Source organism: Ovis canadensis, chromosome 5, assembly GCF_042477335.2.
Source record: "Ovis canadensis isolate MfBH-ARS-UI-01 breed Bighorn chromosome 5, ARS-UI_OviCan_v2, whole genome shotgun sequence".
NCBI lineage: Eukaryota > Metazoa > Chordata > Mammalia > Artiodactyla > Bovidae > Ovis > Ovis canadensis.
Genome location: NC_091249.1, coordinates 14,595,129 through 14,667,217, shown reverse-complemented (window position 1 = coordinate 14,667,217; position 72,089 = coordinate 14,595,129).

Below are 72,089 nucleotides of genomic sequence, written 5' to 3'. Positions count from 1 at the left end.
ACGTGGGCCCCACCCGGAAATCACGTGGGCCCCACCCGGAAATCACGTGGGCCCCACCCGGAAATCACGTGGGCCCCACCCGGAAATCACGTGGGCCCCACCCGGAAATCACGTGGGCCCCACCCGGAAATCACGTGGGCCCCACGGGGAAATCACGTGGGCCCCACCCGGAAATCACGTGGGCCCCACCCGGAAATCACGTGGGCCCCACACGGAAATCACGTGGGCCCCACCCGGAAATCACGTGGGCCCCACCCTGAAATCACGTGGGCCCCACCCGGAAATCACGTGGGCCCCACCCGGAAATCACGTGGGCCCTACCCGGAAATCACGTGGGCCCCACCCGGAAATCACGTGGGCCCCACCCGGAAATCACGTGGGCCCCACCCGGAAATCACGTGGGCCCCACCCGGAAATCACGTGGGCCCCCAGGGGAAATCACGTGGGCCCCACAAGGAAATCACGTGGGCCCCACCCGGAAATCACGTGGGCCCCACCCGGAAATCACGTGGGCCCCACCCGGAAATCACGTGGGCCCCACGGGGAAATCACGTGGGCCCCACCCGGAAATCACGTGGGCCCCACCCGGAAATCACGTGGGCCCCACCCGGAAATCACGTGGGCCCCACCCGGAAATCACGTGGGCCCCAACCGGAAATCACGTGGGCCCCACCCGGAAATCACGTGGGCCCCACCCGGAAATCACGTGGGCCCCACCCGGAAATCACGTGGGCCCCACCCGGAAATCACGTGGGCCCCAAGGGGAAATCACGTGGGCCCCACCCGGAAATCACGTGGGCCCCACCCGGAAATCACGTGGGCCCCACCCGGAAATCACGTGGGCCCCACCCGGAAATCACGTGGGCCCCACCCGGAAATCACGTGGGCCCCACCCGGAAATCACGTGGGCCCCACCCGGAAATCACGTGGGCCCCACGGGGAAATCACGCGGGCCCCACCCGGAAATCACGTGGGCACCACGGGGAAATCACGTGGGCCCCACCCGGAAATCACGTGGGCACCACGGGGAAATCACGTGGGCCCCACCCGGAAATCACGTGGGCCCCACCCGGAAATCACGTGGGCCCCACCCGGAAATCACGTGGGGCCCACCCGGAAATCACGTGGGCCCCACCCGGAAATCACGTGGGCCCCACGGGGAAATCACGTGGGCCCCACCCGGAAATCACGTGGGCACCACCCGGAAATCACGTGGGCCCCACACGGAAATCACGTGGGCCCCACCCGGAAATCACGTGGGCCCCACACGGAAATCACGTGGGCCCCACCCGGAAATCACGTGGGCCCCTCCCGGAAATCACGTGGGCCCCACCCGGAAATCACGTGGGCCCCACCCGGAAATCACGTGGGCCCCACGGGGAAATCACGTGGGCCCCACCCGGAAATCACGTGGGCCCCACCCGGAAATCACGTGGGCCCCACCCGGAAGTCACGTGGGGCCCACCCGGAAATCACGTGGGCCCCACCCGGAAATCACGTGGGCCCCACGGGGAAATCACGTGGGCCCCACCCGGAAATCACGTGGGCACCACCCGGAAATCACGTGGGCCCCACACGGAAATCACGTGGGCCCCACCCGGAAATCACGTGGGCCCCACACGGAAATCACGTGGGCCCCACCCGGAAATCACGTGGGCCCCTCCCGGAAATCACGTGGGCCCCACCCGGAAATCACGTGGGCCCCACCCGGAAATCACGTGGGCCCCACCCGGAAATCACGTGGGCCCCACCCGGAAATCACGTGGGCCCCACCCGGAAATCACGTGGTCCCCAAGGGGAAATCACGTGGGCCCCACCCGGAAATCACGTGGGCCCCACCCGGAAATCACGTGGGCCCCACCCGGAAATCACGTGGGCCCCACCCGGAAATCACGTGGGCCCCACCCGGAAATCACGTGGGCCCCACCCGGAAATCACGTGGGCCCCACCCGGAAATCACGTGGGCCCCACGGGGAAATCACGCGGGCCCCACCCGGAAATCACGTGGGCACCACGGGGAAATCACGTGGGCCCCACCCGGAAATCACGTGGGCCCCACCCTGAAATCACGTGGGCCCCACCCGGAAATCACGTGGGCCCCACCCGGAAATCACGTGGGCCCTACCCGGAAATCACGTGGGCCCCACCCGGAAATCACGTGGGCCCCACCCGGAAATCACGTGGGCCCCACCCGGAAATAACGTGGGCCCCACCCGGAAATCACGTGGGCCCCCAGGGGAAATCACGTGGGCCCCACAAGGAAATCACGTGGGCCCCACCCGGAAATCACGTGGGCCCCACCCGGAAATCACGTGGGCCCCACCCGGAAATCACGTGGGCCCCACGGGGAAATCACGTGGGCCCCACCCGGAAATCACGTGGGCCCCACCCGGAAATCACGTGGGCCCCACCCGGAAATCACGTGGGCCCCACCCGGAAATCACGTGGGCCCCAACCGGAAATCACGTGGGCCCCACCCGGAAATCACGTGGGCCCCACCCGGAAATCACGTGGGCCCCACCCGGAAATCACGTGGGCCCCACCCGGAAATCACGTGGGCCCCAAGGGGAAATCACGTGGGCCCCACCCGGAAATCACGTGGGCCCCACCCGGAAATCACGTGGGCCCCACCCGGAAATCACGTGGGCCCCACCCGGAAATCACGTGGGCCCCACCCGGAAATCACGTGGGCCCCACCCGGAAATCACGTGGGCCCCACCCGGAAATCACGTGGGCCCCACGGGGAAATCACGCGGGCCCCACCCGGAAATCACGTGGGCACCACGGGGAAATCACGTGGGCCCCACCCGGAAATCACGTGGGCACCACGGGGAAATCACGTGGGCCCCACCCGGAAATCACGTGGGCCCCACCCGGAAATCACGTGGGCCCCACCCGGAAATCACGTGGGCCCCACCCGGAAATCACGTGGGCCCCACCCGGAAATCACGTGGGCCCCACCCGGAAATCACGTGGGCCCCACCCGGAAATCACGTGGGCCCCAACCGGAAATCACGTGGGCCCCACCCGGAAATCACGTGGGCCCCACCCGGAAATCACGTGGGCCCCACCCGGAAATCACGTGGGCCCCACCCGGAAATCACGTGGGCCCCAAGGGGAAATCACGTGGGCCCCACCCGGAAATCACGTGGGCCCCACCCGGAAATCACGTGGGCCCCACCCGGAAATCACGTGGGCCCCACCCGGAAGTCACGTGGGCCCCACCCGGAAATCACGTGGGCCCCACCCGGAAATCACGTGGGCCCCACCCGGAAATCACGTGGGCCCCACCCGGAAATCACGTGGGCCCCACCCGGAAATCACGTGGGCCCCACCCTGAAATCACGTGGGCCCCACCCGGAAATCACGTGGGCACCACGGGGAAATCACGTGGGCCCCACCCGGAAATCACGTGGGCCCCACCCGGAAATCACGTGGGCCCCACCCGGAAATCACGTGGGGCCCACCCGGAAATCACGTGGGCCCCACCCGGAAATCACGTGGGACCCACGGGGAAATCACGTGGGCCCCACCCGGAAATCACGTGGGCCCCACCCGGAAATCACGTAGGCCCCACACAGAAATCACGTGGGCCCCACCCGGAAATCACGTGGGCCCCACCCGGAAATCACGTGGGACCCACCCGGAAATCACGTGGGCCCCACCCGGAAATCACGTGGGCCCCACGGGGAAATCACGTGGGCCCCACCCGGAAATCACGTGGGCCCCACCCGGAAATCACGTGGGCCCCACCCGGAAATCACGTGGGACCCCAGGGGAAATCACGTGGGCCCCACCCGGAAATCACGTGGGCCCCACCCGGAAATCACGTGGGCCCCACCCGGAAATCACGTGGGCCCCACCCGGAAATCACGTGGGCCCCACCCGGAAATCACGTGGGCCCCCAGGGGAAATCACGTGGGCCCCACCCGGAAATCACGTGGGCCCCACCCGGAAATCACGTGGGCCCCACCCGGAAATCACGTGGGGCCCACCCGGAAATCACGTGGGCCCCACCCGGAAATCACGTGGGCCCCACCCGGAAATAACGTGGGCCCCACCCGGAAATCACGTGGGCCCCCAGGGGAAATCACGTGGGCCCCACAAGGAAATCACGTGGGCCCCACCCGGAAATCACGTGGGCCCCACCCGGAAATCACGTGGGCCCCACCCGGAAATCACGTGGGCCCCACCCGGAAATCACGTGGGCCCCACCCGGAAATCACGTGGGCCCCACCCGGAAATCACGTGGGCCCCACCCGGAAATCACGTGGGCCCCACCCGGAAATCACGTGGGCCCCACCCGGAAATCACGTGGGCCCCACCCGGAAATCACGTGGGCCCCAAGGGGAAATCACATGGGCCCCACCCGGAAATCACGTGGGCCCCACCCGGAAATCACATGGGCCCCACCCGGAAATCACGTGGGCCCCACCCGGAAATCACGTGGGCCCCACCCGGAAATCACGTGGGCCCCACCCGGAAATCACGTGGGCCCCACCCGGAAATCACGTGGGCCCCACCCGGAAATCACGTGGGCCCCACCCGGAAATCACGTGGGCCCCACCCGGAAATCACGTGGGCCCCACCCGGAAATCACGTGGGCCCCCAGGGGAAATCACGTGGGCCCCACCCGGAAATCACGTGGGCCCCACCCGGAAATCACGTGGGCCCCACCCGGAAATCACGTGGGCCCCACCCGGAAATCACGTGGGCCCCACCCGGAAATCACGTGGGCCCCACCCGGAAATCACGTGGGCCCCACCCGGAAATCACGTGGGCCCCACCCGGAAATCACGTGGGCCCCACCCGGAAATCACGTGGGCCCCACCGGAAATCACGTGGCCCCCACGGGGAAATCACCTGGGCCCCACCCGGAAATCACGTGGGCCCCACCCGGAAATCACGTGGGCCCCACCCGGAAATCACGTGGGCCCCACCCGGAAATCACGTGGGCCCCACGGGGAAATCACGTGGGCCCCACGGGGAAATCACGTGGGCCCCACCCGGAAATCACGTGGGCCCCACCCGGAAATCACGTGGGCCCCACCCGGAAATCACATGGGCCCCACCCGGAAATCACGTGGGCCCCACCCGGAAATCACGTGGGCCCCACCCGGAAATCACGTGGGCCCCCAGGGGAAATCACGTGGGCCCCACCCGGAAATCACGTGGGCCCCACCCGGAAATCACGTGGGCCCCACCCGGAAATCACGTGGGCCCCACCCGGAAATCACGTGGGCCCCACCCGGAAATCACGTGGGCCCCACCCGGAAATCACGTGGGCCCCACCCGGAAATCACGTGGGCCGCACCCGGAAATCACGTGGGCCCCACCCGGAAATCACGTGGGCCCCACCCGGAAATCACGTGGGCCCCACCCGGAAATCACGAGGGCCCCACCCGGAAATTACGTGGGCCCCACCCGGAAATCACGTGGGCCCTACCCGGAAATCACGTGGGCCCCCAGAGGAAATCACGTGGGCCCCACCCGGAAATCACGTGGGCCCCCAGGGGAAATCACGTGGGCCCCACCCGGAAATCACGTGGGCCCCACCCGGAAATCACGTGGGCCCCACCCGGAAATCACGTGGGCCCCACGGGGAAATCACGTGGGCCCCACCCGGAAATCACGTGGGCCCCACCCGGAAATCACGTGGGCCCCACCCGGAAATCACGTGGGCCCCACCCGGAAATCACGTGGGCCCCACCCGTAATCACGTGGGCCCCACCCGGAAATCACGTGGGCCCCACCCGGAAATCACGTGGGCCCCACCCGGAAATCACGTGGGCCCCACCCGGAAATCACGTGGGCCCCACCCGGAAATCACGTGGGGCCCACCCGGAAATCACGTGGGCCCCACGGGGAAATCATGTGGGCCCCACCCGGAAATCACGTGGGCCCCACCCGGAAATCACGTGGGCCCCACACGGAAATCACGTGGGCCCCACCCGGAAATCACGTGGGCCCCACCCTGAAATCACGTGGGCCCCACCCGGAAATCACGTGGGCCCCACCCGGAAATCACGTGGGCCCCACCCGGAAATCACGTGGGCCCCACCCGGAAATCACGTGGGCCCCACCCGGAAATCACGTGGGCCCCACCTGGAAATCACGTGGGCCCCACCCGGAAATCACGTGGGCCCCACCCGGAAATCACGTGGGCCCCACAAGGAAATCACGTGGGCCCCACCCGGAAATCACGTGGGCCCCACCCGGAAATCACGTGGGCCCCACGGGGAAATCACGTGGGCCCCACCCGGAAATCACGTGGGCCCCACCCAGAAATCACGTGGGCCCCACCCGGAAATCACGTGGGCCCCACCCGGAAATCACGTGGGCCCCAACCGGAAATCACGTGGGCCCCACCCGGAAATCACGTGGGCCCCACCCGGAAATCACGTGGGCCCCACCCGGAAATCACGTGGGCCCCACCCGGAAATCACGTGGGCCCCAAGGGGAAATCACGTGGGCCCCACCCGGAAATCACGTGGGCCCCACCCGGAAATCACGTGGGCCCCACCCGGAAATCACGTGGGCCCCACCCGGAAATCACGTGGGCCCCACCCGGAAATCACGTGGGCCCCACCCGGAAATCACGTGGGCCCCACCCGGAAATCACGTGGGCCCCACGGGGAAATCACGCGGGCCCCACCCGGAAATCACGTGTGCACCACGGGGAAATCACGTGGGCCCCACCCGGAAATCACGTGGGCACCACGGGGAAATCACGTGGGCCCCACCCGGAAATCACGTGGGCCCCACCCGGAAATCACGTGGGCCCCACCCGGAAATCACGTGGGGCCCACCCGGAAATCACGTGGGCCCCACCCGGAAATCACGTGGGCCCCACGGGGAAATCACGTGGGCCCCACCCGGAAATCACGTGGGCACCACCCGGAAATCACGTGGGCCCCACACGGAAATCACGTGGGCCCCACCCGGAAATCACGTGGGCCCCACACGGAAATCACGTGGGCCCCACCCGGAAATCACGTGGGCCCCTCCCGGAAATCACGTGGGCCCCACCCGGAAATCACGTGGGCCCCACCCGGAAATCACGTGGGCCCCACGGGGAAATCACGTGGGCCCCACCCGGAAATCACGTGGGCCCCACCCGGAAATCACGTGGGCCCCACCCGGAAGTCACGTGGGCCCCACCCGGAAATCACGTGGGCCCCACCCGGAAATCACGTGGGCCCCACCCGGAAATCACGTGGGCCCCACCCGGAAATCACGTGGGCCCCACCCGGAAATCACGTGGGCCCCACCCGGAAATCACGTGGGCCCCACCCGGAAATCACGTGGGCACCACGGGGAAATCACGTGGGCCCCACCCGGAAATCACGTGGGCCCCACCCGGAAATCACGTGGGCCCCACCCGGAAATCACGTGGGGCCCACCCGGAAATCACGTGGGCCCCACCCGGAAATCACGTGGGACCCACGGGGAAATCACGTGGGCCCCACCCGGAAATCACGTGGGCCCCACCCGGAAATCACGTAGGCCCCACACATAAATCACGTGGGCCCCACCCGGAAATCACGTGGGCCCCACCCGGAAATCACGTGGGACCCACCCGGAAATCACGTGGGCCCCACCCAGAAATCACGTGGGCCCCACGGGGAAATCACGTGGGCCCCACCCGGAAATCACGTGGGCCCCACCCGGAAATCACGTGGGCCCCACCCGGAAATCACGTGGGACCCCAGGGGAAATCACGTGGGCCCCACCCGGAAATCACGTGGGCCCCACCCGGAAATCACGTGGGCCCCACCCGGAAATCACGTGGGCCCCACCCGGAAATCACGTGGGCCCCACCCGGAAATCACGTGGGCCCCCAGGGGAAATCACGTGGGCCCCACCCGGAAATCACGTGGGCCCCACCCGGAAATCACGTGGGCCCCACCCGGAAATCACGTGGGCCCCACCCGGAAATCACGTGGGCCCCACCCGGAAATCACGTGGGCCCCACCCGGAAATAACGTGGGCCCCACCCGGAAATCACGTGGGCCCCCAGGGGAAATCACGTGGGCCCCACAAGGAAATCACGTGGGCCCCACCCGGAAATCACGTGGGCCCCACCCGGAAATCACGTGGGCCCCACCCGGAAATCACGTGGGCCCCACCCGGAAATCACGTGGGCCCCACCCGGAAATCACGTGGGCCCCACCCGGAAATCACGTGGGCCCCACCCGGAAATCACGTGGGCCCCACCCGGAAATCACGTGGGCCCCACCCGGAAATCACGTGGGCCCCACCCGGAAATCACGTGGGCCCCACCCGGAAATCACGTGGGCCCCAAGGGGAAATCACATGGGCCCCACCCGGAAATCACGTGGGCCCCACCCGGAAATCACATGGGCCCCACCCGGAAATCACGTGGGCCCCACCCGGAAATCACGTGGGCCCCACCCGGAAATCACGTGGGCCCCACCCGGAAATCACGTGGGCCCCACCCGGAAATCACGTGGGCCCCACCCGGAAATCACGTGGGCCCCACCCGGAAATCACGTGGGCCCCACCCGGAAATCACGTGGGCCCCAACCGGAAATCACGTGGGCCCCACGGGGAAATCACGTGGGCCCCACCCGGAAATCACGTGGGCCCCACCCGGAAATCACGTGGGCCCCACCCGGAAATCACGTGGGCCCCACCCGGAAATCACGTGGGCCCCACCCGGAAATCACGTGGGCCCCACCCGGAAATCACGTGGGCCCCACCCGGAAATCACGTGGGCCCCACCCGGAAATCACGTGGGCCCCACCCGGAAATCACGTGGGCCCCACCCGGAAATCACGTGGGCCCCACCCGGAAATCACGTGGGCCCCACCCGGAAATCACGTGGGCCCCACCCGGAAATCACGTGGGCCCCACCCGGAAATCACGTGGGCCCCACCCGGAAATCACGTGGGCCCCACCCGGAAATCACGTGGGCCCCACCCGGAAATCACGTGGGCCCCACCCGGAAATCACGTGGGCCCCACCCGGAAATCACGTGGGCCCCACCCGGAAATCACGTGGGCCCCACCCGGAAATCACGTGGGCCCCACCCGGAAATCACGTGGGCCCCCAGGGGAAATCACGTGGGCCCCACCCGGAAATCACGTGGGCCCCACCCGGAAATCACGTGGGCCCCACCCGGAAATCACGTGGGCCCCACCCGGAAATCACGTGGGCCCCACCCGGAAATCACGTGGGCCCCACCCGGAAATCACGTGGGCCCCACCCGGAAATCACGTGGGCCCCACCCGGAAATCACGTGGGCCCCACCCGGAAATCACGTGGGCCCCACCGGAAATCACGTGGCCCCCACGGGGAAATCACCTGGGCCCCACCCGGAAATCACGTGGGCCCCACCCGGAAATCACGTGGGCCCCACCCGGAAATCACGTGGGCCCCACCCGGAAATCACGTGGGCCCCACGGGGAAATCACGTGGGCCCCACGGGGAAATCACGTGGGCCCCACCCGGAAATCACGTGGGCCCCACCCGGAAATCACGTGGGCCCCACCCGGAAATCACATGGGCCCCACCCGGAAATCACGTGGGCCCCACCCGGAAATCACGTGGGCCCCACCCGGAAATCACGTGGGCCCCCAGGGGAAATCACGTGGGCCCCACCCGGAAATCACGTGGGCCCCACCCGGAAATCACGTGGGCCCCACCCGGAAATCACGTGGGCCCCACCCGGAAATCACGTGGGCCCCACCCGGAAATCACGTGGGCCCCACCCGGAAATCACGTGGGCCCCACCCGGAAATCACGTGGGCCGCACCCGGAAATCACGTGGGCCCCACCCGGAAATCACGTGGGCCCCACCCGGAAATCACGTGGGCCCCACCCGGAAATCACGAGGGCCCCACCCGGAAATTACGTGGGCCCCACCCGGAAATCACGTGGGCCCTACCCGGAAATCACGTGGGCCCCCAGAGGAAATCACGTGGGCCCCACCCGGAAATCACGTGGGCCCCCAGGGGAAATCACGTGGGCCCCACCCGGAAATCACGTGGGCCCCACCCGGAAATCACGTGGGCCCCACCCGGAAATCACGTGGGACCCACGGGGAAATCACGTGGGCCCCACCCGGAAATCACGTGGGCCCCACCCGGAAATCACGTGGGCCCCACCCGGAAATCACGTGGGCCCCACCCGGAAATCACGTGGGCCCCACCCGGAAATCACGTGGGCCCCACCCGGAAATCACGTGGGCCCCACCCGGAAATCACGTGGGCCCCACCCGGAAATCACGTGGGCCCCACCCGGAAATCACGTGGGCCCCACCCGGAAATCACGTGGGGCCCACCCGGAAATCACGTGGGCCCCACGGGGAAATCACGTGGGCCCCACCCGGAAATCACGTGGGCCCCACCCGGAAATCACGTGGGCCCCACACGGAAATCACGTGGGCCCCACCCGGAAATCACGTGGGCCCCACCCTGAAATCACGTGGGCCCCACCCGGAAATCACGTGGGCCCCACCCGGAAATCACGTGGGCCCCACCCGGAAATCACGTGGGCCCCACCCGGAAATCACGTGGGCCCCACCCGGAAATCACGTGGGCCCCACCCGGAAATCACGTGGGCCCCACCCGGAAATCACGTGGGCCCCACCCGGAAATCACGTGGGCCCCACAAGGAAATCACGTGGGCCCCACCCGGAAATCACGTGGGCCCCACCCGGAAATCACGTGGGCCCCACCCGGAAATCACGTGGGCCCCACGGGGAAATCACGTGGGCCCCACCCGGAAATCACGTGGGCCCCACCCAGAAATCACGTGGGCCCCACCCGGAAATCACGTGGGCCCCACCCGGAAATCACGTGGGCCCCAACCGGAAATCACGTGGGCCCCACCCGGAAATCACGTGGGCCCCACCCGGAAATCACGTGGGCCCCACCCGGAAATCACGTGGGCCCCAAGGGGAAATCACGTGGGCCCCACCCGGAAATCACGTGGGCCCCACCCGGAAATCACGTGGGCCCCACCCGGAAATCACGTGGGCCCCACCCGGAAATCACGTGGGCCCCACCCGGAAATCACGTGGGCCCCACCCGGAAATCACGTGGGCCCCACCCGGAAATCACGTGGGCCCCACGGGGAAATCACGCGGGCCCCACCCGGAAATCACGTGTGCACCACGGGGAAATCACGTGGGCCCCACCCGGAAATCACGTGGGCACCACGGGGAAATCACGTGGGCCCCACCCGGAAATCACGTGGGCCCCACCCCGAAATCACGTGGGCCCCACCCGGAAATCACGTGGGGCCCACCCGGAAATCACGTGGGCCCCACCCGGAAATCACGTGGGCCCCACGGGGAAATCACGTGGGCCCCACCCGGAAATCACGTGGGCACCACCCGGAAATCACGTGGGCCCCACACGGAAATCACGTGGGCCCCACCCGGAAATCACGTGGGCCCCACACGGAAATCACGTGGGCCCCACCCGGAAATCACGTGGGCCCCTCCCGGAAATCACGTGGGCCCCACCCGGAAATCACGTGGGCCCCACCCGGAAATCACGTGGGCCCCACGGGGAAATCACGTGGGCCCCACCCGGAAATCACGTGGGCCCCACCCGGAAATCACGTGGGCCCCACCCGGAAGTCACGTGGGCCCCACCCGGAAATCACGTGGGCCCCACCCGGAAATCACGTGGGCCCCACCCGGAAATCACGTGGGCCCCACCCGGAAATCACGTGGGCCCCACCCGGAAATCACGTGGGCCCCACCCGGAAATCACGTGGGCCCCACCCGGAAATCACGTGGGCACCACGGGGAAATCACGTGGGCCCCACCCGGAAATCACGTGGGCCCCACCCGGAAATCACGTGGGCCCCACCCGGAAATCACGTGGGGCCCACCCGGAAATCACGTGGGCCCCACCCGGAAATCACGTGGGACCCACGGGGAAATCACGTGGGCCCCACCCGGAAATCACGTGGGCCCCACCCGGAAATCACGTAGGCCCCACACATAAATCACGTGGGCCCCACCCGGAAATCACGTGGGCCCCACCCGGAAATCACGTGGGACCCACCCGGAAATCACGTGGGCCCCACCCAGAAATCACGTGGGCCCCACGGGGAAATCACGTGGGCCCCACCCGGAAATCACGTGGGCCCCACCCGGAAATCACGTGGGCCCCACCCGGAAATCACGTGGGACCCCAGGGGAAATCACGTGGGCCCCACCCGGAAATCACGTGGGCCCCACCCGGAAATCACGTGGGCCCCACCCGGAAATCACGTGGGCCCCACCCGGAAATCACGTGGGCCCCACCCGGAAATCACGTGGGCCCCCAGGGGAAATCACGTGGGCCCCACCCGGAAATCACGTGGGCCCCACCCGGAAATCACGTGGGCCCCACCCGGAAATCACGTGGGCCCCACCCGGAAATCACGTGGGCCCCACCCGGAAATCACGTGGGCCCCACCCGGAAATAACGTGGGCCCCACCCGGAAATCACGTGGGCCCCCAGGGGAAATCACGTGGGCCCCACAAGGAAATCACGTGGGCCCCACGGGGAAATCACGTGGGCCCCACCCGGAAATCACGTGGGCCCCACCCGGAAATCACGTGGGCCCCACCCGGAAATCACGTGGGCCCCACCCGGAAATCACGTGGGCCCCACCCTGAAATCACGTGGTCCCCACCCGGAAATCACGTGGGCCCCACCCGGAAATCACGTGGGCCCCACCCGGAAATCACGTGGGCCCCCAGGGGAAATCACGTGGGCCCCACAAGAAAATCACGTGGGCCCCACCCGGAAATCACGTGGGCCCCACCCGGAAATCACGTGGGCCCCACCCGGAAATCACGTGGGCCCCACGGGGAAATCACGTGGGCCCCACGGGGAAATCACGTGGGCCACACCCGGAAATCACGTGGGCCCCACCCGGAAATCACGTGGGCCCCACCCGGAAATCACGTGGGCCCCACCCGGAAATCACGTGGGCCCCACGGGGAAATCACGTGGGCCCCACGGGGAAATCACGTGGGCCCCACCCGGAAATCACGTGGGCACCACCCGGAAATCACGTGGGCCCCACCCGGAAATCACGTGGGCCCCACCCGGAAATCACGTGGGCCCCACCCGGAAATCACGTGGGCCCCACCCGGAAATCACGTGGGCCCCCAGGGGAAATCACGTGGGCCCCACCCGGAAATCACGTGGGCCCCACCCGGAAATCACGTGGGCCCGACGGGGAAATCACGTGGGCCCCACCCGGAAATCACGTGGGCCCCCAGGGGAAATCACTTGGGCCCCACCCGGAAATCACGTGGGCCCCACCCGGAAATCACGTGGGCCCCACCCGGAAATCACGTGGGCCCCACGGGGAAATCACGTGGGCCCCACCCGGAAATCACGTGGGCCCCACCCGGAAATCACGTGGGCCCCACGGGGAAATCACGTGGGCCCCACCCGGAAATCACGTGGGCCCCACCCGGATATCACGTGGGCCCCACCCGGAAATCACGTGGGCCCCACCCGGAAATCACGTGGGCCCCACGGGGAAATCACGTGGGTCCCACCCGGAAATCACGTGGGCCCCACCCGTAAATCACGTGGGCCCCACCCGGAAATCACGTGGGCCCCACCCGGAAATCACGTGGGCCCCACCCGGAAATCACGTGGGCCCCACCCGGAAATCACGTGGGCCCCACGGGGAAATCACGTGGGCCCCACCTGGAAATCACGTGGGCCCCACCCGGAAATCACGTGGGCCCCACCCGGAAATCACGTGGGCCCCACCCGGAAATCACGTGGGCCCCACCCGGAAATCACGTGGGCCCCCAGGGGAAATCACGTGGGCCCCACCCGGAAATCACGTGGGCCCCACCCGGAAATCACGTGGGCCCCACCCGGAAATCACGTGGGCCCCACCCGGAAATCACGTGGGCCCCACCCGGAAATCACGTGGGCCCCACCCGGAAATCACGTGGGCCCCACCCGGAAATCACGTGGGCCCCACCCGGAAATCACGTGGGCCCCACCCGGAAATCACGTGGGCCCCACGGGGAAATCACGTGGGCCCCACCCGGAAATCACGTGGGCCCCACCCGGAAATCACGTGGACCCCACCCGGAAATCACGTGGGCCCCACCCGGAAATCACGTGGGGCCCACCCGGAAATCACGTGGGCCCCACGGGGAAATCACGTGGGCCCCACCCGGAAATCACGTGGGCCCCACCCGGAAATCACGTGGGCCCCACCCGGAAATCACGTGGGCCCCACCCGGAAATCACGTGGGCCCCACCCTGAAATCACGTGGTCCCCACCCGGAAATCACGTGGGCCCCACCCGGAAATCACGTGGGCCCCACCCGGAAATCACGTGGGCCCCACCCGGAAATCACGTGGGCCCCACCCGGAAATCACGTGGGCCCCACCCGGAAATCACGTGGGCCCCACCCGGAAATCACGTGGGCCCCATCCGGAAATCACGTGGGCCCCACGGGGAAATCACGTGGGCCCCACCCGGAAATCACGTGGGGCCCACCCGGAAATCACGTGGGCCCCACGGGGAAATCACGTGGGCCCCACCCGGAAATCACGTGGGCCCCACCCGGAAATCACGTGGGCCCCACCCGGAAATCACGTGGGCCCCACCCGGAAATCACGTGGGCCCCACCCGGAAATCACGTGGGCCCCACCCGGAAATCACGTGGGCCCCATCCGGAAATCACGTGGGCCCCACGGGGAAATCACGTGGGCCCCACCCGGAAATCACGTGGGGCCCACCCGGAAATCACGTGGGCCCCACGGGGAAATCACGTGGGCCCCACCCGGAAATCACGTGGGCCCCACCCGGAAATCACGTGGGCCCCACCCGGAAATCACGTGGGCCCCACCCGGAAATCACGTGGGCCCCACCCGGAAATCACGTGGGCCCCACCCGGAAATCACGTGGGCCCCACCCGGAAATCACGTGGGCCCCACCCGGAAATCACGTGGGCCCCACGGGGAAATCACGTGGGCCCCACCCGGAAATCACGTGGGCCCCACCCGGAAATCACGTGGGCCCCACCCGGAAATCACGTGGGCCCCACCCGGAAATCACGTGGGGCCCACCCGGAAATCACGTGGGCCCCACCCGGAAATCACGTGGGCCCCACCCGGAAATCACGTGGGCCCCACCCGGAAATCACGTGGGCCCCACCCGGAAATCACGTGGGCCCCACCCGGAAATCACGTGGGCCCCACCCGGAAATCACGTGGGCCCCACCCGGAAATCACGTGGGCCCCACCCGGAAATCACGTGGGCCCCACCCGGAAATCACGTGGGCCCCACCCGGAAATCACGTGGGCCCCATCCGGAAATCACGTGGGCCCCACGGGGAAATCACGTGGGCCCCACCCAGAAATCACGTGGGGCCCACCCGGAAATCACGTGGGCCCCACGGGGAAATCACGTGGGCCCCACCCGGAAATCACGTGGGCCCCACCCGGAAATCACGTGGGCCCCACCCGGAAATCACGTGGGCCCCACCCGGAAATCACGTGGGCCCCACCCGGAAATCACGTGGGCCCCACCCGGAAATCACGTGGGCCCCATCCGGAAATCACGTGGGCCCCACGGGGAAATCACGTGGGCCCCACCCGGAAATCACGTGGGGCCCACCCGGAAATCACGTGGGCCCCACGGGGAAATCACGTGGGCCCCACCCGGAAATCACGTGGGCCCCACCCGGAAATCACGTGGGCCCCACCCAGAAATCACGTGGGCCCCACCCGGAAATCACGTGGGCCCCACCCGGAAATCACGTGGGCCCCACCCGGAAATCACGTGGGCCCCACCCGGAAATCACGTGGGCCCCACCCGGAAATCACGTGGGCCCCACGGGGAAATCACGTGGGCCCCACCCGGAAATCACGTGGGCCCCACCCGGAAATCACGTGGGCCCCACCCGGAAATCACGTGGGCCCCACCCGGAAATCACGTGGGCCCCACCCGGAAATCACGTGGGCCCCACCCGGAAATCACGTGGGCCCCACCCGGAAATCACGTGGGCCCCACCCGGAAATCACGTGGGCCCCCAGGGGAAATCACGTGGGCCCCACAAGAAAATCACGTGGGCCCCACCCGGAAATCACGTGGGCCCCACCCGGAAATCACGTGGGCCCCACCCGGAAATCACGTGGGCCCCACGGGGAAATCACGTGGGCCCCACGGGGAAATCACGTGGGCCACACCCGGAAATCACGTGGGCCCCACCCGGAAATCACGTGGGCCCCACCCGGAAATCACGTGGGCCCCACCCGGAAATCACGTGGGCCCCACGGGGAAATCACGTGGGCCCCACATGGAAATCACGTGGGCCCCACCCGGAAATCACGTGGGCCCCACCCGGAAATCACGTGGGCCCCACCCGGAAATCACGTGGGCCCCACCCGGAAATCACGTGGGCCCCACCCGGAAATCACGTGGGCCCCACCCGGAAATCACGTGGGCCCCACCCGGAAATCACGTGGGCCCCACCCGGAAATCACGTGGGCCCCACCCGGAAATCACGTGGGCCCCACCCGGAAATCACGTGGGCCCCACCCGGAAATCACGTGGGCCCCACCCGGAAATCACGTGGGGCCCACCCGGAAATCACGTGGGCCCCACGGGGAAATCACGTGGGCCCCACCCGGAAATCACGTGGGCCCCACCCGGAAATCACGTGGGCCCCACCCGGAAATCACGTGGGCCCCACCCGGAAATCACGTGGGCCCCACCCGGAAATCACGTGGGCCCCACCCGGAAATCACGTGGGCCCCACCCGGAAATCACGTGGGCCCTACCCGGAAATCACGTGGGCCCCCAGGGGAAATCACGTGGGCCCCACCCGGAAATCACGTGGGCCCCACCCGGAAATCACGTGGGCCCCACCCGGAAATCACGTGGGCCCTACCCGGAAATCACGTGGGCCCCCAGGGGAAATCACGTGGGCCCCACCCGGAAATCACGTGGGCCCCACCCGGAAATCACGTGGGCCCCACCCGGAAATCACGTGGGCCCCACCCGGAAATCACGTGGGCCCCACCCGGAAATCACGTGGGCCCCACCCGGAAATCACGTGGGCCCCACCCGGAAATCACGTGAGCCCCACCCGGAAATCACGTGGGCCCCACGGGGAAATCACGTGGGACCCACCCGGAAATCACGTGGGCCCCACGGGGAAATCACGTGGGCCCCACCCGGAAATCACGTGGGCCCCACCCGGAAATCACGTGGGCCCCACCCGGAAATCACGTGGGCCCCACCCGGAAATCACGTGGGCCCCACCCGGAAATCACGTGGGCCCCACCCGGAAATCACGTGGGCCCCACCCGGAAATCACGTGGGCCCCCAGGGGAAATCACGTGGGCTCCACCCGGAAATCACGTGGGCCCCACCCGGAAATCACGTGGGCCCCACCCGGAAATCACGTGGGCCCGACGGGGAAATCACGTGGGCCCCACCCGGAAATCACGTGGGCCCCACCCGGAAATCACGTGGGCCCCACCCGGAAATCACGTGGGCCCCACCCGGAAATCACGTGGGCCCCACCCGGAAATCACGTGGGCCCCACCCGGAAATCACGTGGGCCCCACCCGGAAATCACGTGGGCCCCACCCGGAAATCACGTGGGCCCCACCCGGAAATCACGTGGGCCCCACCCGGAAATCACGTGGGCCCCACCCGGAAATCACGTGGGCCCCCAGGGGAAATCACTTGGGCCCCACCCGGAAATCACGTGGGCCCCACCCGGAAATCACGTGGGCCCCACCCGGAAATCACGTGGGCCCCACGGGGAAATCACGTGGGCCCCACCCGGAAATCACGTGGGCCCCACGGGGAAATCACGTGGGTCCCACCCGGAAATCACGTGGGCCCCACCCGGAAATCACGTGGGCCCCACCCGGAAATCACGTGGGCCCCACCCGGAAATCACGTGGGCCCCACCCGGAAATCACGTGGGCCCCACGGGGAAATCACGTGGGCCCCACCCGGAAATCACGTGGGCCCCACCCGGAAATCACGTGGGCCCCACCCGGAAATCACGTGGGCCCCACCCGGAAATCACGTGGGCCCCACCCGGAAATCACGTGGGCCCCACCCGGAAATCACGTGGGCCCCACCCGGAAATCACGTGGGCCCCACCCGGAAATCACGTGGGCCCCCAGGGGAAATCACGTGGGCCCCACCCGGAAATCACGTGGGCCCCACCCGGAAATCACGTGGGCCCCACCCGGAAATCACGTGGGCCCCACGGGGAAATCACGTGGGCCCCACCCGGAAATCACGTGGGCCCCACCCGGAAATCACGTGGGCCCCCAGGGGAAATCACGTGGGCCCCACCCGGAAATCACGTGGGCCCCACCCGGAAATCACGTGGGCCCCACCCGGAAATCACGTGGGCCCCACCCGGAAATCACGTGGGCCCCACCCGGAAATCACGTGGGCCCCACCCGGAAATCACGTGGGCCCCACCCGGAAATCACGTGGGCCCCACCCGGAAATCACGTGGGCCCCACCCGGAAATCACGTGGGCCCCACCCGGAAATCACGTGGGCCCCACCCGGAAATCACGTGGGCCCCACCCGGAAATCACGTGGGCCCCACCCGGAAATCACGTGGGCCCCACCCGGAAATCACGTGGGCCCCACCCGGAAATCACGTGGGCCCCACCCGGAAATCACGTGGGCCCCACCCGGAAATCACGTGGGCCCCACCCGGAAATCACGTGGGCCCCACCCGGAAATCACGTGGGCCCCACCCGGAAATCACGTGGGCCCCACCCGGAAACCACGTGGGCCCCACCCGGAAATCACGTGGGCCCCACCCGGAAATCACGTGGGCCCCACCCGGAAATCACGTGGGCCCCACCCGGAAATCACGTGGGCCCCACCCGGAAATCACGTGGGCCCCACCCGGAAATCACGTGGGCCCTACCCGGAAATCACGTGGGCCCCCAGGGGAAATCACGTGGGCCCCACCCGGAAATCACGTGGGCCCCACCCGGAAATCACGTGGGCCCCACCCGGAAATCACGTGGGCCCCACCCGGAAATCACGTGGGCCCCACCCGGAAATCACGTGGGCCCCACCCGGAAATCACGTGGGCCCCACCCGGAAATCACGTGAGCCCCACCCGGAAATCACGTGGGCCCCACGGGGAAATCACGTGGGCCCCACCCGGAAATCACGTGGGCCCCACCCGGAAATCACGTGGGCCCCACGGGGAAATCACGTGGGCCCCACCCGGAAATCACGTGGGCCCCACCCGGAAATCACGTGGGCCCCACCCGGAAATCACGTGGGCCCCACCCGGAAATCACGTGGGCCCCACCCGGAAATCACGTGGGCCCCACCCGGAAATCACGTGGGCCCCACCCGGAAATCACGTGGGCCCCACCCGGAAATCACGTGGGCCCCACCCGGAAATCACGTGGGCCCCACCCGGAAATCACGTGGGCCCCACACGGAAATCACGTGGGCCCCACCCGGAAATCACGTGGGCCCCACCCGGAAATCACGTGGGCCCCACGGGGAAATCACGTGGGCCCCACGCGGAAATCACGTGGGCCCCACGGGGAAATCACGTGGGCCCCACCCGGAAATCACGTGGGCCCCACGGGGAAATCACGTGGGCCCCACCCGGAAATCACGTGGGCCCCACCCGGAAATCACGTGGGCCCCACCCGGAAATCACGTGGGCCCCACCCGGAAATCACGTGGGCCCCACGGGGAAATCACGTGGGCCCCACCCGGAAATCACGTGGGTCCCACCCGGAAATCACGTGGGCCCCACCCGGAAATCACGTGGGCCCCACCCGGAAATCACGTGGGCCCAACCCGGAAATCACGTGGGCCCCACCTGGAAATCACGTGGGCCCCACCCGGAAATCACGTGGGCCCCCAGGGGACATCACGTGGGCCCCACCCTGAAATCACGTGGGCCCCACCCGGAAATCACGTGGGCCCCACCCGGAAATAACGTGGGCCCCACCCGGAAATCACGTGGGCCCCACCCAGAAATCACGTGGGCCCCACCCGGAAATCACGTGGGCCCCACCCGGAAATCAAGTGGGCCCCACCCGGAAATCACGTGGGCCCCACCCGGAAATCACGTGGGCCCCCAGGGGAAATCATGTGGGCCCCACCCGGAAATCACGTGGGCCCCACCCGGAAATCACGTGGGCCCCACCCGGAAATCACTTGGGCCCCACCCGGAAATCACGTGGGCCCCACCCGGAAATCACGTGGGCCCCATCCGGAAATCACGTGGGCCCCACGGGGAAATCACGTGGGCCCCACCCGGAAATCACGTGGGGCCCACCCGGAAATCACGTGGGCCCCACCCGGAAATCACGTGGGCCCCACCCGGAAATCACGTGGGCCCCACCCGGAAATCACGTGGGCCCCCAGGGGAAATCACGTGGGCCCCACCCGGAAATCACGTGGACCCCACCCGGAAATCACGTGGGCCCCCAGGGGAAATCACGTGGGCCCCACCCGGATATCACGTGGGCCCCACCCGGAAATCACGTGGGCCCCACCCGGAAATAACGTGGGCCCCACGGGGAAATCACGTGGGCCCCACCCGGAAATCACGTGGGCCCCACCCGGAAATCACGTGGGCCCCCAGGGGAAATCACGTGGGCCCCACCCGGATATCACGTGGGCCCCACCCGGAAATCACGTGGGCCCCACCCGGAAATCACGTGGGCCCCACCCGGAAATCAAGTGGGCCCCACCCGGAAATCACGTGGGCCCCACCCGGAAATCACGTGGGCCCCACCCGGAAATCACGTGGGCCCCACCCGGAAATCACGTGGGCCCCACCCGGAAATCACGTGGGCCCCACCCGGAAATCACGTGGGCCCCACCCGGAAATCACGTGGGCCCCACCCGGAAATCACGTGGGCCCCACCCGGAAATCACGTGGGCCCCACCCGGAAATCACGTGGGCCCCACCCGGAAATCACGTGGGCCCCACCCGGAAATCACGTGGGCCCCACCCGGAAATCACGTGGGCCCCACCCGGAAATCACGTGGGCCCCACCCGGAAATCACGTGGGCCCCACCCGGAAATCACGTGGGCCCCACCCGGAAATCACGTGGGCCCCACCCGGAAATCACGTGGGCCCCACCCGGAAATCACGTGGGCCCCACCCGGAAATCACGTGTGCCCCACGGGGAAATCACGTGGGCCCCACCCGGAAATCACGTGGGCCCCACCCGGAAATCACGTGGGCCCCACCCGGAAATCACGTGGGCCCCACCCGGAAATCACGTGGGCCCCACCCGGAAATCACGTGGGCCCCACCCGGAAATCACGTGGCCCCCACGGGGAAATCACGTGGGCCCCACCCGGAAATCACGTGGGCCCCACCCGGAAATCACGTGGGCCCCACCCGGAAATCACGTGGGCCCCACCCGGAAATCACGTGGGCCCCACGGGGAAATCACGTGGGCCCCACGGGGAAATCACGTGGGCCCCACCCGGAAATCACGTGGGCCCCACCCGGAAATCACGTGAGCCCCACCCGGAAATCACATGGGCCCCACCCGGAAATCACGTGGGCCCCACCCGGAAATCACGAGGGCCCCACCCGGAAATCACGTGGGCCCCCAGGGGAAATCACGTGGGCCCCACCCGGAAATCACGTGGGCCCCACCCGGAAATCACGTGGGCCCCACCCGGAAATCACGTGGGCCCCACCCGGAAATCACGTGGGCCCCACCCGGAAATCACGTGGGCCCCACCCGGAAATCACGTGGGCCCCACCCGGAAATCACGTGGGCCCCACCCGGAAATCACGTGGGCCCCACCCGGAAATCACGTGGGCCCCACCCGGAAATCACGTGGGCCCCACCCGGAAATCACGTGGGCCCCACACGGAAATCACGTGGGCCCCACCCGGAAATCACGTGGGCCCCACCCGGAAATCACGTGGGCCCCACGGGGAAATCACGTGGGCCCCACGCGGAAATCACGTGGGCCCCACGGGGAAATCACGTGGGCCCCACCCGGAAATCACGTGGGCCCCACGGGGAAATCACGTGGGCCCCACCCGGAAATCACGTGGGCCCCACCCGGAAATCACGTGGGCCCCACCCGGAAATCACGTGGGCCCCACCCGGAAATCACGTGGGCCCCACGGGGAAATCACGTGGGCCCCACCCGGAAATCACGTGGGTCCCACCCGGAAATCACGTGGGCCCCACCCGGAAATCACGTGGGCCCCACCCGGAAATCACGTGGGCCCAACCCGGAAATCACGTGGGCCCCACCCGGAAATCACTTGGGCCCCACCCGGAAATCACGTGGGCCCCACCCGGAAATCACGTGGGCCCCATCCGGAAATCACGTGGGCCCCACGGGGAAATCACGTGGGCCCCACCCGGAAATCACGTGGGGCCCACCCGGAAATCACGTGGGCCCCACCCGGAAATCACGTGGGCCCCACCCGGAAATCACGTGGGCCCCACCCGGAAATCACGTGGGCCCCCAGGGGAAATCACGTGGGCCCCACCCGGAAATCACGTGGGCCCCACCCGGAAATCACGTGGGCCCCCAGGGGAAATCACGTGGGCCCCACCCGGATATCACGTGGGCCCCACCCGGAAATCACGTGGGCCCCACCCGGAAATAACGTGGGCCCCACGGGGAAATCACGTGGGCCCCACCCGGAAATCACGTGGGCCCCACCCGGAAATCACGTGGGCCCCCAGGGGAAATCACGTGGGCCCCACCCGGATATCACGTGGGCCCCACCCGGAAATCACGTGGGCCCCACCCGGAAATCACGTGGGCCCCACCCGGAAATCAAGTGGGCCCCACCCGGAAATCACGTGGGCCCCACCCGGAAATCACGTGGGCCCCACCCGGAAATCACGTGGGCCCCACCCGGAAATCACGTGGGCCCCACCCGGAAATCACGTGGGCCCCACCCGGAAATCACGTGGGCCCCACCCGGAAATCACGTGGGCCCCACCCTGAAATCACGTGGGCCCCACCCGGAAATCACGTGGGCCCCACCCGGAAATCACGTGGGCCCCACCCGGAAATCACGTGGGCCCCACCCGGAAATCACGTGGGCCCCACCCGGAAATCACGTGGGCCCCACCCGGAAATCACGTGGGCCCCACCCGGAAATCACGTGGGCCCCACCCGGAAATCACGTGGGCCCCACCCGGAAATCACGTGGGCCCCACCCGGAAATCACGTGGGCCCCACCCGGAAATCACGTGGGCCCCACCCGGAAATCACGTGGGCCCCACCCGGAAATCACGTGTGCCCCACGGGGAAATCACGTGGGCCCCACCCGGAAATCACGTGGGCCCCACCCGGAAATCACGTGGGCCCCACCCGGAAATCACGTGGGCCCCACCCGGAAATCACGTGGGCCCCACCCGGAAATCACGTGGGCCCCACCCGGAAATCACGTGGCCCCCACGGGGAAATCACGTGGGCCCCACCCGGAAATCACGTGGGCCCCACCCGGAAATCACGTGGGCCCCACCCGGAAATCACGTGGGCCCCACCCGGAAATCACGTGGGCCCCACGGGGAAATCACGTGGGCCCCACGGGGAAATCACGTGGGCCCCACCCGGAAATCACGTGGGCCCCACCCGGAAATCACGTGAGCCCCACCCGGAAATCACATGGGCCCCACCCGGAAATCACGTGGGCCCCACCCGGAAATCACGAGGGCCCCACCCGGAAATCACGTGGGCCCCCAGGGGAAATCACGTGGGCCCCACCCGGAAATCACGTGGGCCCCACCCGGAAATCACGTGGGCCCCACCCGGAAATCACGTGGGCCCCACCCGGAAATCACGTGGGCCCCACCCGGAAATCACGTGGGCCCCACCCGGAAATCACGTGGGCCCCACCCGGAAATCACGTGGGCCCCACCCGGAAATCACGTGGGCCCCACCCGGAAATCACGTGGGCCCCACCCGGAAATCACGTGGGCCCCACCCGGAAATCACGTGGGCCCCACGGGGAAATCACGTGGGCCCCACGGGGAAATCACGTGGGCCCCACCCGGAAATCACGTGGGCCCCACCCGGAAATCACGTGGGCCCCACCCGGAAATCACGTGGGCCCCACCCGGAAATCACGAGGGCCCCACCCGGAAATTACGTGGGCCCCACCCGGAAATCACGTGGGCCCTACCCGGAAATCACGTGGGCCCCCAGAGGAAATCACGTGGGCCCCACCCGGAAATCACGTGGGCCCCACCCGGAAATCACGTGGGCCCCACCCGGAAATCACGTGGGCCCCACCCGGAAATCACGTGGGCCCCACCCGGAAATCACGTGGGCCCCACGGGGAAATCACGTGGGCCCCACCCGGAAATCACGTGGGCCCCACCCGGAAATCACGTGGGCCCCACCCGGAAATCACGTGGGCCCCACCCGGAAATCACGTGGGCCCCACCCGGAAATCACGTGGGCCCCACCCGGAAATCACGTGGGCCCCACCCGGAAATCACGTGGGCCCCACCCGGAAATCACGTGGGCCCCACCCGGAAATCACGTGGGCCCCACCCGGAAATCACGTGGGGCCCACCCGGAAATCACGTGGGCCCCACGGGGAAATCACGTGGGCCCCACCCGGAAATCACGTGGGCCCCACCCGGAAATCACGTGGGCCCCACACGGAAATCACGTGGGCCCCACCCGGAAATCACGTGGGCCCCACCCTGAAATCACGTGGGCCCCACCCGGAAATCACGTGGGCCCCACCCGGAAATCACGTGGGCCCCACCCGGAAATCACGTGGGCCCCACCCGGAAATCACGTGGGCCCCACCCGGAAATCACGTGGGCCCCACCCGGAAATAACGTGGGCCCCACCCGGAAATCACGTGGGCCCCCAGGGGAAATCACGTGGGCCCCACAAGGAAATCACGTGGGCCCCACCCGGAAATCACGTGGGCCCCACCCGGAAATCACGTGGGCCCCACCCGGAAATCACGTGGGCCCCACGGGGAAATCACGTGGGCCCCACCCGGAAATCACGTGGGCCCCACCCGGAAATCACGTGGGCCCCACCCGGAAATCACGTGGGCCCCACCCGGAAATCACGTGGGCCCCACCCGGAAATCATGTGGGCCCCACCCGGAAATCACGTGGGCCCCACCCGGAAATCACGTGGGCCCCACCCGGAAATCACGTGGGCCCCACCCGGAAATCACGTGGGCCCCACCCGGAAATCACGTGGGCCCCACCCGGAAATCACGTGGGCCCCACCCGGAAATCACGTGGGCCCCACCCGGAAATCACGTGGGCCCCACCAGGAAATCACGTGGGCCCCACCCGGAAATCACGTGGGCCCCACCCGGAAATCACGTGGGCCCCACCCGGAAATCACGTGAGCCCCACCCGGAAATCACGTGGGCCCCACGGGGAAATCACGTGGGCCCCACCCGGAAATCACGTGGGCCCCACCCGGAAATCACGTGGGCCCCACGGTTAAATCACGTGGGCCCCACCCGGAAATCACGTGGGCCCCACCCGGAAATCACGTGGGCCCCACCCGGAAATCACGTGGGCCCCACCCGGAAATCACGTGGGCCCCACCCGGAAATCACGTGGGCCCCACCCGGAAATCACGTGGGCCCCACCCGGAAATCACGTGGGCCCCACCCGGAAATCACGTGGGCCCCACCCGGAAATCACGTGGGCCCCTCCCGGAAATCACGTGGGCCCCACCCGGAAATCACGTGGGCCCCACACGGAAATCACGTGGGCCCCACCCGGAAATCACGTGGGCCCCACCCGGAAATCACGTGGGCCCCACGGGGAAATCACGTGGGCCCCACGCGGAAATCACGTGGGCCCCACGGGGAAATCACGTGGGCCCCACCCGGAAATCACGTGGGCCCCACGGGGAAATCACGTGGGCCCCACCCGGAAATCACGTGGGCCCCACCCGGAAATCACGTGGGCCCCACCCGGAAATCACGTGGGCCCCACCCGGAAATCACGTGGGCCCCACGGGGAAATCACGTGGGCCCCACCCGGAAATCACGTGGGTCCCACCCGGAAATCACGTGGGCCCCACCCGGAAATCACGTGGGCCCCACCCGGAAATCACGTGGGCCCAACCCGGAAATCACGTGGGCCCCACCTGGAAATCACGTGGGCCCCACCCGGAAATCACGTGGGCCCCCAGGGGAAATCACGTGGGCCCCACCCTGAAATCACGTGGGCCCCACCCGGAAATCACGTGGGCCCCACCCGGAAATAACGTGGGCCCCACCCGGAAATCACGTGGGCCCCACCCAGAAATCACGTGGGCCCCACCCGGAAATCACGTGGGCCCCACCCGGAAATCAAGTGGGCCCCACCCGGAAATCACGTGGGCCCCACCCGGAAATCACGTGGGCCCCCAGGGGAAATCATGTGGGCCCCACCCGGAAATCACGTGGGCCCCACCCGGAAATCACGTGGGCCCCACCCGGAAATCACTTGGGCCCCACCCGGAAATCACGTGGGCCCCACCCGGAAATCACGTGGGCCCCATCCGGAAATCACGTGGGCCCCACGGGGAAATCACGTGGGCCCCACCCGGAAATCACGTGGGGCCCACCCGGAAATCACGTGGGCCCCACCCGGAAATCACGTGGGCCCCACCCGGAAATCACGTGGGCCCCACCCGGAAATCACGTGGGCCCCCAGGGGAAATCACGTGGGCCCCACCCGGAAATCACGTGGGCCCCACCCGGAAATCACGTGGGCCCCCAGGGGAAATCACGTGGGCCCCACCCGGATATCACGTGGGCCCCACCCGGAAATCACGTGGGCCCCACCCGGAAATAACGTGGGCCCCACGGGGAAATCACGTGGGCCCCACCCGGAAATCACGTGGGCCCCACCCGGAAATCACGTGGGCCCCCAGGGGAAATCACGTGGGCCCCACCCGGATATCACGTGGGCCCCACCCGGAAATCACGTGGGCCCCACCCGGAAATCACGTGGGCCCCACCCGGAAATCAAGTGGGCCCCACCCGGAAATCACGTGGGCCCCACCCGGAAATCACGTGGGCCCCACCCGGAAATCACGTGGGCCCCACCCGGAAATCACGTGGGCCCCACCCGGAAATCACGTGGGCCCCACCCGGAAATCACGTGGGCCCCACCCGGAAATCACGTGGGCCCCACCCTGAAATCACGTGGGCCCCACCCGGAAATCACGTGGGCCCCACCCGGAAATCACGTGGGCCCCACCCGGAAATCACGTGGGCCCCACCCGGAAATCACGTGGGCCCCACCCGGAAATCACGTGGGCCCCACCCGGAAATCACGTGGGCCCCACCCGGAAATCACGTGGGCCACCAGGTGAAATCACGTGGGCCCCACAAGGAAATCACGTGGGCCCCACCCTGAAATCACGTGGGCCCCACCCGGAAATCACGTGGGCCCCACCCGGAAATCACGTGGGCCCCACCCGGAAATCACGTGTGCCCCACGGGGAAATCACGTGGGCCCCACCCGGAAATCACGTGGGCCCCACCCGGAAATCACGTGGGCCCCACCCGGAAATCACGTGGGCCCCACCCGGAAATCACGTGGGCCCCACCCGGAAATCACGTGGGCCCCACCCGGAAATCACGTGGCCCCCACGGGGAAATCACGTGGGCCCCACCCGGAAATCACGTGGGCCCCACCCGGAAATCACGTGGGCCCCACCCGGAAATCACGTGGGCCCCACCCGGAAATCACGTGGGCCCCACGGGGAAATCACGTGGGCCCCACGGGGAAATCACGTGGGCCCCACCCGGAAATCACGTGGGCCCCACCCGGAAATCACGTGAGCCCCACCCGGAAATCACATGGGCCCCACCCGGAAATCACGTGGGCCCCACCCGGAAATCACGAGGGCCCCACCCGGAAATCACGTGGGCCCCCAGGGGAAATCACGTGGGCCCCACCCGGAAATCACGTGGGCCCCACCCGGAAATCACGTGGGCCCCACCCGGAAATCACGTGGGCCCCACCCGGAAATCACGTGGGCCCCACCCGGAAATCACGTGGGCCCCACCCGGAAATCACGTGGGCCCCACCCGGAAATCACGTGGGCCCCACCCGGAAATCACGTGGGCCCCACCCGGAAATCACGTGGGCCCCACCCGGAAATCACGTGGGCCCCACCCGGAAATCACGTGGGCCCCACGGGGAAATCACGTGGGCCCCACGGGGAAATCACGTGGGCCCCACCCGGAAATCACGTGGGCCCCACCCGGAAATCACGTGGGCCCCACCCGGAAATCACGTGGGCCCCACCCGGAAATCACGAGGGCCCCACCCGGAAATTACGTGGGCCCCACCCGGAAATCACGTGGGCCCTACCCGGAAATCACGTGGACCCCCAGAGGAAATCACGTGGGCCCCACCCGGAAATCACGTGGGCCCCACCCGGAAATCACGTGGGCCCCACCCGGAAATCACGTGGGCCCCACCCGGAAATCACGTGGGCCCCACCCGGAAATCACGTGGGCCCCACGGGGAAATCACGTGGGCCCCACCCGGAAATCACGTGGGCCCCACCCGGAAATCACGTGGGCCCCACCCGGAAATCACGTGGGCCCCACCCGGAAATCACGTGGGCCCCACCCGGAAATCACGTGGGCCCCACCCGGAAATCACGTGGGCCCCACCCGGAAATCACGTGGGCCCCACCCGGAAATCACGTGGGCCCCACCCGGAAATCACGTGGGGCCCACCCGGAAATCACGTGGGCCCCACGGGGAAATCACGTGGGCCCCACCCGGAAATCACGTGGGCCCCACCCGGAAATCACGTGGGCCCCACACGGAAATCACGTGGGCCCCACCCGGAAATCACGTGGGCCCCACCCTGAAATCACGTGGGCCCCACCCGGAAATCACGTGGGCCCCACCCGGAAATCACGTGGGCCCCACCCGGAAATCACGTGGGCCCCACCCGGAAATCACGTGGGCCCCACCCGGAAATCACGTGGGCCCCACCCGGAAATCACGTGGGCCCCACCCGGAAATAACGTGGGCCCCACCCGGAAATCACGTGGGCCCCCAGGGGAAATCACGTGGGCCCCACAAGGAAATCACGTGGGCCCCACCCGGAAATCACGTGGGCCCCACCCGGAAATCACGTGGGCCCCACCCGGAAATCACGTGGGCCCCACGGGGAAATCACGTGGGCCCCACCCGGAAATCACGTGGGCCCCACCCGGAAATCACGTGGGCCCCACCCGGAAATCACGTGGGCCCCACCCGGAAATCACGTGGGCCCCACCCGGAAATCACGTGGGCCCCACCCGGAAATCACGTGGGCCCCACCCGGAAATCACGTGGGCCCCACCCGGAAATCACGTGGGCCCCACCCGGAAATCACGTGGGCCCCACCCGGAAATCACGTGGGCCCCACCCGGAAATCACGTGGGCCCCACCCGGAAATCACGTGGGCCCCACCCGGAAATCACGTGGGCCCCACCCGGAAATCACGTGGGCCCCACGGGGAAATCACGCGGGCCCCACCCGGAAATCACGTGGGCACCACGGGGAAATCACGTGGGCCCCACCCGGAAATCACGTGGGCCCCACCCGGAAATCACGTGGGCCCCCAGGGGAAATCACGTGGGCCCCACCCGGAAATCACGTGGGCCCCACCCGGAAATCACGTGGGCCCCCAGGGGAAATCACGTGGGCCCCACCCGGATATCACGTGGGCCCCACCCGGAAATCACGTGGGCCCCACCCGGAAATAACGTGGGCCCCACGGGGAAATCACGTGGGCCCCACCCGGAAATCACGTGGGCCCCACCCGGAAATCACGTGGGCCCCCAGGGGAAATCACGTGGGCCCCACCCGGATATCACGTGGGCCCCACCCGGAAATCACGTGGGCCCCACCCGGAAATCACGTGGGCCCCACCCGGAAATCAAGTGGGCCCCACCCGGAAATCACGTGGGCCCCACCCGGAAATCACGTGGGCCCCACCCGGAAATCACGTGGGCCCCACCCGGAAATCACGTGGGCCCCACCCGGAAATCACGTGGGCCCCACCCGGAAATCACGTGGGCCCCACCCGGAAATCACGTGGGCCCCACCCTGAAATCACGTGGGCCCCACCCGGAAATCACGTGGGCCCCACCCGGAAATCACGTGGGCCCCACCCGGAAATCACGTGGGCCCCACCCGGAAATCACGTGGGCCCCACCCGGAAATCACGTGGGCCCCACCCGGAAATCACGTGGGCCCCACCCGGAAATCACGTGGGCCCCCAGGTGAAATCACGTGGGCCCCACAAGGAAATCACGTGGGCCCCACCCTGAAATCACGTGGGCCCCACCCGGAAATCACGTGGGCCCCACCCGGAAATCACGTGGGCCCCACCCGGAAATCACGTGTGCCCCACGGGGAAATCACGTGGGCCCTACCCGGAAATCACGTGGGCCCCACCCGGAAATCACGTGGGCCCCACCCGGAAATCACGTGGGCCCCACCCGGAAATCACGTGGGCCCCACCCGGAAATCACGTGGGCCCCACCCGGAAATCACGTGGCCCCCACGGGGAAATCACGTGGGCCCCACCCGGAAATCACGTGGGCCCCACCCGGAAATCACGTGGGCCCCACCCGGAAATCACGTGGGCCCCACCCGGAAATCACGTGGGCCCCACGGGGAAATCACGTGGGCCCCACGGGGAAATCACGTGGGCCCCACCCGGAAATCACGTGGGCCCCACCCGGAAATCACGTGAGCCCCACCCGGAAATCACATGGGCCCCACCCGGAAATCACGTGGGCCCCACCCGGAAATCACGAGGGCCCCACCCGGAAATCACGTGGGCCCCCAGGGGAAATCACGTGGGCCCCACCCGGAAATCACGTGGGCCCCACCCGGAAATCACGTGGGCCCCACCCGGAAATCACGTGGGCCCGACCCGGAAATCACGTGGGCCCCACCCGGAAATCACGTGGGCCCCACCCGGAAATCACGTGGGCCCCACCCGGAAATCACGTGGGCCCCACCCGGAAATCACGTGGGCCCCACCCGGAAATCACGTGGGCCCCACCCGGAAATCACGTGGGCCCCACGGGGAAATCACGTGGGCCCCACGGGGAAATCACGTGGGCCCCACCCGGAAATCACGTGGGCCCCACCCGGAAATCACGTGGGCCCCACCCGGAAATCACGTGGGCCCCACCCGGAAATCACGAGGGCCCCACCCGGAAATTACGTGGGCCCCACCCGGAAATCACGTGGGCCCTACCCGGAAATCACGTGGGCCCCCAGAGGAAATCACGTGGGCCCCACCCGGAAATCACGTGGGCCCCACCCGGAAATCACGTGGGCCCCACCCGGAAATCACGTGGGCCCCACCCGGAAATCACGTGGGCCCCACCCGGAAATCACGTGGGCCCCACGGGGAAATCACGTGGGCCCCACCCGGAAATCACGTGGGCCCCACCCGGAAATCACGTGGGCCCCACCCGGAAATCACGTGGGCCCCACCCGGAAATCACGTGGGCCCCACCCGGAAATCACGTGGGCCCCACCCGGAAATCACGTGGGCCCCACCCGGAAATCACGTGGGCCCCACCCGGAAATCACGTGGGCCCCACCCGGAAATCACGTGGGGCCCACCCGGAAATCACGTGGGCCCCACGGGGAAATCACGTGGGCCCCACCCGGAAATCACGTGGGCCCCACCCGGAAATCACGTGGGCCCCACACGGAAATCACGTGGGCCCCACCCGGAAATCACGTGGGCCCCACCCTGAAATCACGTGGGCCCCACCCGGAAATCACGTGGGCCCCACCCGGAAATCACGTGGGCCCCACCCGGAAATCACGTGGGCCCCACCCGGAAATCACGTGGGCCCCACCCGGAAATCACGTGGGCCCCACCCGGAAATCACGTGGGCCCCACCCGGAAATAACGTGGGCCCCACCCGGAAATCACGTGGGCCCCCAGGGGAAATCACGTGGGCCCCACAAGGAAATCACGTGGGCCCCACCCGGAAATCACGTGGGCCCCACCCGGAAATCACGTGGGCCCCACCCGGAAATCACGTGGGCCCCACGGGGAAATCACGTGGGCCCCACCCGGAAATCACGTGGGCCCCACCCGGAAATCACGTGGGCCCCACCCGGAAATCACGTGGGCCCCACCCGGAAATCACGTGGGCCCCACCCGGAAATCACGTGGGCCCCACCCGGAAATCACGTGGGCCCCACCCGGAAATCACGTGGGCCCCACCCGGAAATCACGTGGGCCCCACCCGGAAATCACGTGGGCCCCACCCGGAAATCACGTGGGCCCCACCCGGAAATCACGTGGGCCCCACCCGGAAATCACGTGGGCCCCACCCGGAAATCACGTGGGCCCCACCCGGAAATCACGTGGGCCCCACCCGGAAATCACGTGGGCCCCACGGGGAAATCACGCGGGCCCCACCCGGAAATCACGTGGGCACCACGGGGAAATCACGTGGGCCCCACCCGGAAATCACGTGGGCACCACGGGGAAATCACGTGGGCCCCACCCGGAAATCACGTGGGCCCCACCCGGAAATCACGTGGGCCCCACCCGGAAATCACGTGGGGCCCACCCGGAAATCACGTGGGCCCCACCCGGAAATCACGTGGGCCCCACGGGGAAATCACGTGGGCCCCACCCGGAAATCACGTGGGCACCACCCGGAAATCACGTGGGCCCCACACGGAAATCACGTGGGCCCCACCCGGAAATCACGTGGGCCCCACACGGAAATCACGTGGGCCCCACCCGGAAATCACGTGGGCCCCTCCCGGAAATCACGTGGGCCCCACCCGGAAATCACGTGGGCCCCACCCGGAAATCACGTGGGCCCCACGGGGAAATCACGTGGGCCCCACCCGGAAATCACGTGGGCCCCACCCGGAAATCACGTGGGCCCCACCCGGAAGTCACGTGGGCCCCACCCGGAAATCACGTGGGCCCCACCCGGAAATCACGTGGGCCCCACCCGGAAATCACGTGGGCCCCACCCGGAAATCACGTGGGCCCCACCCGGAAATCACGTGGGCCCCACCCGGAAATCACGTGGGCCCCACCGGAAATCACGTGGGCCCCCAGGTGAAATCACGTGGGCCCCACAAGGAAATCACGTGGGCCCCACCCTGAAATCACGTGGGCCCCACCCGGAAATCACGTGGGCCCCACCCGGAAATCACGTGGGCCCCACCCGGAAATCACGTGTGCCCCACGGGGAAATCACGTGGGCCCCACCCGGAAATCACGTGGGCCCCACCCGGAAATCACGTGGGCCCCACCCGGAAATCACGTGGGCCCCACCCGGAAATCACGTGGGCCCCACCCGGAAATCACGTGGGCCCCACCCGGAAATCACGTGGCCCCCACGGGGAAATCACGTGGGCCCCACCCGGAAATCACGTGGGCCCCACCCGGAAATCACGTGGGCCCCACCCGGAAATCACGTGGGCCCCACCCGGAAATCACGTGGGCCCCACGGGGAAATCACGTGGGCCCCACGGGGAAATCACGTGGGCCCCACCCGGAAATCACGTGGGCCCCACCCGGAAATCACGTGAGCCCCACCCGGAAATCACATGGGCCCCACCCGGAAATCACGTGGGCCCCACCCGGAAATCACGTGGGCCCCACCCGGAAATCACGTGGGCCCCCAGGGGAAATCACGTGGGCCCCACCCGGAAATCACGTGGGCCCACCCGGAAATCACGTGGGCCCCACCCGGAAATCACGTGGGCCCCACCCGGAAATCACGTGGGCCCCACCCGGAAATCACGTGGGCCCCACCCGGAAATCACGTGGGCCCCACCCGGAAATCACGTGGGCCCCACCCGGAAATCACGTGGGCCCCACCCGGAAATCACGTGGGCCCCACCCGGAAATCACGTGGGCCCCACCCGGAAATCACGTGGGCCCCACCCGGAAATCACGTGGGCCCCACCCGGAAATCACGTGGGCCCCACCCGGAAATCACGAGGGCCCCACCCGGAAATTACGTGGGCCCCACCCGGAAATCACGTGGGCCCTACCCGGAAATCACGTGGGCCCCCAGAGGAAATCACGTGGGCCCCACCCGGAAATCACGTGGGCCCCCAGGGGAAATCACGTGGGCCCCACCCGGAAATCACGTGGGCCCCACCCGGAAATCACGTGGGCCCCACCCGGAAATCACGTGGGCCCCACGGGGAAATCACGTGGGCCCCACCCGGAAATCACGTGGGCCCCACCCGGAAATCACGTGGGCCCCACCCGGAAATCACGTGGGCCCCACCCGGAAATCACGTGGGCCCCACCCGGAAATCACGTGGGCCCCACCCGGAAATCACGTGGGCCCCACCCGGAAATCACGTGGGCCCCACCCGGAAATCACGTGGGCCCCACCCGGAAATCACGTGGGCCCCACCCGGAAATCACGTGGGCCCCACCCGGAAATCACGTGGGGCCCACCCGGAAATCACGTGGGCCCCACGGGGAAATCACGTGGGCCCCACCCGGAAATCACGTGGGCCCCACCCGGAAATCACGTGGGCCCCACACGGAAATCACGTGGGCCCCACCCGGAAATCACGTGGGCCCCACCCTGAAATCACGTGGGCCCCACCCGGAAATCACGTGGGCCCCACCCGGAAATCACGTGGGCCCCCAGGGGAAATCACGTGGGCCCCACAAGGAAATCACGTGGGCCCCACCCGGAAATCACGTGGGCCCCACCCGGAAATCACGTGGGCCCCACCCGGAAATCACGTGGGCCCCACGGGGAAATCACGTGGGCCCCACCCGGAAATCACGTGGGCCCCACCCGGAAATCACGTGGGCCCCACCCGGAAATCACGTGGGCCCCACCCGGAAATCACGTGGGCCCCAACCGGAAATCACGTGGGCCCCACCCGGAAATCACGTGGGCCCCACCCGGAAATCACGTGGGCCCCACCCGGAAATCACGTGGGCCCCACCCGGAAATCACGTGGGCCCCAAGGGGAAATCACGTGGGCCCCACCCGGAAATCACGTGGGCCCCACCCGGAAATCACGTGGGCCCCACCCGGAAATCACGTGGGCCCCACCCGGAAATCACGTGGGCCCCACCCGGAAATCACGTGGGCCCCACCCGGAAATCACGTGGGCCCCACCCGGAAATCACGTGGGCCCCACGGGGAAATCACGCGGGCCCCACCCGGAAATCACGTGGGCACCACGGGGAAATCACGTGGGCCCCACCCGGAAATCACGTGGGCACCACGGGGAAATCACGTGGGCCCCACCCGGAAATCACGTGGGCCCCACCCGGAAATCACGTGGGCCCCACCCGGAAATCACGTGGGCCCCACCCGGAAATCACGTGGGCCCCACCCGGAAATCACGTGGGCCCCACCCGGAAATCACGTGGGCCCCACCCGGAAATCACGTGGGCCCCAACCGGAAATCACGTGGGCCCCACCCGGAAATCACGTGGGCCCCACCCGGAAATCACGTGGGCCCCACCCGGAAATCACGTGGGCCCCACCCGGAAATCACGTGGGCCCCAAGGGGAAATCACGTGGGCCCCACCCGGAAATCACGTGGGCCCCACCCGGAAATCACGTGGGCCCCACCCGGAAATCACGTGGGCCCCACCCGGAAGTCACGTGGGCCCCACCCGGAAATCACGTGGGCCCCACCCGGAAATCACGTGGGCCCCACCCGGAAATCACGTGGGCCCCACCCGGAAATCACGTGGGCCCCACCCGGAAATCACGTGGGCCCCACCCTGAAATCACGTGGGCCCCACCCGGAAATCACGTGGGCACCACGGGGAAATCACGTGGGCCCCACCCGGAAATCACGTGGGCCCCACCCGGAAATCACGTGGGCCCCACCCGGAAATCACGTGGGGCCCACCCGGAAATCACGTGGGCCCCACCCGGAAATCACGTGGGACCCACGGGGAAATCACGTGGGCCCCACCCGGAAATCACGTGGGCCCCACCCGGAAATCACGTAGGCCCCACACAGAAATCACGTGGGCCCCACCCGGAAATCACGTGGGCCCCACCCGGAAATCACGTGGGACCCACCCGGAAATCACGTGGGCCCCACCCGGAAATCACGTGGGCCCCACGGGGAAATCACGTGGGCCCCACCCGGAAATCACGTGGGCCCCACCCGGAAATCACGTGGGCCCCACCCGGAAATCACGTGGGACCCCAGGGGAAATCACGTGGGCCCCACCCGGAAATCACGTGGGCCCCACCCGGAAATCACGTGGGCCCCACCCGGAAATCACGTGGGCCCCACCCGGAAATCACGTGGGCCCCACCCGGAAATCACGTGGGCCCCCAGGGGAAATCACGTGGGCCCCACCCGGAAATCACGTGGGCCCCACCCGGAAATCACGTGGGCCCCACCCGGAAATCACGTGGGGCCCACCCGGAAATCACGTGGGCCCCACCCGGAAATCACGTGGGCCCCACCCGGAAATAACGTGGGCCCCACCCGGAAATCACGTGGGCCCCCAGGGGAAATCACGTGGGCCCCACAAGGAAATCACGTGGGCCCCACCCGGAAATCACGTGGGCCCCACCCGGAAATCACGTGGGCCCCACCCGGAAATCACGTGGGCCCCACCCGGAAATCACGTGGGCCCCACCCGGAAATCACGTGGGCCCCACCCGGAAATCACGTGGGCCCCACCCGGAAATCACGTGGGCCCCACCCGGAAATCACGTGGGCCCCACCCGGAAATCACGTGGGCCCCACCCGGAAATCACGTGGGCCCCAAGGGGAAATCACATGGGCCCCACCCGGAAATCACGTGGGCCCCACCCGGAAATCACATGGGCCCCACCCGGAAATCACGTGGGCCCCACCCGGAAATCACGTGGGCCCCACCCGGAAATCACGTGGGCCCCACCCGGAAATCACGTGGGCCCCACCCGGAAATCACGTGGGCCCCACCCGGAAATCACGTGGGCCCCACCCGGAAATCACGTGGGCCCCACCCGGAAATCACGTGGGCCCCACCCGGAAATCACGTGGGCCCCCAGGGGAAATCACGTGGGCCCCACCCGGAAATCACGTGGGCCCCACCCGGAAATCACGTGGGCCCCACCCGGAAATCACGTGGGCCCCACCCGGAAATCACGTGGGCCCCACCCGGAAATCACGTGGGCCCCACCCGGAAATCACGTGGGCCCCACCCGGAAATCACGTGGGCCCCACCCGGAAATCACGTGGGCCCCACCCGGAAATCACGTGGGCCCCACCGGAAATCACGTGGCCCCCACGGGGAAATCACCTGGGCCCCACCCGGAAATCACGTGGGCCCCACCCGGAAATCACGTGGGCCCCACCCGGAAATCACGTGGGCCCCACCCGGAAATCACGTGGGCCCCACGGGGAAATCACGTGGGCCCCACGGGGAAATCACGTGGGCCCCACCCGGAAATCACGTGGGCCCCACCCGGAAATCACGTGGGCCCCACCCGGAAATCACATGGGCCCCACCCGGAAATCACGTGGGCCCCACCCGGAAATCACGTGGGCCCCACCCGGAAATCACGTGGGCCCCCAGGGGAAATCACGTGGGCCCCACCCGGAAATCACGTGGGCCCCACCCGGAAATCACGTGGGCCCCACCCGGAAATCACGTGGGCCCCACCCGGAAATCACGTGGGCCCCACCCGGAAATCACGTGGGCCCCACCCGGAAATCACGTGGGCCCCACCCGGAAATCACGTGGGCCGCACCCGGAAATCACGTGGGCCCCACCCGGAAATCACGTGGGCCCCACCCGGAAATCACGTGGGCCCCACCCGGAAATCACGAGGGCCCCACCCGGAAATTACGTGGGCCCCACCCGGAAATCACGTGGGCCCTACCCGGAAATCACGTGGGCCCCCAGAGGAAATCACGTGGGCCCCACCCGGAAATCACGTGGGCCCCCAGGGGAAATCACGTGGGCCCCACCCGGAAATCACGTGGGCCCCACCCGGAAATCACGTGGGCCCCACCCGGAAATCACGTGGGCCCCACGGGGAAATCACGTGGGCCCCACCCGGAAATCACGTGGGCCCCACCCGGAAATCACGTGGGCCCCACCCGGAAATCACGTGGGCCCCACCCGGAAATCACGTGGGCCCCACCCGTAATCACGTGGGCCCCACCCGGAAATCACGTGGGCCCCACCCGGAAATCACGTGGGCCCCACCCGGAAATCACGTGGGCCCCACCCGGAAATCACGTGGGCCCCACCCGGAAATCACGTGGGGCCCACCCGGAAATCACGTGGGCCCCACGGGGAAATCACGTGGGCCCCACCCGGAAATCACGTGGGCCCCACCCGGAAATCACGTGGGCCCCACACGGAAATCACGTGGGCCCCACCCGGAAATCACGTGGGCCCCACCCTGAAATCACGTGGGCCCCACCCGGAAATCACGTGGGCCCCACCCGGAAATCACGTGGGCCCCACCCGGAAATCACGTGGGCCCCACCCGGAAATCACGTGGGCCCCACCCGGAAATCACGTGGGCCCCACCTGGAAATCACGTGGGCCCCACCCGGAAATCACGTGGGCCCCACCCGGAAATCACGTGGGCCCCACAAGGAAATCACGTGGGCCCCACCCGGAAATCACGTGGGCCCCACCCGGAAATCACGTGGGCCCCACGGGGAAATCACGTGGGCCCCACCCGGAAATCACGTGGGCCCCACCCAGAAATCACGTGGGCCCCACCCGGAAATCACGTGGGCCCCACCCGGAAATCACGTGGGCCCCAACCGGAAATCACGTGGGCCCCACCCGGAAATCACGTGGGCCCCACCCGGAAATCACGTGGGCCCCACCCGGAAATCACGTGGGCCCCACCCGGAAATCACGTGGGCCCCAAGGGGAAATCACGTGGGCCCCACCCGGAAATCACGTGGGCCCCACCCGGAAATCACGTGGGCCCCACCCGGAAATCACGTGGGCCCCACCCGGAAATCACGTGGGCCCCACCCGGAAATCACGTGGGCCCCACCCGGAAATCACGTGGGCCCCACCCGGAAATCACGTGGGCCCCACGGGGAAATCACGCGGGCCCCACCCGGAAATCACGTGTGCACCACGGGGAAATCACGTGGGCCCCACCCGGAAATCACGTGGGCACCACGGGGAAATCACGTGGGCCCCACCCGGAAATCACGTGGGCCCCACCCGGAAATCACGTGGGCCCCACCCGGAAATCACGTGGGGCCCACCCGGAAATCACGTGGGCCCCACCCGGAAATCACGTGGGCCCCACGGGGAAATCACGTGGGCCCCACCCGGAAATCACGTGGGCACCACCCGGAAATCACGTGGGCCCCACACGGAAATCACGTGGGCCCCACCCGGAAATCACGTGGGCCCCACACGGAAATCACGTGGGCCCCACCCGGAAATCACGTGGGCCCCTCCCGGAAATCACGTGGGCCCCACCCGGAAATCACGTGGGCCCCACCCGGAAATCACGTGGGCCCCACGGGGAAATCACGTGGGCCCCACCCGGAAATCACGTGGGCCCCACCCGGAAATCACGTGGGCCCCACCCGGAAGTCACGTGGGCACCACCCGGAAATCACGTGGGCCCCACCCGGAAATCACGTGGGCCCCACCCGGAAATCACGTGGGCCCCACCCGGAAATCACGTGGGCCCCACCCGGAAATCACGTGGGCCCCACCCGGAAATCACGTGGGCCCCACCCGGAAATCACGTGGGCACCACGGGGAAATCACGTGGGCCCCACCCGGAAATCACGTGGGCCCCACCCGGAAATCACGTGGGCCCCACCCGGAAATCACGTGGGGCCCACCCGGAAATCACGTGGGCCCCACCCGGAAATCACGTGGGACCCACGGGGAAATCACGTGGGCCCCACCCGGAAATCACGTGGGCCCCACCCGGAAATCACGTAGGCCCCACACATAAATCACGTGGGCCCCACCCGGAAATCACGTGGGCCCCACCCGGAAATCACGTGGGACCCACCCGGAAATCACGTGGGCCCCACCCAGAAATCACGTGGGCCCCACGGGGAAATCACGTGGGCCCCACCCGGAAATCACGTGGGCCCCACCCGGAAATCACGTGGGCCCCACCCGGAAATCACGTGGGACCCCAGGGGAAATCACGTGGGCCCCACCCGGAAATCACGTGGGCCCCACCCGGAAATCACGTGGGCCCCACCCGGAAATCACGTGGGCCCCACCCGGAAATCACGTGGGCCCCACCCGGAAATCACGTGGGCCCCCAGGGGAAATCACGTGGGCCCCACCCGGAAATCACGTGGGCCCCACCCGGAAATCACGTGGGCCCCACCCGGAAATCACGTGGGCCCCACCCGGAAATCACGTGGGCCCCACCCGGAAATCACGTGGGCCCCACCCGGAAATAACGTGGGCCCCACCCGGAAATCACGTGGGCCCCCAGGGGAAATCACGTGGGCCCCACAAGGAAATCACGTGGGCCCCACCCGGAAATCACGTGGGCCCCACCCGGAAATCACGTGGGCCCCACCCGGAAATCACGTGGGCCCCACCCGGAAATCACGTGGGCCCCACCCGGAAATCACGTGGGCCCCACCCGGAAATCACGTGGGCCCCACCCGGAAATCACGTGGGCCCCACCCGGAAATCACGTGGGCCCCACCCGGAAATCACGTGGGCCCCACCCGGAAATCACGTGGGCCCCACCCGGAAATCACGTGGGCCCCAAGGGGAAATCACATGGGCCCCACCCGGAAATCACGTGGGCCCCACCCGGAAATCACATGGGCCCCACCCGGAAATCACGTGGGCCCCACCCGGAAATCACGTGGGCCCCACCCGGAAATCACGTGGGCCCCACCCGGAAATCACGTGGGCCCCACCCGGAAATCACGTGGGCCCCACCCGGAAATCACGTGGGCCCCACCCGGAAATCACGTGGGCCCCACCCGGAAATCACGTGGGCCCCAACCGGAAATCACGTGGGCCCCACGGGGAAATCACGTGGGCCCCACCCGGAAATCACGTGGGCCCCACCCGGAAATCACGTGGGCCCCACCCGGAAATCACGTGGGCCCCACCCGGAAATCACGTGGGCCCCACCCGGAAATCACGTGGGCCCCACCCGGAAATCACGTGGGCCCCACCCGGAAATCACGTGGGCCCCACCCGGAAATCACGTGGGCCCCACCCGGAAATCACGTGGGCCCCACCCGGAAATCACGTGGGCCCCACCCGGAAATCACGTGGGCCCCACCCGGAAATCACGTGGGCCCCACCCGGAAATCACGTGGGCCCCACCCGGAAATCACGTGGGCCCCACCCGGAAATCACGTGGGCCCCACCCGGAAATCACGTGGGCCCCACCCGGAAATCACGTGGGCCCCACCCGGAAATCACGTGGGCCCCACCCGGAAATCACGTGGGCCCCACCCGGAAATCACGTGGGCCCCACCCGGAAATCACGTGGGCCCCACCCGGAAATCACGTGGGCCCCCAGGGGAAATCACGTGGGCCCCACCCGGAAATCACGTGGGCCCCACCCGGAAATCACGTGGGCCCCACCCGGAAATCACGTGGGCCCCACCCGGAAATCACGTGGGCCCCACCCGGAATCACGTGGGCCCCACCCGGAAATCACGTGGGCCCCACCCGGAAATCACGTGGGCCCCACCCGGAAATCACGTGGGCCCCACCCGGAAATCACGTGGGCCCCACCGGAAATCACGTGGGCCCCACGGGGAAATCACCTGGGCCCCACCCGGAAATCACGTGGGCCCCACCCGGAAATCACGTGGGCCCCACCCGGAAATCACGTGGGCCCCACCCGGAAATCACGTGGGCCCCACGGGGAAATCACGTGGGCCCCACGGGGAAATCACGTGGGCCCCACCCGGAAATCACGTGGGCCCCACCCGGAAATCACGTGGGCCCCACCCGGAAATCACATGGGCCCCACCCGGAAATCACGTGGGCCCCACCCGGAAATCACGTGGGCCCCACCCGGAAATCACGTGGGCCCCCAGGGGAAATCACGTGGGCCCCACCCGGAAATCACGTGGGCCCCACCCGGAAATCACGTGGGCCCCACCCGGAAATCACGTGGGCCCCACCCGGAAATCACGTGGGCCCCACCCGGAAATCACGTGGGCCCCACCCGGAAATCACGTGGGCCCCACCCGGAAATCACGTGGGCCGCACCCGGAAATCACGTGGGCCCCACCCGGAAATCACGTGGGCCCCACCCGGAAATCACGTGGGCCCCACCCGGAAATCACGAGGGCCCCACCCGGAAATTACGTGGGCCCCACCCGGAAATCACGTGGGCCCTACCCGGAAATCACGTGGGCCCCCAGAGGAAATCACGTGGGCCCCACCCGGAAATCACGTGGGCCCCCAGGGGAAATCACGTGGGCCCCACCCGGAAATCACGTGGGCCCCACCCGGAAATCACGTGGGCCCCACCCGGAAATCACGTGGGACCCACGGGGAAATCACGTGGGCCCCACCCGGAAATCACGTGGGCCCCACCCGGAAATCACGTGGGCCCCACCCGGAAATCACGTGGGCCCCACCCGGAAATCACGTGGGCCCCACCCGGAAATCACGTGGGCCCCACCCGGAAATCACGTGGGCCCCACCCGGAAATCACGTGGGCCCCACCCGGAAATCACGTGGGCCCCACCCGGAAATCACGTGGGCCCCACCCGGAAATCACGTGGGGCCCACCCGGAAATCACGTGGGCCCCACGGGGAAATCACGTGGGCCCCACCCGGAAATCACGTGGGCCCCACCCGGAAATCACGTGGGCCCCACACGGAAATCACGTGGGCCCCACCCGGAAATCACGTGGGCCCCACCCTGAAATCACGTGGGCCCCACCCGGAAATCACGTGGGCCCCACCCGGAAATCACGTGGGCCCCACCCGGAAATCACGTGGGCCCCACCCGGAAATCACGTGGGCCCCACCCGGAAATCACGTGGGCCCCACCCGGAAATCACGTGGGCCCCACCCGGAAATCACGTGGGCCCCACCCGGAAATCACGTGGGCCCCACAAGGAAATCACGTGGGCCCCACCCGGAAATCACGTGGGCCCCACCCGGAAATCACGTGGGCCCCACCCGGAAATCACGTGGGCCCCACGGGGAAATCACGTGGGCCCCACCCGGAAATCACGTGGGCCCCACCCAGAAATCACGTGGGCCCCACCCGGAAATCACGTGGGCCCCACCCGGAAATCACGTGGGCCCCAACCGGAAATCACGTGGGCCCCACCCGGAAATCACGTGGGCCCCACCCGGAAATCACGTGGGCCCCACCCGGAAATCACGTGGGCCCCAAGGGGAAATCACGTGGGCCCCACCCGGAAATCACGTGGGCCCCACCCGGAAATCACGTGGGCCCCACCCGGAAATCACGTGGGCCCCACCCGGAAATCACGTGGGCCCCACCCGGAAATCACGTGGGCCCCACCCGGAAATCACGTGGGCCCCACCCGGAAATCACGTGGGCCCCACGGGGAAATCACGCGGGCCCCACCCGGAAATCACGTGTGCACCACGGGGAAATCACGTGGGCCCCACCCGGAAATCACGTGGGCACCACGGGGAAATCACGTGGGCCCCACCCGGAAATCACGTGGGCCCCACCCCGAAATCACGTGGGCCCCACCCGGAAATCACGTGGGGCCCACCCGGAAATCACGTGGGCCCCACCCGGAAATCACGTGGGCCCCACGGGGAAATCACGTGGGCCCCACCCGGAAATCACGTGGGCACCACCCGGAAATCACGTGGGCCCCACACGGAAATCACGTGGGCCCCACCCGGAAATCACGTGGGCCCCACACGGAAATCACGTGGGCCCCACCCGGAAATCACGTGGGCCCCTCCCGGAAATCACGTGGGCCCCACCCGGAAATCACGTGGGCCCCACCCGGAAATCACGTGGGCCCCACGGGGAAATCACGTGGGCCCCACCCGGAAATCACGTGGGCCCCACCCGGAAATCACGTGGGCCCCACCCGGAAGTCACGTGGGCCCCACCCGGAAATCACGTGGGCCCCACCCGGAAATCACGTGGGCCCCACCCGGAAATCACGTGGGCCCCACCCGGAAATCACGTGGGCCCCACCCGGAAATCACGTGGGCCCCACCCGGAAATCACGTGGGCCCCACCCGGAAATCACGTGGGCACCACGGGGAAATCACGTGGGCCCCACCCGGAAATCACGTGGGCCCCACCCGGAAATCACGTGGGCCCCACCCGGAAATCACGTGGGGCCCACCCGGAAATCACGTGGGCCCCACCCGGAAATCACGTGGGACCCACGGGGAAATCACGTGGGCCCCACCCGGAAATCACGTGGGCCCCACCCGGAAATCACGTAGGCCCCACACATAAATCACGTGGGCCCCACCCGGAAATCACGTGGGCCCCACCCGGAAATCACGTGGGACCCACCCGGAAATCACGTGGGCCCCACCCAGAAATCACGTGGGCCCCACGGGGAAATCACGTGGGCCCCACCCGGAAATCACGTGGGCCCCACCCGGAAATCACGTGGGCCCCACCCGGAAATCACGTGGGACCCCAGGGGAAATCACGTGGGCCCCACCCGGAAATCACGTGGGCCCCACCCGGAAATCACGTGGGCCCCACCCGGAAATCACGTGGGCCCCACCCGGAAATCACGTGGGCCCCACCCGGAAATCACGTGGGCCCCCAGGGGAAATCACGTGGGCCCCACCCGGAAATCACGTGGGCCCCACCCGGAAATCACGTGGGCCCCACCCGGAAATCACGTGGGCCCCACCCGGAAATCACGTGGGCCCCACCCGGAAATCACGTGGGCCCCACCCGGAAATAACGTGGGCCCCACCCGGAAATCACGTGGGCCCCCAGGGGAAATCACGTGGGCCCCACAAGGAAATCACGTGGGCCCCACGGGGAAATCACGTGGGCCCCACCCGGAAATCACGTGGGCCCCACCCGGAAATCACGTGGGCCCCACCCGGAAATCACGTGGGCCCCACCCGGAAATCACGTGGGCCCCACCCTGAAATCACGTGGTCCCCACCCGGAAATCACGTGGGCCCCACCCGGAAATCACGTGGGCCCCACCCGGAAATCACGTGGGCCCCCAGGGGAAATCACGTGGGCCCCACAAGAAAATCACGTGGGCCCCACCCGGAAATCACGTGGGCCCCACCCGGAAATCACGTGGGCCCCACCCGGAAATCACGTGGGCCCCACGGGGAAATCACGTGGGCCCCACGGGGAAATCACGTGGGCCACACCCGGAAATCACGTGGGCCCCACCCGGAAATCACGTGGGCCCCACCCGGAAATCACGTGGGCCCCACCCGGAAATCACGTGGGCCCCACGGGGAAATCACGTGGGCCCCACGGGGAAATCACGTGGGCCCCACCCGGAAATCACGTGGGCACCACCCGGAAATCACGTGGGCCCCACCCGGAAATCACGTGGGCCCCACCCGGAAATCACGTGGGCCCCACCCGGAAATCACGTGGGCCCCACCCGGAAATCACGTGGGCCCCCAGGGGAAATCACGTGGGCCCCACCCGGAAATCACGTGGGCCCCACCCGGAAATCACGTGGGCCCGACGGGGAAATCACGTGGGCCCCACCCGGAAATCACGTGGGCCCCCAGGGGAAATCACTTGGGCCCCACCCGGAAATCACGTGGGCCCCACCCGGAAATCACGTGGGCCCCACCCGGAAATCACGTGGGCCCCACGGGGAAATCACGTGGGCCCCACCCGGAAATCACGTGGGCCCCACCCGGAAATCACGTGGGCCCCACGGGGAAATCACGTGGGCCCCACCCGGAAATCACGTGGGCCCCACCCGGATATCACGTGGGCCCCACCCGGAAATCACGTGGGCCCCACCCGGAAATCACGTGGGCCCCACGGGGAAATCACGTGGGTCCCACCCGGAAATCACGTGGGCCCCACCCGTAAATCACGTGGGCCCCACCCGGAAATCACGTGGGCCCCACCCGGAAATCACGTGGGCCCCACCCGGAAATCACGTGGGCCCCACCCGGAAATCACGTGGGCCCCACGGGGAAATCACGTGGGCCCCACCTGGAAATCACGTGGGCCCCACCCGGAAATCACGTGGGCCCCACCCGGAAATCACGTGGGCCCCACCCGGAAATCACGTGGGCCCCACCCGGAAATCACGTGGGCCCCCAGGGGAAATCACGTGGGCCCCACCCGGAAATCACGTGGGCCCCACCCGGAAATCACGTGGGCCCCACCCGGAAATCACGTGGGCCCCACCCGGAAATCACGTGGGCCCCACCCGGAAATCACGTGGGCCCCACCCGGAAATCACGTGGGCCCCACCCGGAAATCACGTGGGCCCCACCCGGAAATCACGTGGGCCCCACCCGGAAATCACGTGGGCCCCACGGGGAAATCACGTGGGCCCCACCCGGAAATCACGTGGGCCCCACCCGGAAATCACGTGGACCCCACCCGGAAATCACGTGGGCCCCACCCGGAAATCACGTGGGGCCCACCCGGAAATCACGTGGGCCCCACGGGGAAATCACGTGGGCCCCACCCGGAAATCACGTGGGCCCCACCCGGAAATCACGTGGGCCCCACCCGGAAATCACGTGGGCCCCACCCGGAAATCACGTGGGCCCCACCCTGAAATCACGTGGTCCCCACCCGGAAATCACGTGGGCCCCACCCGGAAATCACGTGGGCCCCACCCGGAAATCACGTGGGCCCCACCCGGAAATCACGTGGGCCCCACCCGGAAATCACGTGGGCCCCACCCGGAAATCACGTGGGCCCCACCCGGAAATCACGTGGGCCCCATCCGGAAATCACGTGGGCCCCACGGGGAAATCACGTGGGCCCCACCCGGAAATCACGTGGGGCCCACCCGGAAATCACGTGGGCCCCACGGGGAAATCACGTGGGCCCCACCCGGAAATCACGTGGGCCCCACCCGGAAATCACGTGGGCCCCACCCGGAAATCACGTGGGCCCCACCCGGAAATCACGTGGGCCCCACCCGGAAATCACGTGGGCCCCACCCGGAAATCACGTGGGCCCCATCCGGAAATCACGTGGGCCCCACGGGGAAATCACGTGGGCCCCACCCGGAAATCACGTGGGGCCCACCCGGAAATCACGTGGGCCCCACGGGGAAATCACGTGGGCCCCACCCGGAAATCACGTGGGCCCCACCCGGAAATCACGTGGGCCCCACCCGGAAATCACGTGGGCCCCACCCGGAAATCACGTGGGCCCCACCCGGAAATCACGTGGGCCCCACCCGGAAATCACGTGGGCCCCACCCGGAAATCACGTGGGCCCCACCCGGAAATCACGTGGGCCCCACGGGGAAATCACGTGGGCCCCACCCGGAAATCACGTGGGCCCCACCCGGAAATCACGTGGGCCCCACCCGGAAATCACGTGGGCCCCACCCGGAAATCACGTGGGGCCCACCCGGAAATCACGTGGGCCCCACCCGGAAATCACGTGGGCCCCACCCGGAAATCACGTGGGCCCCACCCGGAAATCACGTGGGCCCCACCCGGAAATCACGTGGGCCCCACCCGGAAATCACGTGGGCCCCACCCGGAAATCACGTGGGCCCCACCCGGAAATCACGTGGGCCCCACCCGGAAATCACGTGGGCCCCACCCGGAAATCACGTGGGCCCCATCCGGAAATCACGTGGGCCCCACGGGGAAATCACGTGGGCCCCACCCGGAAATCACGTGGGGCCCACCCGGAAATCACGTGGGCCCCACGGGGAAATCACGTGGGCCCCACCCGGAAATCACGTGGGCCCCACCCGGAAATCACGTGGGCCCCACCCGGAAATCACGTGGGCCCCACCCGGAAATCACGTGGGCCCCACCCGGAAATCACGTGGGCCCCACCCGGAAATCACGTGGGCCCCATCCGGAAATCACGTGGGCCCCACGGGGAAATCACGTGGGCCCCACCCGGAAATCACGTGGGGCCCACCCGGAAATCACGTGGGCCCCACGGGGAAATCACGTGGGCCCCACCCGGAAATCACGTGGGCCCCACCCGGAAATCACGTGGGCCCCACCCAGAAATCACGTGGGCCCCACCCGGAAATCACGTGGGCCCCACCCGGAAATCACGTGGGCCCCACCCGGAAATCACGTGGGCCCCACCCGGAAATCACGTGGGCCCCACCCGGAAATCACGTGGGCCCCACGGGGAAATCACGTGGGCCCCACCCGGAAATCACGTGGGCCCCACCCGGAAATCACGTGGGCCCCACCCGGAAATCACGTGGGCCCCACCCGGAAATCACGTGGGCCCCACCCGGAAATCACGTGGGCCCCACCCGGAAATCACGTGGGCCCCACCCGGAAATCACGTGGGCCCCACCCGGAAATCACGTGGGCCCCCAGGGGAAATCACGTGGGCCCCACAAGAAAATCACGTGGGCCCCACCCGGAAATCACGTGGGCCCCACCCGGAAATCACGTGGGCCCCACCCGGAAATCACGTGGGCCCCACGGGGAAATCACGTGGGCCCCACGGGGAAATCACGTGGGCCACACCCGGAAATCACGTGGGCCCCACCCGGAAATCACGTGGGCCCCACCCGGAAATCACGTGGGCCCCACCCGGAAATCACGTGGGCCCCACGGGGAAATCACGTGGGCCCCACATGGAAATCACGTGGGCCCCACCCGGAAATCACGTGGGCCCCACCCGGAAATCACGTGGGCCCCACCCGGAAATCACGTGGGCCCCACCCGGAAATCACGTGGGCCCCACCCGGAAATCACGTGGGCCCCACCCGGAAATCACGTGGGCCCCACCCGGAAATCACGTGGGCCCCACCCGGAAATCACGTGGGCCCCACCCGGAAATCACGTGGGCCCCACCCGGAAATCACGTGGGCCCCACCCGGAAATCACGTGGGCCCCACCCGGAAATCACGTGGGGCCCACCCGGAAATCACGTGGGCCCCACGGGGAAATCACGTGGGCCCCACCCGGAAATCACGTGGGCCCCACCCGGAAATCACGTGGGCCCCACCCGGAAATCACGTGGGCCCCACCCGGAAATCACGTGGGCCCCACCCGGAAATCACGTGGGCCCCACCCGGAAATCACGTGGGCCCCACCCGGAAATCACGTGGGCCCTACCCGGAAATCACGTGGGCCCCCAGGGGAAATCACGTGGGCCCCACCCGGAAATCACGTGGGCCCCACCCGGAAATCACGTGGGCCCCACCCGGAAATCACGTGGGCCCTACCCGGAAATCACGTGGGCCCCCAGGGGAAATCACGTGGGCCCCACCCGGAAATCACGTGGGCCCCACCCGGAAATCACGTGGGCCCCACCCGGAAATCACGTGGGCCCCACCCGGAAATCACGTGGGCCCCACCCGGAAATCACGTGGGCCCCACCCGGAAATCACGTGGGCCCCACCCGGAAATCACGTGAGCCCCACCCGGAAATCACGTGGGCCCCACGGGGAAATCACGTGGGACCCACCCGGAAATCACGTGGGCCCCACGGGGAAATCACGTGGGCCCCACCCGGAAATCACGTGGGCCCCACCCGGAAATCACGTGGGCCCCACCCGGAAATCACGTGGGCCCCACCCGGAAATCACGTGGGCCCCACCCGGAAATCACGTGGGCCCCACCCGGAAATCACGTGGGCCCCACCCGGAAATCACGTGGGCCCCCAGGGGAAATCACGTGGGCTCCACCCGGAAATCACGTGGGCCCCACCCGGAAATCACGTGGGCCCCACCCGGAAATCACGTGGGCCCGACGGGGAAATCACGTGGGCCCCACCCGGAAATCACGTGGGCCCCACCCGGAAATCACGTGGGCCCCACCCGGAAATCACGTGGGCCCCACCCGGAAATCACGTGGGCCCCACCCGGAAATCACGTGGGCCCCACCCGGAAATCACGTGGGCCCCACCCGGAAATCACGTGGGCCCCACCCGGAAATCACGTGGGCCCCACCCGGAAATCACGTGGGCCCCACCCGGAAATCACGTGGGCCCCACCCGGAAATCACGTGGGCCCCCAGGGGAAATCACTTGGGCCCCACCCGGAAATCACGTGGGCCCCACCCGGAAATCACGTGGGCCCCACCCGGAAATCACGTGGGCCCCACGGGGAAATCACGTGGGCCCCACCCGGAAATCACGTGGGCCCCACGGGGAAATCACGTGGGTCCCACCCGGAAATCACGTGGGCCCCACCCGGAAATCACGTGGGCCCCACCCGGAAATCACGTGGGCCCCACCCGGAAATCACGTGGGCCCCACCCGGAAATCACGTGGGCCCCACGGGGAAATCACGTGGGCCCCACCCGGAAATCACGTGGGCCCCACCCGGAAATCACGTGGGCCCCACCCGGAAATCACGTGGGCCCCACCCGGAAATCACGTGGGCCCCACCCGGAAATCACGTGGGCCCCACCCGGAAATCACGTGGGCCCCACCCGGAAATCACGTGGGCCCCACCCGGAAATCACGTGGGCCCCACCCGGAAATCACGTGGGCCCCCAGGGGAAATCACGTGGGCCCCACCCGGAAATCACGTGGGCCCCACCCGGAAATCACGTGGGCCCCACCCGGAAATCACGTGGGCCCCACGGGGAAATCACGTGGGCCCCACCCGGAAATCACGTGGGCCCCACCCGGAAATCACGTGGGCCCCCAGGGGAAATCACGTGGGCCCCACCCGGAAATCACGTGGGCCCCACCCGGAAATCACGTGGGCCCCACCCGGAAATCACGTGGGCCCCACCCGGAAATCACGTGGGCCCCACCCGGAAATCACGTGGGCCCCACCCGGAAATCACGTGGGCCCCACCCGGAAATCACGTGGGCCCCACCCGGAAATCACGTGGGCCCCACCCGGAAATCACGTGGGCCCCACCCGGAAATCACGTGGGCCCCACCCGGAAATCACGTGGGCCCCACCCGGAAATCACGTGGGCCCCACCCGGAAATCACGTGGGCCCCACCCGGAAATCACGTGGGCCCCACCCGGAAATCACGTGGGCCCCACCCGGAAATCACGTGGGCCCCACCCGGAAATCACGTGGGCCCCACCCGGAAATCACGTGGGCCCCACCCGGAAATCACGTGGGCCCCACCCGGAAATCACGTGGGCCCCACCCGGAAACCACGTGGGCCCCACCCGGAAATCACGTGGGCCCCACCCGGAAATCACGTGGGCCCCACCCGGAAATCACGTGGGCCCCACCCGGAAATCACGTGGGCCCCACCCGGAAATCACGTGGGCCCCACCCGGAAATCACGTGGGCCCTACCCGGAAATCACGTGGGCCCCCAGGGGAAATCACGTGGGCCCCACCCGGAAATCACGTGGGCCCCACCCGGAAATCACGTGGGCCCCACCCGGAAATCACGTGGGCCCCACCCGGAAATCACGTGGGCCCCACCCGGAAATCACGTGGGCCCCACCCGGAAATCACGTGGGCCCCACCCGGAAATCACGTGAGCCCCACCCGGAAATCACGTGGGCCCCACGGGGAAATCACGTGGGCCCCACCCGGAAATCACGTGGGCCCCACCCGGAAATCACGTGGGCCCCACGGGGAAATCACGTGGGCCCCACCCGGAAATCACGTGGGCCCCACCCGGAAATCACGTGGGCCCCACCCGGAAATCACGTGGGCCCCACCCGGAAATCACGTGGGCCCCACCCGGAAATCACGTGGGCCCCACCCGGAAATCACGTGGGCCCCACCCGGAAATCACGTGGGCCCCACCCGGAAATCACGTGGGCCCCACCCGGAAATCACGTGGGCCCCACCCGGAAATCACGTGGGCCCCACACGGAAATCACGTGGGCCCCACCCGGAAATCACGTGGGCCCCACCCGGAAATCACGTGGGCCCCACGGGGAAATCACGTGGGCCCCACGCGGAAATCACGTGGGCCCCACGGGGAAATCACGTGGGCCCCACCCGGAAATCACGTGGGCCCCACGGGGAAATCACGTGGGCCCCACCCGGAAATCACGTGGGCCCCACCCGGAAATCACGTGGGCCCCACCCGGAAATCACGTGGGCCCCACCCGGAAATCACGTGGGCCCCACGGGGAAATCACGTGGGCCCCACCCGGAAATCACGTGGGTCCCACCCGGAAATCACGTGGGCCCCACCCGGAAATCACGTGGGCCCCACCCGGAAATCACGTGGGCCCAACCCGGAAATCACGTGGGCCCCACCTGGAAATCACGTGGGCCCCACCCGGAAATCACGTGGGCCCCCAGGGGAAATCACGTGGGCCCCACCCTGAAATCACGTGGGCCCCACCCGGAAATCACGTGGGCCCCACCCGGAAATAACGTGGGCCCCACCCGGAAATCACGTGGGCCCCACCCAGAAATCACGTGGGCCCCACCCGGAAATCACGTGGGCCCCACCCGGAAATCAAGTGGGCCCCACCCGGAAATCACGTGGGCCCCACCCGGAAATCACGTGGGCCCCCAGGGGAAATCATGTGGGCCCCACCCGGAAATCACGTGGGCCCCACCCGGAAATCACGTGGGCCCCACCCGGAAATCACTTGGGCCCCACCCGGAAATCACGTGGGCCCCACCCGGAAATCACGTGGGCCCCATCCGGAAATCACGTGGGCCCCACGGGGAAATCACGTGGGCCCCACCCGGAAATCACGTGGGGCCCACCCGGAAATCACGTGGGCCCCACCCGGAAATCACGTGGGCCCCACCCGGAAATCACGTGGGCCCCACCCGGAAATCACGTGGGCCCCCAGGGGAAATCACGTGGGCCCCACCCGGAAATCACGTGGGCCCCACCCGGAAATCACGTGGGCCCCCAGGGGAAATCACGTGGGCCCCACCCGGATATCACGTGGGCCCCACCCGGAAATCACGTGGGCCCCACCCGGAAATAACGTGGGCCCCACGGGGAAATCACGTGGGCCCCACCCGGAAATCACGTGGGCCCCACCCGGAAATCACGTGGGCCCCCAGGGGAAATCACGTGGGCCCCACCCGGATATCACGTGGGCCCCACCCGGAAATCACGTGGGCCCCACCCGGAAATCACGTGGGCCCCACCCGGAAATCAAGTGGGCCCCACCCGGAAATCACGTGGGCCCCACCCGGAAATCACGTGGGCCCCACCCGGAAATCACGTGGGCCCCACCCGGAAATCACGTGGGCCCCACCCGGAAATCACGTGGGCCCCACCCGGAAATCACGTGGGCCCCACCCGGAAATCACGTGGGCCCCACCCTGAAATCACGTGGGCCCCACCCGGAAATCACGTGGGCCCCACCCGGAAATCACGTGGGCCCCACCCGGAAATCACGTGGGCCCCACCCGGAAATCACGTGGGCCCCACCCGGAAATCACGTGGGCCCCACCCGGAAATCACGTGGGCCCCACCCGGAAATCACGTGGGCCCCACCCGGAAATCACGTGGGCCCCACCCGGAAATCACGTGGGCCCCACCCGGAAATCACGTGGGCCCCACCCGGAAATCACGTGGGCCCCACCCGGAAATCACGTGGGCCCCACCCGGAAATCACGTGTGCCCCACGGGGAAATCACGTGGGCCCCACCCGGAAATCACGTGGGCCCCACCCGGAAATCACGTGGGCCCCACCCGGAAATCACGTGGGCCCCACCCGGAAATCACGTGGGCCCCACCCGGAAATCACGTGGGCCCCACCCGGAAATCACGTGGCCCCCACGGGGAAATCACGTGGGCCCCACCCGGAAATCACGTGGGCCCCACCCGGAAATCACGTGGGCCCCACCCGGAAATCACGTGGGCCCCACCCGGAAATCACGTGGGCCCCACGGGGAAATCACGTGGGCCCCACGGGGAAATCACGTGGGCCCCACCCGGAAATCACGTGGGCCCCACCCGGAAATCACGTGAGCCCCACCCGGAAATCACATGGGCCCCACCCGGAAATCACGTGGGCCCCACCCGGAAATCACGAGGGCCCCACCCGGAAATCACGTGGGCCCCCAGGGGAAATCACGTGGGCCCCACCCGGAAATCACGTGGGCCCCACCCGGAAATCACGTGGGCCCCACCCGGAAATCACGTGGGCCCCACCCGGAAATCACGTGGGCCCCACCCGGAAATCACGTGGGCCCCACCCGGAAATCACGTGGGCCCCACCCGGAAATCACGTGGGCCCCACCCGGAAATCACGTGGGCCCCACCCGGAAATCACGTGGGCCCCACCCGGAAATCACGTGGGCCCCACCCGGAAATCACGTGGGCCCCACACGGAAATCACGTGGGCCCCACCCGGAAATCACGTGGGCCCCACCCGGAAATCACGTGGGCCCCACGGGGAAATCACGTGGGCCCCACGCGGAAATCACGTGGGCCCCACGGGGAAATCACGTGGGCCCCACCCGGAAATCACGTGGGCCCCACGGGGAAATCACGTGGGCCCCACCCGGAAATCACGTGGGCCCCACCCGGAAATCACGTGGGCCCCACCCGGAAATCACGTGGGCCCCACCCGGAAATCACGTGGGCCCCACGGGGAAATCACGTGGGCCCCACCCGGAAATCACGTGGGTCCCACCCGGAAATCACGTGGGCCCCACCCGGAAATCACGTGGGCCCCACCCGGAAATCACGTGGGCCCAACCCGGAAATCACGTGGGCCCCACCCGGAAATCACTTGGGCCCCACCCGGAAATCACGTGGGCCCCACCCGGAAATCACGTGGGCCCCATCCGGAAATCACGTGGGCCCCACGGGGAAATCACGTGGGCCCCACCCGGAAATCACGTGGGGCCCACCCGGAAATCACGTGGGCCCCACCCGGAAATCACGTGGGCCCCACCCGGAAATCACGTGGGCCCCACCCGGAAATCACGTGGGCCCCCAGGGGAAATCACGTGGGCCCCACCCGGAAATCACGTGGGCCCCACCCGGAAATCACGTGGGCCCCCAGGGGAAATCACGTGGGCCCCACCCGGATATCACGTGGGCCCCACCCGGAAATCACGTGGGCCCCACCCGGAAATAACGTGGGCCCCACGGGGAAATCACGTGGGCCCCACCCGGAAATCACGTGGGCCCCACCCGGAAATCACGTGGGCCCCCAGGGGAAATCACGTGGGCCCCACCCGGATATCACGTGGGCCCCACCCGGAAATCACGTGGGCCCCACCCGGAAATCACGTGGGCCCCACCCGGAAATCAAGTGGGCCCCACCCGGAAATCACGTGGGCCCCACCCGGAAATCACGTGGGCCCCACCCGGAAATCACGTGGGCCCCACCCGGAAATCACGTGGGCCCCACCCGGAAATCACGTGGGCCCCACCCGGAAATCACGTGGGCCCCACCCGGAAATCACGTGGGCCCCACCCTGAAATCACGTGGGCCCCACCCGGAAATCACGTGGGCCCCACCCGGAAATCACGTGGGCCCCACCCGGAAATCACGTGGGCCCCACCCGGAAATCACGTGGGCCCCACCCGGAAATCACGTGGGCCCCACCCGGAAATCACGTGGGCCCCACCCGGAAATCACGTGGGCCCCACCCGGAAATCACGTGGGCCCCACCCGGAAATCACGTGGGCCCCACCCGGAAATCACGTGGGCCCCACCCGGAAATCACGTGGGCCCCACCCGGAAATCACGTGTGCCCCACGGGGAAATCACGTGGGCCCCACCCGGAAATCACGTGGGCCCCACCCGGAAATCACGTGGGCCCCACCCGGAAATCACGTGGGCCCCACCCGGAAATCACGTGGGCCCCACCCGGAAATCACGTGGGCCCCACCCGGAAATCACGTGGCCCCCACGGGGAAATCACGTGGGCCCCACCCGGAAATCACGTGGGCCCCACCCGGAAATCACGTGGGCCCCACCCGGAAATCACGTGGGCCCCACCCGGAAATCACGTGGGCCCCACGGGGAAATCACGTGGGCCCCACGGGGAAATCACGTGGGCCCCACCCGGAAATCACGTGGGCCCCACCCGGAAATCACGTGAGCCCCACCCGGAAATCACATGGGCCCCACCCGGAAATCACGTGGGCCCCACCCGGAAATCACGAGGGCCCCACCCGGAAATCACGTGGGCCCCCAGGGGAAATCACGTGGGCCCCACCCGGAAATCACGTGGGCCCCACCCGGAAATCACGTGGGCCCCACCCGGAAATCACGTGGGCCCCACCCGGAAATCACGTGGGCCCCACCCGGAAATCACGTGGGCCCCACCCGGAAATCACGTGGGCCCCACCCGGAAATCACGTGGGCCCCACCCGGAAATCACGTGGGCCCCACCCGGAAATCACGTGGGCCCCACCCGGAAATCACGTGGGCCCCACCCGGAAATCACGTGGGCCCCACGGGGAAATCACGTGGGCCCCACGGGGAAATCACGTGGGCCCCACCCGGAAATCACGTGGGCCCCACCCGGAAATCACGTGGGCCCCACCCGGAAATCACGTGGGCCCCACCCGGAAATCACGAGGGCCCCACCCGGAAATTACGTGGGCCCCACCCGGAAATCACGTGGGCCCTACCCGGAAATCACGTGGGCCCCCAGAGGAAATCACGTGGGCCCCACCCGGAAATCACGTGGGCCCCACCCGGAAATCACGTGGGCCCCACCCGGAAATCACGTGGGCCCCACCCGGAAATCACGTGGGCCCCACCCGGAAATCACGTGGGCCCCACGGGGAAATCACGTGGGCCCCACCCGGAAATCACGTGGGCCCCACCCGGAAATCACGTGGGCCCCACCCGGAAATCACGTGGGCCCCACCCGGAAATCACGTGGGCCCCACCCGGAAATCACGTGGGCCCCACCCGGAAATCACGTGGGCCCCACCCGGAAATCACGTGGGCCCCACCCGGAAATCACGTGGGCCCCACCCGGAAATCACGTGGGCCCCACCCGGAAATCACGGGGGCCCACCCGGAAATCACGTGGGCCCCACGGGGAAATCACGTGGGCCCCACCCGGAAATCACGTGGGCCCCACCCGGAAATCACGTGGGCCCCACACGGAAATCACGTGGGCCCCACCCGGAAATCACGTGGGCCCCACCCTGAAATCACGTGGGCCCCACCCGGAAATCACGTGGGCCCCACCCGGAAATCACGTGGGCCCCACCCGGAAATCACGTGGGCCCCACCCGGAAATCACGTGGGCCCCACCCGGAAATCACGTGGGCCCCACCCGGAAATAACGTGGGCCCCACCCGGAAATCACGTGGGCCCCCAGGGGAAATCACGTGGGCCCCACAAGGAAATCACGTGGGCCCCACCCGGAAATCACGTGGGCCCCACCCGGAAATCACGTGGGCCCCACCCGGAAATCACGTGGGCCCCACGGGGAAATCACGTGGGCCCCACCCGGAAATCACGTGGGCCCCACCCGGAAATCACGTGGGCCCCACCCGGAAATCACGTGGGCCCCACCCGGAAATCACGTGGGCCCCACCCGGAAATCACGTGGGCCCCACCCGGAAATCACGTGGGCCCCACCCGGAAATCACGTGGGCCCCACCCGGAAATCACGTGGGCCCCACCCGGAAATCACGTGGGCCCCACCCGGAAATCACGTGGGCCCCACCCGGAAATCACGTGGGCCCCACCCGGAAATCACGTGGGCCCCACCCGGAAATCACGTGGGCCCCACCAGGAAATCACGTGGGCCCCACCCGGAAATCACGTGGGCCCCACCCGGAAATCACGTGGGCCCCACCCGGAAATCACGTGAGCCCCACCCGGAAATCACGTGGGCCCCACGGGGAAATCACGTGGGCCCCACCCGGAAATCACGTGGGCCCCACCCGGAAATCACGTGGGCCCCACGGTTAAATCACGTGGGCCCCACCCGGAAATCACGTGGGCCCCACCCGGAAATCACGTGGGCCCCACCCGGAAATCACGTGGGCCCCACCCGGAAATCACGTGGGCCCCACCCGGAAATCACGTGGGCCCCACCCGGAAATCACGTGGGCCCCACCCGGAAATCACGTGGGCCCCACCCGGAAATCACGTGGGCCCCACCCGGAAATCACGTGGGCCCCTCCCGGAAATCACGTGGGCCCCACCCGGAAATCACGTGGGCCCCACACGGAAATCACGTGGGCCCCACCCGGAAATCACGTGGGCCCCACCCGGAAATCACGTGGGCCCCACGGGGAAATCACGTGGGCCCCACGCGGAAATCACGTGGGCCCCACGGGGAAATCACGTGGGCCCCACCCGGAAATCACGTGGGCCCCACGGGGAAATCACGTGGGCCCCACCCGGAAATCACGTGGGCCCCACCCGGAAATCACGTGGGCCCCACCCGGAAATCACGTGGGCCCCACCCGGAAATCACGTGGGCCCCACGGGGAAATCACGTGGGCCCCACCCGGAAATCACGTGGGTCCCACCCGGAAATCACGTGGGCCCCACCCGGAAATCACGTGGGCCCCACCCGGAAATCACGTGGGCCCAACCCGGAAATCACGTGGGCCCCACCTGGAAATCACGTGGGCCCCACCCGGAAATCACGTGGGCCCCCAGGGGAAATCACGTGGGCCCCACCCTGAAATCACGTGGGCCCCACCCGGAAATCACGTGGGCCCCACCCGGAAATAACGTGGGCCCCACCCGGAAATCACGTGGGCCCCACCCAGAAATCACGTGGGCCCCACCCGGAAATCACGTGGGCCCCACCCGGAAATCAAGTGGGCCCCACCCGGAAATCACGTGGGCCCCACCCGGAAATCACGTGGGCCCCCAGGGGAAATCATGTGGGCCCCACCCGGAAATCACGTGGGCCCCACCCGGAAATCACGTGGGCCCCACCCGGAAATCACTTGGGCCCCACCCGGAAATCACGTGGGCCCCACCCGGAAATCACGTGGGCCCCATCCGGAAATCACGTGGGCCCCACGGGGAAATCACGTGGGCCCCACCCGGAAATCACGTGGGGCCCACCCGGAAATCACGTGGGCCCCACCCGGAAATCACGTGGGCCCCACCCGGAAATCACGTGGGCCCCACCCGGAAATCACGTGGGCCCCCAGGGGAAATCACGTGGGCCCCACCCGGAAATCACGTGGGCCCCACCCGGAAATCACGTGGGCCCCCAGGGGAAATCACGTGGGCCCCACCCGGATATCACGTGGGCCCCACCCGGAAATCACGTGGGCCCCACCCGGAAATAACGTGGGCCCCACGGGGAAATCACGTGGGCCCCACCCGGAAATCACGTGGGCCCCACCCGGAAATCACGTGGGCCCCCAGGGGAAATCACGTGGGCCCCACCCGGATATCACGTGGGCCCCACCCGGAAATCACGTGGGCCCCACCCGGAAATCACGTGGGCCCCACCCGGAAATCAAGTGGGCCCCACCCGGAAATCACGTGGGCCCCACCCGGAAATCACGTGGGCCCCACCCGGAAATCACGTGGGCCCCACCCGGAAATCACGTGGGCCCCACCCGGAAATCACGTGGGCCCCACCCGGAAATCACGTGGGCCCCACCCGGAAATCACGTGGGCCCCACCCTGAAATCACGTGGGCCCCACCCGGAAATCACGTGGGCCCCACCCGGAAATCACGTGGGCCCCACCCGGAAATCACGTGGGCCCCACCCGGAAATCACGTGGGCCCCACCCGGAAATCACGTGGGCCCCACCCGGAAATCACGTGGGCCCCACCCGGAAATCACGTGGGCCACCAGGTGAAATCACGTGGGCCCCACAAGGAAATCACGTGGGCCCCACCCTGAAATCACGTGGGCCCCACCCGGAAATCACGTGGGCCCCACCCGGAAATCACGTGGGCCCCACCCGGAAATCACGTGTGCCCCACGGGGAAATCACGTGGGCCCCACCCGGAAATCACGTGGGCCCCACCCGGAAATCACGTGGGCCCCACCCGGAAATCACGTGGGCCCCACCCGGAAATCACGTGGGCCCCACCCGGAAATCACGTGGGCCCCACCCGGAAATCACGTGGCCCCCACGGGGAAATCACGTGGGCCCCACCCGGAAATCACGTGGGCCCCACCCGGAAATCACGTGGGCCCCACCCGGAAATCACGTGGGCCCCACCCGGAAATCACGTGGGCCCCACGGGGAAATCACGTGGGCCCCACGGGGAAATCACGTGGGCCCCACCCGGAAATCACGTGGGCCCCACCCGGAAATCACGTGAGCCCCACCCGGAAATCACATGGGCCCCACCCGGAAATCACGTGGGCCCCACCCGGAAATCACGAGGGCCCCACCCGGAAATCACGTGGGCCCCCAGGGGAAATCACGTGGGCCCCACCCGGAAATCACGTGGGCCCCACCCGGAAATCACGTGGGCCCCACCCGGAAATCACGTGGGCCCCACCCGGAAATCACGTGGGCCCCACCCGGAAATCACGTGGGCCCCACCCGGAAATCACGTGGGCCCCACCCGGAAATCACGTGGGCCCCACCCGGAAATCACGTGGGCCCCACCCGGAAATCACGTGGGCCCCACCCGGAAATCACGTGGGCCCCACCCGGAAATCACGTGGGCCCCACGGGGAAATCACGTGGGCCCCACGGGGAAATCACGTGGGCCCCACCCGGAAATCACGTGGGCCCCACCCGGAAATCACGTGCGCCCCACCCGGAAATCACGTGGGCCCCACCCGGAAATCACGAGGGCCCCACCCGGAAATTACGTGGGCCCCACCCGGAAATCACGTGGGCCCTACCCGGAAATCACGTGGACCCCCAGAGGAAATCACGTGGGCCCCACCCGGAAATCACGTGGGCCCCACCCGGAAATCACGTGGGCCCCACCCGGAAATCACGTGGGCCCCACCCGGAAATCACGTGGGCCCCACCCGGAAATCACGTGGGCCCCACGGGGAAATCACGTGGGCCCCACCCGGAAATCACGTGGGCCCCACCCGGAAATCACGTGGGCCCCACCCGGAAATCACGTGGGCCCCACCCGGAAATCACGTGGGCCCCACCCGGAAATCACGTGGGCCCCACCCGGAAATCACGTGGGCCCCACCCGGAAATCACGTGGGCCCCACCCGGAAATCACGTGGGCCCCACCCGGAAATCACGTGGGGCCCACCCGGAAATCACGTGGGCCCCACGGGGAAATCACGTGGGCCCCACCCGGAAATCACGTGGGCCCCACCCGGAAATCACGTGGGCCCCACACGGAAATCACGTGGGCCCCACCCGGAAATCACGTGGGCCCCACCCTGAAATCACGTGGGCCCCACCCGGAAATCACGTGGGCCCCACCCGGAAATCACGTGGGCCCCACCCGGAAATCACGTGGGCCCCACCCGGAAATCACGTGGGCCCCACCCGGAAATCACGTGGGCCCCACCCGGAAATCACGTGGGCCCCACCCGGAAATAACGTGGGCCCCACCCGGAAATCACGTGGGCCCCCAGGGGAAATCACGTGGGCCCCACAAGGAAATCACGTGGGCCCCACCCGGAAATCACGTGGGCCCCACCCGGAAATCACGTGGGCCCCACCCGGAAATCACGTGGGCCCCACGGGGAAATCACGTGGGCCCCACCCGGAAATCACGTGGGCCCCACCCGGAAATCACGTGGGCCCCACCCGGAAATCACGTGGGCCCCACCCGGAAATCACGTGGGCCCCACCCGGAAATCACGTGGGCCCCACCCGGAAATCACGTGGGCCCCACCCGGAAATCACGTGGGCCCCACCCGGAAATCACGTGGGCCCCACCCGGAAATCACGTGGGCCCCACCCGGAAATCACGTGGGCCCCACCCGGAAATCACGTGGGCCCCACCCGGAAATCACGTGGGCCCCACCCGGAAATCACGTGGGCCCCACCCGGAAATCACGTGGGCCCCACGGGGAAATCACGCGGGCCCCACCCGGAAATCACGTGGGCACCACGGGGAAATCACGTGGGCCCCACCCGGAAATCACGTGGGCCCCACCCGGAAATCACGTGGGCCCCCAGGGGAAATCACGTGGGCCCCACCCGGAAATCACGTGGGCCCCACCCGGAAATCACGTGGGCCCCCAGGGGAAATCACGTGGGCCCCACCCGGATATCACGTGGGCCCCACCCGGAAATCACGTGGGCCCCACCCGGAAATAACGTGGGCCCCACGGGGAAATCACGTGGGCCCCACCCGGAAATCACGTGGGCCCCACCCGGAAATCACGTGGGCCCCCAGGGGAAATCACGTGGGCCCCACCCGGATATCACGTGGGCCCCACCCGGAAATCACGTGGGCCCCACCCGGAAATCACGTGGGCCCCACCCGGAAATCAAGTGGGCCCCACCCGGAAATCACGTGGGCCCCACCCGGAAATCACGTGGGCCCCACCCGGAAATCACGTGGGCCCCACCCGGAAATCACGTGGGCCCCACCCGGAAATCACGTGGGCCCCACCCGGAAATCACGTGGGCCCCACCCGGAAATCACGTGGGCCCCACCCTGAAATCACGTGGGCCCCACCCGGAAATCACGTGGGCCCCACCCGGAAATCACGTGGGCCCCACCCGGAAATCACGTGGGCCCCACCCGGAAATCACGTGGGCCCCACCCGGAAATCACGTGGGCCCCACCCGGAAATCACGTGGGCCCCACCCGGAAATCACGTGGGCCCCCAGGTGAAATCACGTGGGCCCCACAAGGAAATCACGTGGGCCCCACCCTGAAATCACGTGGGCCCCACCCGGAAATCACGTGGGCCCCACCCGGAAATCACGTGGGCCCCACCCGGAAATCACGTGTGCCCCACGGGGAAATCACGTGGGCCCTACCCGGAAATCACGTGGGCCCCACCCGGAAATCACGTGGGCCCCACCCGGAAATCACGTGGGCCCCACCCGGAAATCACGTGGGCCCCACCCGGAAATCACGTGGGCCCCACCCGGAAATCACGTGGCCCCCACGGGGAAATCACGTGGGCCCCACCCGGAAATCACGTGGGCCCCACCCGGAAATCACGTGGGCCCCACCCGGAAATCACGTGGGCCCCACCCGGAAATCACGTGGGCCCCACGGGGAAATCACGTGGGCCCCACGGGGAAATCACGTGGGCCCCACCCGGAAATCACGTGGCCCCCACGGGGAAATCACGTGGGCCCCACCCGGAAATCACGTGGGCCCCACCCGGAAATCACGTGGGCCCCACCCGGAAATCACGTGGGCCCCACCCGGAAATCACGTGGGCCCCACCCGGAAATCACGTGAGCCCCACCCGGAAATCACATGGGCCCCACCCGGAAATCACGTGGGCCCCACCCGGAAATCACGTGGGCCCGACCCGGAAATCACGTGGGCCCCACCCGGAAATCACGTGGGCCCCACCCGGAAATCACGTGGGCCCCGCCCGGAAATCACGTGGGCCCCACCCGGAAATCACGTGGGCCCCACCCGGAAATCACGTGGGCCCCACCCGGAAATCACGTGGGCCCCACGGGGAAATCACGTGGGCCCCACGGGGAAATCACGTGGGCCCCACCCGGAAATCACGTGGGCCCCACCCGGAAATCACGTGGGCCCCACCCGGAAATCACGTGGGCCCCACCCGGAAATCACGAGGGCCCCACCCGGAAATTACGTGGGCCCCACCCGGAAATCACGTGGGCCCTACCCGGAAATCACGTGGGCCCCCAGAGGAAATCACGTGGGCCCCACCCGGAAATCACGTGGGCCCCACCCGGAAATCACGTGGGCCCCACCCGGAAATCACGTGGGCCCCACCCGGAAATCACGTGGGCCCCACCCGGAAATCACGTGGGCCCCACGGGGAAATCACGTGGGCCCCACCCGGAAATCACGTGGGCCCCACCCGGAAATCACGTGGGCCCCACCCGGAAATCACGTGGGCCCCACCCGGAAATCACGTGGGCCCCACCCGGAAATCACGTGGGCCCCACCCGGAAATCACGTGGGCCCCACCCGGAAATCACGTGGGCCCCACCCGGAAATCACGTGGGCCCCACCCGGAAATCACGTGGGGCCCACCCGGAAATCACGTGGGCCCCACGGGGAAATCACGTGGGCCCCACCCGGAAATCACGTGGGCCCCACCCGGAAATCACGTGGGCCCCACACGGAAATCACGTGGGCCCCACCCGGAAATCACGTGGGCCCCACCCTGAAATCACGTGGGCCCCACCCGGAAATCACGTGGGCCCCACCCGGAAATCACGTGGGCCCCACCCGGAAATCACGTGGGCCCCACCCGGAAATCACGTGGGCCCCACCCGGAAATCACGTGGGCCCCACCCGGAAATCACGTGGGCCCCACCCGGAAATAACGTGGGCCCCACCCGGAAATCACGTGGGCCCCCAGGGGAAATCACGTGGGCCCCACAAGGAAATCACGTGGGCCCCACCCGGAAATCACGTGGGCCCCACCCGGAAATCACGTGGGCCCCACCCGGAAATCACGTGGGCCCCACGGGGAAATCACGTGGGCCCCACCCGGAAATCACGTGGGCCCCACCCGGAAATCACGTGGGCCCCACCCGGAAATCACGTGGGCCCCACCCGGAAATCACGTGGGCCCCACCCGGAAATCACGTGGGCCCCACCCGGAAATCACGTGGGCCCCACCCGGAAATCACGTGGGCCCCACCCGGAAATCACGTGGGCCCCACCCGGAAATCACGTGGGCCCCACCCGGAAATCACGTGGGCCCCACCCGGAAATCACGTGGGCCCCACCCGGAAATCACGTGGGCCCCACCCGGAAATCACGTGGGCCCCACCCGGAAATCACGTGGGCCCCACCCGGAAATCACGTGGGCCCCACGGGGAAATCACGCGGGCCCCACCCGGAAATCACGTGGGCACCACGGGGAAATCACGTGGGCCCCACCCGGAAATCACGTGGGCACCACGGGGAAATCACGTGGGCCCCACCCGGAAATCACGTGGGCCCCACCCGGAAATCACGTGGGCCCCACCCGGAAATCACGTGGGGCCCACCCGGAAATCACGTGGGCCCCACCCGGAAATCACGTGGGCCCCACGGGGAAATCACGTGGGCCCCACCCGGAAATCACGTGGGCACCACCCGGAAATCACGTGGGCCCCACACGGAAATCACGTGGGCCCCACCCGGAAATCACGTGGGCCCCACACGGAAATCACGTGGGCCCCACCCGGAAATCACGTGGGCCCCTCCCGGAAATCACGTGGGCCCCACCCGGAAATCACGTGGGCCCCACCCGGAAATCACGTGGGCCCCACGGGGAAATCACGTGGGCCCCACCCGGAAATCACGTGGGCCCCACCCGGAAATCACGTGGGCCCCACCCGGAAGTCACGTGGGCCCCACCCGGAAATCACGTGGGCCCCACCCGGAAATCACGTGGGCCCCACCCGGAAATCACGTGGGCCCCACCCGGAAATCACGTGGGCCCCACCCGGAAATCACGTGGGCCCCACCCGGAAATCACGTGGGCCCCACCGGAAATCACGTGGGCCCCCAGGTGAAATCACGTGGGCCCCACAAGGAAATCACGTGGGCCCCACCCTGAAATCACGTGGGCCCCACCCGGAAATCACGTGGGCCCCACCCGGAAATCACGTGGGCCCCACCCGGAAATCACGTGTGCCCCACGGGGAAATCACGTGGGCCCCACCCGGAAATCACGTGGGCCCCACCCGGAAATCACGTGGGCCCCACCCGGAAATCACGTGGGCCCCACCCGGAAATCACGTGGGCCCCACCCGGAAATCACGTGGGCCCCACCCGGAAATCACGTGGCCCCCACGGGGAAATCACGTGGGCCCCACCCGGAAATCACGTGGGCCCCACCCGGAAATCACGTGGGCCCCACCCGGAAATCACGTGGGCCCCACCCGGAAATCACGTGGGCCCCACGGGGAAATCACGTGGGCCCCACGGGGAAATCACGTGGGCCCCACCCGGAAATCACGTGGGCCCCACCCGGAAATCACGTGAGCCCCACCCGGAAATCACATGGGCCCCACCCGGAAATCACGTGGGCCCCACCCGGAAATCACGTGGGCCCCACCCGGAAATCACGTGGGCCCCCAGGGGAAATCACGTGGGCCCCACCCGGAAATCACGTGGGCCCACCCGGAAATCACGTGGGCCCCACCCGGAAATCACGTGGGCCCCACCCGGAAATCACGTGGGCCCCACCCGGAAATCACGTGGGCCCCACCCGGAAATCACGTGGGCCCCACCCGGAAATCACGTGGGCCCCACCCGGAAATCACGTGGGCCCCACCCGGAAATCACGTGGGCCCCACCCGGAAATCACGTGGGCCCCACCCGGAAATCACGTGGGCCCCACCCGGAAATCACGTGGGCCCCACCCGGAAATCACGTGGGCCCCACCCGGAAATCACGAGGGCCCCACCCGGAAATTACGTGGGCCCCACCCGGAAATCACGTGGGCCCTACCCGGAAATCACGTGGGCCCCCAGAGGAAATCACGTGGGCCCCACCCGGAAATCACGTGGGCCCCCAGGGGAAATCACGTGGGCCCCACCCGGAAATCACGTGGGCCCCACCCGGAAATCACGTGGGCCCCACCCGGAAATCACGTGGGCCCCACGGGGAAATCACGTGGGCCCCACCCGGAAATCACGTGGGCCCCACCCGGAAATCACGTGGGCCCCACCCGGAAATCACGTGGGCCCCACCCGGAAATCACGTGGGCCCCACCCGGAAATCACGTGGGCCCCACCCGGAAATCACGTGGGCCCCACCCGGAAATCACGTGGGCCCCACCCGGAAATCACGTGGGCCCCACCCGGAAATCACGTGGGCCCCACCCGGAAATCACGTGGGCCCCACCCGGAAATCACGTGGGGCCCACCCGGAAATCACGTGGGCCCCACGGGGAAATCACGTGGGCCCCACCCGGAAATCACGTGGGCCCCACCCGGAAATCACGTGGGCCCCACACGGAAATCACGTGGGCCCCACCCGGAAATCACGTGGGCCCCACCCTGAAATCACGTGGGCCCCACCCGGAAATCACGTGGGCCCCACCCGGAAATCACGTGGGCCCCACCCGGAAATCACGTGGGCCCCACCCGGAAATCACGTGGGCCCCACCCGGAAATCACGTGGGCCCCACCCGGAAATAACGTGGGCCCCACCCGGAAATCACGTGGGCCCCCAGGGGAAATCACGTGGGCCCCACAAGGAAATCACGTGGGCCCCACCCGGAAATCACGTGGGCCCCACCCGGAAATCACGTGGGCCCCACCCGGAAATCACGTGGGCCCCACGGGGAAATCACGTGGGCCCCACCCGGAAATCACGTGGGCCCCACCCGGAAATCACGTGGGCCCCACCCGGAAATCACGTGGGCCCCACCCGGAAATCACGTGGGCCCCAACCGGAAATCACGTGGGCCCCACCCGGAAATCACGTGGGCCCCACCCGGAAATCACGTGGGCCCCACCCGGAAATCACGTGGGCCCCAAGGGGAAATCACGTGGGCCCCACCCGGAAATCACGTGGGCCCCACCCGGAAATCACGTGGGCCCCACCCGGAAATCACGTGGGCCCCACCCGGAAATCACGTGGGCCCCACCCGGAAATCACGTGGGCCCCACCCGGAAATCACGTGGGCCCCACCCGGAAATCACGTGGGCCCCACGGGGAAATCACGCGGGCCCCACCCGGAAATCACGTGGGCACCACGGGGAAATCACGTGGGCCCCACCCGGAAATCACGTGGGCACCACGGGGAAATCACGTGGGCCCCACCCGGAAATCACGTGGGCCCCACCCGGAAATCACGTGGGCCCCACCCGGAAATCACGTGGGGCCCACCCGGAAATCACGTGGGCCCCACCCGGAAATCACGTGGGCCCCACGGGGAAATCACGTGGGCCCCACCCGGAAATCACGTGGGCACCACCCGGAAATCACGTGGGCCCCACACGGAAATCACGTGGGCCCCACCCGGAAATCACGTGGGCCCCACACGGAAATCACGTGGGCCCCACCCGGAAATCACGTGGGCCCCTCCCGGAAATCACGTGGGCCCCACCCGGAAATCACGTGGGCCCCACCCGGAAATCACGTGGGCCCCGCGGGGAAATCACGTGGGCCCCACCCGGAAATCACGTGGGCCCCACCCGGAAATCACGTGGGCCCCACCCGGAAGTCACGTGGGCCCCACCCGGAAATCACGTGGGCCCCACCCGGAAATCACGTGGGCCCCACCCGGAAATCACGTGGGCCCCACCCGGAAATCACGTGGGCCCCACCCGGAAATCACGTGGGCCCCACCCGGAAATCACGTGGGCCCCACCCGGAAATCACGTGGGCCCCCAGGTGAAATCACGTGGGCCCCACAAGGAAATCACGTGGGCCCCACCCTGAAATCACGTGGGCCCCACCCGGAAATCACGTGGGCCCCACCCGGAAATCACGTGGGCCCCACCCGGAAATCACGTGTGCCCCACGGGGAAATCACGTGGGCCCCACCCGGAAATCACGTGGGCCCCACCCGGAAATCACGTGGGCCCCACCCGGAAATCACGTGGGCCACACCCGGAAATCACGTGGGCCCCACCCGGAAATCACGTGGGCCCCACCCGGAAATCACGTGGCCCCCACGGGGAAATCACGTGGGCCCCACCCGGAAATCACGTGGGCCCCACCCGGAAATCACGTGGGCCCCACCCGGAAATCACGTGGGCCCCACCCGGAAATCACGTGGGCCCCACGGGGAAATCACGTGGGCCCCACGGGGAAATCACGTGGGCCCCACCCGGAAATCACGTGGGCCCCACCCGGAAATCACGTGAGCCCCACCCGGAAATCACGTGGGCCCCACCCGGAAATCACGTGGGCCCCACCCGGAAATCACGTGGGCCCCACCCGGAAATCACGTGGGCCCCCAGGGGAAATCACGTGGGCCCCACCCGGAAATCACGTGGGCCCCACCCGGAAATCACGTGGGCCCCACCCGGAAATCACGTGGGCCCCACCCGGAAATCACGTGGGCCCCACCCGGAAATCACGTGGGCCCCACCCGGAAATCACGTGGGCCCCACCCGGAAATCACGTGGGCCCCACCCGGAAATCACGTGGGCCCCACCCGGAAATCACGTGGGCCCCACGGGGAAATCACGTGGGCCCCACCCGGAAATCACGTGGGCCCCACCCGGAAATCACGTGGGCCCCACCCGGAAATCACGTGGGCCCCACCCGGAAATCACGTGGGCCCCACCCGGAAATCACGAGGGCCCCACCCGGAAATTACGTGGGCCCCACCCGGAAATCACGTGGGCCCTACCCGGAAATCACGTGGGCCCCCAGAGGAAATCACGTGGGCCCCACCCGGAAATCACGTGGGCCCCCAGGGGAAATCACGTGGGCCCCACCCGGAAATCACGTGGGCCCCACCCGGAAATCACGTGGGCCCCACCCGGAAATCACGTGGGCCCCACGGGGAAATCACGTGGGCCCCACCCGGAAATCACGTGGGCCCCACCCGGAAATCACGTGGGCCCCACCCGGAAATCACGTGGGCCCCACCCGGAAATCACGTGGGCCCCACCCGGAAATCACGTGGGCCCCACCCGGAAATCACGTGGGCCCCACCCGGAAATCACGTGGGCCCCACCCGGAAATCACGTGGGCCCCACCCGGAAATCACGTGGGCCCCACCCGGAAATCACGTGGGGCCCACCCGGAAATCACGTGGGCCCCACGGGGAAATCACGTGGGCCCCACCCGGAAATCACGTGGGCCCCACCCGGAAATCACGTGGGCCCCACACGGAAATCACGTGGGCCCCACCCGGAAATCACGTGGGCCCCACCCTGAAATCACGTGGGACCCACCCGGAAATCACGTGGGCCCCACCCGGAAATCACGTGGGCCCCACCCGGAAATCACGTGGGCCCCACCCGGAAATCACGTGGGCCCCACCCGGAAATCACGTGGGCCCCACCCGGAAATAACGTGGGCCCCACCCGGAAATCACGTGGGCCCCCAGGGGAAATCACGTGGGCCCCACAAGGAAATCACGTGGGCCCCACCCGGAAATCACGTGGGCCCCACCCGGAAATCACGTGGGCCCCACCCGGAAATCACGTGGGCCCCACGGGGAAATCACGTGGGCCCCACCCGGAAATCACGTGGGCCCCACCCGGAAATCACGTGGGCCCCACCCGGAAATCACGTGGGCCCCACCCGGAAATCACGTGGGCCCCACCCGGAAATCACGTGGGCCCCACCCGGAAATCACGTGGGCCCCACCCGGAAATCACGTGGGCCCCACCCGGAAATCACGTGGGCCCCACCCGGAAATCACGTGGGCCCCACCCGGAAATCACGTGGGCCCCACCCGGAAATCACGTGGGCCCCAAGGGGAAATCACGTGGGCCCCACCCGGAAATCACGTGGGCCCCACCCGGAAATCACGTGGGCCCCACCCGGAAATCACGTGGGCCCCACCCGGAAATCACGTGGGCCCCACCCGGAAATCACGTGGGCCCCACGGGGAAATCACGCGGGCCCCACCCGGAAATCACGTGGGCACCACGGGGAAATCACGTGGGCCCCACCCGGAAATCACGTGGGCACCACGGGGAAATCACGTGGGCCCCACCCGGAAATCACGTGGGCCCCACCCGGAAATCACGTGGGCCTCACCCGGAAATCACGTGGGGCCCACCCGGAAATCACGTGGGCCCCACCCGGAAATCACGTGGGCCCCACGGGGAAATCACGTGGGCCCCACCCGGAAATCACGTGGGCACCACCCGGAAATCACGTGGGCCCCACACGAAAATCACGTGGGCCCCACCCGGAAATCACGTGGGCCCCACACGGAAATCACGTGGGCCCCACCCGGAAATCACGTGGGCCCCTCCCGGAAATCACGTGGGCCCCACCCGGAAATCACGTGGGCCCCACCCGGAAATCACGTGGGCCCCACGGGGAAATCACGTGGGCCCCACCCGGAAATCACGTGGGCCCCACCCGGAAATCACGTGGGCCCCACCCGGAAGTCACGTGGGCCCCACCCGGAAATCACGTGGGCCCCACCCGGAAATCACGTGGGCCCCACCCGGAAATCACGTGGGCCCCACCCGGAAATCACGTGGGCCCCACCCGGAAATCACGTGGGCCCCACCCGGAAATCACGTGGGCCCCACCCGGAAATCACGTGGGCACCACGGGGAAATCACGTGGGCCCCACCCGGAAATCACGTGGGCCCCACCCGGAAATCACGTGGGCCCCACCCGGAAATCACGTGGGGCCCACCCGGAAATCACGTGGGCCCCACCCGGAAATCACGTGGGACCCACGGGGAAATCACGTGGGCCCCACCCGGAAATCACGTGGGCCCCACCCGGAAATCACGTAGGCCCCACACAGAAATCACGTGGGCCCCACCCGGAAATCACGTGGGCCCCACCCGGAAATCACGTGGGACCCACCCGGAAATCACGTGGGCCCCACCCGGAAATCACGTGGGCCCCACGGGGAAATCACGTGGGCCCCACCCGGAAATCACGTGGGCCCCACCCGGAAATCACGTGGGCCCCACCCGGAAATCACGTGGGACCCCAGGGGAAATCACGTGGGCCCCACCCGGAAATCACGTGGGCCCCACCCGGAAATCACGTGGGCCCCACCCGGAAATCACGTGGGCCCCACCCGGAAATCACGTGGGCCCCACCCGGAAATCACGTGGGCCCCCAGGGGAAATCACGTGGGCCCCACCCGGAAATCACGTGGGCCCCACCCGGAAATCACGTGGGCCCCACCCGGAAATCACGTGGGCCCCACCCGGAAATCACGTGGGCCCCACCCGGAAATCACGTGGGCCCCACCCGGAAATAACGTGGGCCCCACCCGGAAATCACGTGGGCCCCCAGGGGAAATCACGTGGGCCCCACAAGGAAATCACGTGGGCCCCACCCGGAAATCACGTGGGCCCCACCCGGAAATCACGTGGGCCCCACCCGGAAATCACGTGGGCCCCACCCGGAAATCACGTGGGCCCCACCCGGAAATCACGTGGGCCCCACCCGGAAATCACGTGGG